We start from the raw sequence: 72089 nt of genomic DNA on the forward strand, positions 1-72089 counted from the left end.
CAATCTCACAATACATATCAATAAATCATACACAGCTTAATCATGTTCCAAAGTTCAATTCGTCCCAAAAGCCGATGGCTAATGAGGTATTCAATTCGTCCCAAAATTCAATGACTAATAAGGAATAACATAGCTGGCTAGCAAAAATATGAGTACTCATCCAATTCATCCTCAACAGGCACACACCTCAACACTTCAGCCAGAGAGGGAATTCAATTCGTCCCACTAGACAAGCCAGCGAGGAATACAATCAATATACATGATAGCTGTGGTTTCAAACCATTTCCAATGCTTTTCAATCAATAAGTATCCATCAATATCATTCAAACAATTTCTCACAATTTCAAACCATTTACAGTGCTTTTCAAGCGATAAATATCTATTCAAACACATTTCCACAATTTAAAACAATAATGTACAAATAGTCATAATTCATTTCAATTGAAAAATTCAAAAGAAATAGTTGTTGTGCACAAACCTCTAATAACTGTCTCCTGGTCTTGACTCAGTGTTTTCTTCCCTTTTTCTGACTCTTTGCTAACTGAGAAACACAATTTGAAGTGTTTCAGTACTTAATTAAACTATCTCTAACGATAATGCTTGATAAGTAATTCACTGAATGCTATTATTTGCTTAATCAACCTAATATATCGACCCTCGATGCATTCTAGGTAAATTAGGTTTTAATGTTATTAATATGTCACATTCGATAGTATTTTAGGGTTGGTACATGTTACCAAGTTCAGTTCCGTGTATATTGCATTTTCTTGCAATTTGCTAGATTTCGGGATACTAGTTTCACCTAGCCGGACGAACTATTTCCCTCGATTTTCGGGTTTCGGTCAAAACTAAAAACTTGTGGATCTATGTCTTATGGAATGCGGGGAAAAATTTTAGGCCATTCTGAGTTATGTAGACCAAGTTATGGTCATTTGACTATTGCTGGTCAAATTGCATCAAAATTGGTCATTTTAGGTCATTTTAGGTTCGGCCAGTTTTTGGACCCGAATTTTTGCAAGCTGTTTGACTTGCTTATGGTCATTTTTGGGCTTTGGTGTCTTCATAAGACTTGTAGATATGGGTCTTAACTATTCATGGTTAAAATTTCAGGTCAATTGGACCTGTTTTGAGTGAGTTATGGCCTAAACACTAACTGCTGCCCAAATGGTCAGTTTTCAGGCCTTATTTGCACTTAATCCAGATTTGGTCATTTTTCAAGCTACCTTGCAAGCATAATTTTGGCAAGCTTCCTTCATGAAAGTTGGCACATTTTGTGCCTAGTTTCACCTCCAATTGGTCTCATACCAATTGGAGCTACACAATTAAAGTTCTAGGCCTAAAACTCAAACTGCCTTAGTGCAATTCTTGCATACACATCAAGCATCACTTTTAACACTCACCAAACTTAACATTCAAACCAATTCTGGTTGTACCACAACCTAAACATAATTTACAACATATTATAGGTCATTTTGGCAGCTTATAATTACATTCAATGTGCACCAACAAGTGCAGAATTTATCCAATTCAATTTACAACAATTCAATCACCAATTCATGCTCATTTACATGTCCCACTTCACACCACCATACATACACTCAAACTGCCATAACAACCAACACATTTTAACATCATTATTCCATAAACCAAGCATGAATTCCAGCATTCCTCAAGAGTTAGCAAACTACCACAATGGTACACTTACATTCCATTACTTTCCAAGCTTTAAATCTCATTTTACATTTACATACACTAAGTATACATTACCCAACAATTTCCTACACAATATACATTTAATCAATCATTTAATTCACCATTTACAAGCACAATTAAACTGCCTTCAAGGTGCTTCCATGGCTGCCAAAAGTACACATAATCATAACTCACCAAAAACTCAAAATTTCTTCATCAATCATTTTATCTCAAGCTTCCCATAAACTTTACTTAAGAAAGAACATAATTTAAACACTTACCTATTATTGGGGCTTGTTAAATCTTCACCAAATTTCTTCCTTTTTGTTCCCTATAATCTGCCCAAGAGGTGTGGACCAAGTTTAATGAAGAGAATTTATAGTTTTATGTTGAAAATGGGAGAGAATTAAGCTTTGCATGGAAAATTTTCCATGGAGAATTGAGAGTGACAATCGGCCATTGTTGGAAGCTTGAAGAGAATGAGTTAGTTAGTGGAGAAATATGCCCATTTAATGGTTATTATAATCCTTAGTGCTCCACTCACCAATTATAAACTATATTATATGTTTAAATGTGTTAATTAGTCATTTTACCCTCTATTTTTACTATTTATATTAGGTACCCCTAAATTAATTTTTCATTATATTTTTCAAGTGTAATATTATTTATTTTTAATGGACATTTAGGTCAAAAGACAACTCGGGGTGTCAAATGACCACAATGCCTCTGTTCGGGTTGTATTCCCTATTTTTCGGTAACATCGGGTTTTGTCCGTTTTTCAATTTCTCACTTTTCTTTGTACTAATTATTTAATTTTTCTTTGATATTTCTAATGATATTTATACTTCAATAGGGGTCTATTTAAGTCCTAAAAATATTTTCCAGGGTTCCCCGCAGTCCAGGGCTAGTCAACGGTCCACGCCGTGACTTCCCGGTGCGGTCACCCATCGCTAGGGTTCTCGGCTCGCTTAACTTGGTTGCATTTTTTTACTATTATTTTTCCTTTGTTTTTCTTGTATTTTCTTTTCTTGTATTTCATTATTTTATGTCTCCTCACTCATATCGAAGTGTAGTTTTAGCCATCCTAGCTGTCTGGACAACACTGGTCACAGGAACAGTAGAACGCACTACCGAACATAGGAGTGTTACAAACCAGAATGGGCATGAATGTGAAGTTTGGTAAGTGTTAAAGGTGACCTTTGATGAGTATGAACAAAATACAATAGGGCAGTTTGTGTTTTGGGCTTAGAACCTTAAGTGTGTGGCTCCAATTGGTATGAGACCAATTGAAGGTGAAACTAGGCACAAAATGTGCCAACTTTCATTAAGGAAGCTTGACAAAATTCTGCTCGTAAGGTAACTTGAAAAATGACCAAATCCGGATTAGTGCAATAAAGGCCTGAAAATTGACCATTTGGGCAGCAGTTAGTGTTTTGGCCATAACTCACTCAAAACAGGTCCAATTGACCTGAAATTTTTACCATGAATAGTTAAGACCTATATCTACAAGTCTTATGAAGACACCAAAGCCCAGAAATGACCATAAGATAGTCAAATAGCTTGCATAAGTTCGGGTCCAAAAACTAGCTGAACTAAAATTGACCTAAAATGACCTAAAGTGACCAATTTTGATGCACTTTGACCAGCAATAGTAAAATGACCATAACATGGTCTACATAACTCAGAATGACTTGAAATTTTTCCCCGCGTGCAATAAGACATAGGTCTATAAGTTTGTAGTTTTGACTGAAACCCGAAAACCGAGGGAACTAGGTCGTCTGGCTAGGTCAAAATAGTATCCCAGAATCCAGCAAATTGCAAGAAAATGCAAGATACATGGAAATGAGTTTGGTAACATGTACCAACCCTAGAAGACTATTGAATGTGACATATTAGTAATATTAAAACCTAATTTACCTAGAATGCATCGAGGGTCGACATATTAGGTTAACTAAGCAAATAATAGAATTCAGTGAATTAATTATCAAGCATTATCATTAGAGACAGTTTAAATAAGTACTGAAACACTTTAAATTCTGTTTCTCAGTTAGCAAAGACTCAGGGAAAGGGAAGGAAACACTGAGTCAAGGCCAGGAGACAGTTATCAGAGGTTTGTGCACAATAGTTATTTCTTTTGAATTTTTCAATTGAAATAAATTATGACTATTTGTATATTATTATTTTTAATTATGGAAATATGTTTGAATGGATACTTATTGCTTGAAAAGCATTGTAAATGGTTTGAAACTGTGGAAAAATTGATTTAGTGTGATTTGTGAAAATTGAAGTTAATTATGAATTGTGTTGCCATTTTGTGAATGAAATTATAACTTTGGAAATTTATTGGATTTTTACGAATCATTTGAATAAAATGTTTGGAATTGATTTTGTGTTCACACTTAGCATGACAGTATCACATCATTCCTTCTCCATTTATGGGGTTGTGATCGTTTATTTTTCTCCCTCTCTGGTTTACCAGTTGAGGTGATCGGATGAGTACTCATTATATAGCTAGCTTCCTTCCTCATTGATTTCGATTAGTGGGGTTGTGATTGCTTTGTCGTGGTGTACAACGCGGCATTGATCGGAAATTTGTGTCATGGCTTAAGTTGTGTATGAATTGGCAACACTGTATTCTTAAATTATTCGACTAAATTGTGTTATTATGAGCTTTGATAATTTGTGAAATGGAGTTTAAATTCTTATTGACATTCACTGTCTTTTGAATTTAACCATGTTTTGACTATTGAGATTTATTGTGATATTGTGAAATAGAGTTTAAAATTCTTATGACATTTATTGTCTTGAATTTAACTATGGTTTTACGTATCCACTATTTATATGATTTATGAATTGTGATTTAAAGTTGTATTTGGTTAATGTTGTGCACCACTGAGACATTGTCTCAGCGATAGCTTTTCATTGTTATCGCAGGTAGACAGATGGACAGGGCAGCAGACTAGACTGCTAGTGCATTCAGCGAGAGATCATCAGGTATATTGAGTATACCACATTTTGCATTTTGTACTGTAATGTATGTTCACTGTATGTATATATTGTTCTTGATTTTGAGCAGTTGTAAATTAAAATTGTACATTGAAGTTGTAAAATAAATTATGAGTTATTTTGGCTTGTAAAAATTGTACTGTATTTCTTTTATCTCAGTCTTTGAAAAATTATTGTGGATTCGAGTTGAAAAACTTATTGTGTTGAATTATGTTGGAGTTTGAGATTGAGAAAAATATTGAAGTGCTTTTTTTACAGGTTTTCTGAAGAACTGTTTTGTTCAAAATACAGATGGCACTCTGCCAAAATTTTTACAGAAATCCCTACTAGTCCAAATGTGTTAGCTGTTTCACTTCAGTTCAAAAAGGTTTTTAACACCTGTAAATAGTGATCACCACTGTAAAAAGAAGTAAGAAAAGTTTTAAAATCCCTTGTAGTGTATTTAATCGGTTATCAGTAGACGAAGTTAGTAATTTATTAGGTATACAACAGGATCATGTTATGCCTTACAGAGGGGTAGCGTGTGACAACACCAATGCTTGCAGCTCTCTAGCTCTGGCTCTGGTGATAGGTCCTCTAAATAATGGCATAAGCACTGGTGCTTCTTCATCAACCCCTTGTATGCTTTATCCAAATTTCGGCAGCCATGGTCCTCTTAGGGTTGTGATTATTTTCTTTGATATAAATGAGTATATAGGCTGCCCTTGATATGAATGTAACACTTAAACCATTAAATTATAAGTTTAGTGCAAGAATTAGCACTTTGGAAATTTAGGGTTAGGGTTTTGGAACTCAAAATTTGGGGTTGATACAATTGAACATAAATTAATTTTGTAATGGTCAATTAGTGACCATTTGGCTATATTTGATGAGGAATTGAAGTGATTTGTGCCAATGGAATTGAGGTTAGATATGCTGCCTTTGGTGACCTGCAGGACTGGATATGAGTCCAGCAAGTTTGGACAGCTGTAACTTGAGTTGTGTAGGTTCAATTAGTGCAGAGCCAATTGGACATGAAATTAGATACATAATGGCACAACTTTGATGAAGAAACCCTACCCAGAAAACCACAATAGACTGACATAAAAAATTGACCAAACCCGGGTAATACACATTCTGCCTGGGTAAAATGATCAAATGAATATCATTCATTTGGTCATAACTCAGTGTAGAAAGGTCCAATTAACCTGAAATTTATATCAATGAAAAGCTTAGAAAATTTAGAACAACTTTCATGTAGAACACAAACTCAAATTCTGGACTTAACCAAATGAAATGGCTAGCCAAATTTGAGCTACCAAATCTGGCAGAATCAGAATTGCCAGAAATTCTGGGTAAATGGTAATCCAGCTAGTTATGGTAAAATGGCCATAACTTGAGCTACAAAACTCCAAATGGAGTGATTCAAAAAGGGAATTAAAGATAACACATAAAGAAATAACTTTCATAAAGAGAATTTTATCAAATTCCTACTGTACAATTGACCAATGGAACAGTAAACTTAGTGCTTGAAATTTGAAAATTGTAAATAACCAACACTAAGCTTAAAATGGTATCGGCAACCAATGCCAACAATTTTAAAATACAAAATGTGGTAGGTTAGTGATATTGGAACCAATACACCTATTGTCTATGAAAAAGTCAACACTTTAGTTGACTAATGGAATAAATAGTAACAATTGAACTTCAATGGCAAAGAATTGGATAATTAAAAGTGTAATTACCCTAGTAGACCTAGTGTGATTGGTTTGGATAGGTTGGCATACCAATAGGGTTCTGTTAGCAATACCGCATATGGCATCATGCCATTCTGTGATTCATGGCTTAAATGGCCATTTTGTGATTTTATGGCTTTTAGCTATTCTGGCACTATTGTGATACTTGGCCTTATGCCTAATATTTATTACAGCTCATTAGCTACTTGAGGTACTTGGTACCCAGTGCTAGTTTACTCGTTTATCTAGTCCAATCAACTGGTATAGGTTACTTAGGCAACAAAAAATAAATATTGATGAATTTTAATCAATTATTGATATAAAAAGTACTAAAATAATAATACTATAAATAATTACCAGAAACTTGTCCATATTCAAAATCAACATACATCCTACATATTTATTTCTTTTTAGTTCTTTTTATTTTATTATTGGCACCACTAAGCAGTATTGCTTAGCACGTTGCTTTTGCCAGGCGTAGGTACTGGAGACACAGAGCATGATCCCAGTAGACCACAGTCTAGGTGAGGATCAGATCTGCGAGTGTCCTGTGTCACCTCTCAACTACAGTGCATTGGGTAGAATACTAGGTTACATTTTGTATTTTATAATTTTTGTAAACTTTGTAATTAATCTTTTATTTTACCATGTATATTTGAAACCTCTGTCATGTAATTTTGTATTAATGTAATCATCTATAAATTTGTGTTTATAAATAACATATGAGTGTTTCTTTACAAATGGAGCATGATTATGATGTGAAATGAATGAATGACAAATTGAGAAATTATTGAGAAATTGATGAGAATTGATGATGAAATTAGAGTTGTGGGTTCGAAAAATTATTGGGAGTGTCTTTTAACAGGTTCAGAAGATTTTCTTTTTTCAATTTATAGCTGGCACTCTGCCGGATTTTCTACAAAATTTGCGAAAATTTAAATTAATTAAAATTTCTTTTTAAAAGACTTATATATGTGAATTTTACATAAAAGGTATTTTAAATAATAAAATCAAGAATGATAATAAAATAAGATCAAGGGAGTGCTCCGGCACACTGTGTGGCATGTTTTGCTCGACTACACTGTAGACGGGTAAGGGGTGTCATAGAATAAGATTGGTCTCTGGATATCTTACATGTTGTTTGTTAAAGAACTTACAAGAAATGGAAATCCTCTGAGACTAGGATTCGAACTCTATCGAGCGAGTATCTCAGAATCCTGTCTAAGTAATAGGATTGGTCTCCTATGTCTAATTAGATGCCTGAGTGCCTAACTATCATGAGGATGCATTGCCCATTTGGGCGACCAACCTGCTAATAAGTTAAATTAAATTACTCTTGCATGAAAATGGCATTGTAAGAGAGCTTGCTCTTAAGATTGGGTAAGAGGTTTAATGTTGACCTAAAGAAGATTGAATAGTGGAGTGAACTTAAAGAGGGCATTGAGAAGAGGAAGTACGCTTAGGATAGTCAAACCTTTATAAATCTCTTATGCATTCATATTCTTCCTTCCCCATTCTTTGTGCTTTTGGGGTCATGTGGCGTGAGGCAAAAGATCAACTATTGGGATCGCATAAAGTACACCAAATAATGCCCAGAAAAGATGGTAGAGTCATACTGGTCCTACTTAAGTACCAACTCTTTAGACAATATTTCTTAGACATGCAATTTATATAATCTTAATAGAATTGAGTCCACTGATAAGTACCGTCCTCTCATAACACTACCACAGTACTAAGAATTTATGCCACAAAAACATAGATAGACAGGAGTCACCATTCGAGTGATAACTGGGACATAGTCATTATTTCTTATTAGGGACTTCTAATTGAGGCATCAATTCGAAGGGACAAATGAAGGGACTTGAGTGATGAACTCAATTTTCCAATAGGGTCATAAATGGTAACTTCTTGCAGAGGTTAGGCAACTTACGCCTTGCAGAGGTTCTGCAACCGTTGCCACTATAGCCAAATGTCTAGTTTTAGGATAGTGGGTATGTAAAGAGAAGGTGTTAGACACCTTTTATGCCTGGTCTAACCTTATTAATTTGAGTGCTAGTCTTCTACTAATATTTTTAAAAGTTTTGTTTATTATTCCTTTATCAAACTTCTTATCTAAATAAGCAATTTCTAAACCGATGCACACAAATAGTTCAAATAAGGGTTATTGTTTACAAATAATTTTCGTGCACAAAATGGGTTAAAAATGCAAACAAAGTTAAATTTTATTATTTATCTAATAAAATTCTATTACTACTACATATTATATACAAAATTATTATTTTGAAAATTTAGAGATATTTAGCTTAAAATAATTGCAAATGCTACTAGGCAAGCTGCTCTTAAAAAATGAGTCTTCTCTTCTAGTCTGACATGTTTATCTTTGTCTTGCTCCCATTAAGCTCGACACAATTAATATCCTTTTTGGTACTTACCTTAGAGTTACCAATTTTATTTATAATATAAAATAAAGTAATAATAAGTTGTATTAAAATCTAACACTTATATCCTAATTAATTTAGACTTTTATTTAGCTAAAACTACATAATGGTCAAGGGTTTTCTAATCTAATTCTAACACTTTATAGCACCATATCACATCATATACAACATTAAAATTAGATCAAAATACAATTTAAAACTTAAAAACGACAGAAATTATAAACTAACATACCTGAACAAATTTATAGTACTTTGAGATTTAAATTTTTAATGTCATTAAAACATGTATAAAAATTACACGAAAATATCATAAGAATGCCAATACATCATACAAGATTATAAAGTTAATAATTGACCATAAAACGTCACCCAATAATTTACAAAAGTTGGGGTTCACTACTATTTTATATCAGAGATAGATTGATACTACTTTTTTTAAAATTGATGTATCTCACAAACCATAAAAAATATTTTTATGAAACCAACGAAAAAAATTAGCTAAGATCCTGAAATTACTTTCAGAATCAAGAAACATGCAAAAAGATTAAAAATCAGGGAAGATATAGGCCCCAAAAGTAGGTTGTTCTATAGATTGAATTCTACAGATACTCTAACTTTGAATGGTCATAACTAACTCAAATCAGAAGTTTTTTTTTGTAATTCTTGAGCATAAAATTATTATAATTTCAAGAAAACACAAATATAATTTTTGTACAATTATTTTCAAAAATAGAAAAGCACAAAAAATAATAAAAACGTGAACCTAAAAAAGAGATGTTTGCAAAGTTATTGATTTCCCTCAAATTCATCACATAAACATGTATATTATGAATATATGACATAAATTAGAAGCATATAATCATGAAAATATAACATATGACATGTTTCTTGAATATTTATCATTTAGAAACACTCACCTTTAATCAAATATTGAATACTTTTTTGAAGTAAATAAGAACAAAGAAAGAAAAGGAAAGAGCGGAAGGAAGAGGGGGTGCTGAGAGATAGAGTCCCTTTTTTTTTTTGTGGCCAAGTGAGTTCGTTCTTTTTTTTTTTTTTTCCCTCCTCCTTCTTTCAGATATTTATAAAGTTTAGGTCAAAAATTATATAGGAAGTTTATGCAGTCTCAAAACAAGAAAAATTTTAGTAGTCTTAAAGAGAAAAAAAGAAATATTCTTTTCCTTTTCAAGAGAGAGAGAAGAACTTATTTAACTTTTATTTTTCTTTAATTTTCTTTAATTGCCAATAATAAAATAAAAAGAATGGTGGACTTTTATTTATTTAATTAAAATTCCTCACTAGGCCTCATTGGACCCATAGAGTCCAATGAGGCTTAGTTAGTTTTTTCAAATAATAAATTTTCAGAATTAAATTTAAATAAAAATAAATTATATTTAAATTTAATTAATTATTTTTTGCTCTTTAAAATTATTTTTTCTAAGAAATATGTCATACATATGATCATCTATTTTTAATGCCTCTAAATACATCTTATAGTCATACAATTTTTTCATCATCGGAGTCTTCATGGCCTCAACGAATATATCCACAAGGTCACACAAATAGGAGCCTATAGTACTTTCATTTTGTTCTAATTGTTCTTGTCAAAATTAATTACTTGGTCCTTGTATTTTTAAAAATACATGATTGAATCCCTTATATTTGATTCTGTCAATTATTTAGTCACTCCATCCACTTTTGTTCAATTTAACTATTAGTCGATGGACTAAATGGTGGTCAATATGAGAAAAATGTAAAAACTCAAGAATAAAAATGTTTCTTATGATAAAAATTCAGGGATGAAAAGTGTTTATTATTAAAGGCAAAAATTGAGAAAAATAGATGAAGCGACAAAAGTGTATGATGAAATCAAAACTTAGGAGGTTAACTATTGTGCTTTTCAAAATATAAGGATGAAGTCATTAATTTTGCTATAATATATGGATTAAATAATAATTTTTCTTAATATAAATAAATTTGTAAATAAGCCTACTCATGATTCTATTAAATGAGCATGTTTGCGAGTCATTTTAATGATTTAACTAAAGAGACTACTTATAAGCCTATATAATAAATTGATTCATGGACCTTAACGAATTAAATATTGTAAGTTTAGCTCATTTTTTTATATAAATCGAGCTAAATAAAGTTTTTATCAAATTAAATATCAAACAGCTCACAAGCAGCTTAACTCATTTACATCCTAATTCTTTTTATATTAAATTGTATATGTGTTCTATTTTAAGAGTCAAATTAATATTTTGTTATATATATATGGTTTTATATACACCTTACATATTAAAAATGGATTAAAACTTCAAATCAGAACTTTTTTTATCAAATTAAACTAAATTATTTAAAAAATAAAATCAAATTAAACTATTAAAATTGATTTAATTCAAATAAAAATCAGAAACGAATTTTGCATTCTTAAGATAACCATTTTGGAGACTTTGCTCAGTCATGAATGGAAGGCGGTAAAGAGAGGCCCCATGGGGCCCTAGTGAGTTCATGTTGATGTATGTGGTCTTGAAAATCTTTATCCACTAATGAAAGAAGTGAGAACTATATGAATGCTGTGCCTTTCCAAACCCGCCCTTTCCAGTCCATTTCAAACGCTATCAAATACTGTTGCGACTTGTCACTTCTCAATAGATTCCCAAACCCAAAAGCCTCCCTCTCTCTCTCTCTCTCTCTCTCTCTCTCTCTCAACCCACAGCACACCGACCCCAACGCTCAACTCTCTCTCTCTCTCGCTCTCGTTTTCATGGAATTTGAAGAAGAGCAAGACCCAGTTGCCCTCTTCATGTCTCTCGATGATTGGCAAGACTCCTCTTCTCAATCCTCCACGGAAACATACATGGTTGGCTTCGTTATCGCTAATATAGTGGGTATCCGCTACTACTCTGGCACGATCACTGGTCGCGAATTGGTGGGTTTGGTCCGTGAACCACTGAATGTTTATGATCAGAACGCTATCAAAGTCCTCAATACAAGATCCCTTCAAGTGGGCCACATTGAAAGGTCAGTTGCCGCTGTGCTTTCTCCACTAATCGACTCTCACAAAATTACTGTCGAAGGTGTTGTCGCCAATTCGCGTAGTAGTGGTAATAAGTTTAGGATTCCTTGTCAAATTCATATTTTTGCTAGGTTTGAGGATATTGAGGTCGTAAAATCCGCCATTTTCCGTGGTGGTTTGGTTTTGATTTCGGAAACGGATGCGAGTTTTGGGTTATCAGAGGCTATGGTGGTTAAAGAGAAGTGCAAAAAAAGTGATTCTAAAAGTGTGGACGAAATATTTAAGCTAGTAGATGACAATGTGAATAAGAAAGGAAAAATTGGGACTTTGGAGCCACCCAAGGAGATGATTAAGTCTGAGCTCTTTGTTCACCAAAAGGAGGGATTATGGTGGCTTATGAATAGAGAGAATTCTGGCGAATTACCACCCTTTTGGGAGGAGAAAGATGGGGAATATGTAAATGTTTTGACCAATTATCATACAGATAAGAGGCCAGAGCCATTGCGTGGTGGGATTCTTGCAGATGACATGGGATTGGGCAAGACTTTAACTTTGCTCTCTTTGATTGCTTTTGATAGAGCTGATAATAGTGCCACCCTTGATAGAGACAATATTGGAGAAGGAACATGTGAGTTAGATGAGGGATCCACTGTTTTTAGCGATAAGAAGGGTAAGAGGCGTAGGGTGAGTGCAAAGGGGACTCGAGGACGAAAAAAGCATAAAACGGAAGGCGCCCATTTGGATATCAATGCAAAAGGGAAGTCTGTGGGTGGAACTGATAAGTCTTTTAGTATTTTAGGTGCAAAGACGACTTTAATTGTGTGCCCTCCCGCTGTATTTTCATCATGGGTAACGCAGCTAGAAGAGCATACTCAACGTGGATCATTCAAGGTATACATGTATTATGGTGAAAGGACTAGAGAAGCTGAGGAGCTTAAGAAGCAAGATATAGTGTTGACAACATATAGTACTTTGGCTAGTGAAGGCTCTTGGGAAGACTCCCCTGTGAAGATGATTGAGTGGTGGAGAGTCATTTTGGATGAGGCACATGTCATTAAGAATGCAAATGCACAACAAAGTCGAGCAGTTACTAATTTGAAGGCTAAGCGGAGATGGGTTGTTACAGGAACACCCATACAGAATGGATCCTTTGATTTGTTTTCCTTGATGGCATTTTTGCGGTTTGAGCCATTTTCCATCAAGAACTATTGGCAAAGCCTGGTTCAACGGCCCCTTGCTCAGGGGGATAAGAAGGGGCTCTCGCGACTGCAGGTAGGATCATATTGTTGATTTTTTTTCCCTTTTCCTGAAGTATTAGGTATTGATGCACATCATGAATGGTGTACGCTCCAGGATTCTTTGTTCTATGCAGCTGAATGTATATTGTCTGAGTAATTGTGTTCATGCTCAGTCAAATAGTTAAGTACATAGACATTATGTTTTCTTAGCTGTAGTCTGTAAAGAGTTACATAGCTTATTTGTTCTTTATCATATGTTACTCTATCATTCTTTTGGATTTTTTTTTTCTATTTTGATTAGTAGGAAAACACAGAAGGCACCGAGCAAGTGCAACCCAAGTGGAAAACATAGTGAAAAATAGATTTTAGGTTTCACTTTGTTTTTTGGATGCTTAAACATGCTTGCCCGTAAGTGTTTATAGCATTTTATGGCATCCAAAATATCCTTTTTGACTTTTTCTGTTTCTTTTGCTGAAAGTTGATGGTGTGGTTAACTTGGAAACACGTTTTAATGTTATAAAGAAGTTAATAGAAAAGGAAAATGATCCATATAGCTGTCATTAACTAGATAGTGGTGAAGGTTCTGGTGAGCGGGTTGAGTTTCTAAATACCTTAATATTTTGAAAACTTAGGATGCCAATTTCTGATTTTCTATTAGAAAGTGGGAAAGTTTACAGAATATGAAATACAAACCATGAAATGAACTTTTACTAAAAGAATTAGTAAATATGATAATTATCATTATTCAAAATATAAATTATTGTAGGTGTATTTTTTTTTTGAATGACTTCATTCATATTAATGTCTTTGCGGAATTTGAATTGTTTCTATTAGGAAAGTGCTGCTTTTTATTCTTTATTTTATTTTTTCTACTCTTCTTTCTTTCCTTTGTATCAAGTTTTTAAGTCAGTGTTTGTGTAGGAGAGCTTGAGAGCTTAAAGTATTGTAGAAATGAGTAGTAAATTTGACAGCGTAAGCGTATGGAGCGATGCTATCATATATTGATCATTAAAGAGCCATTATAGGCAGTTGCCTAGCATTCCTGAGATCCTGAGGGATTCGGAGTTAGTTGGATAATGGATGCTGAGATCCTCGGCTAAGATATATCCTATTGGTTTAGTGGAACTAGGCGGCCTAGCCGAACAGTCTTGCTACAGAGCAATGAACCTATCGAGAGGCAGTGCCTGAACTATATTCGAGCGAGCCATACTAGCTTCGATATGACTCGAGGACTCAGGTCCTGTGTACATAATGCTTGAGTACTTGAATCTTTCATTCGAGTTTTGAGCGCATACTATATCAGATAGCTCATCAATCAACTCATTTTCTTGACCTTAATATATTAAAAGGCAAGCTAGCACGCTGTGTAAGTATTCTCTGTTATTTGGTTTATTTATAAAAGCAGTTAATCAATTTGGTTTAATAAGATTCTAAACTCAAAGAAAATGCTTGATGAATGGAGGAAGAGTATTTTAGTACCTATTTTTAAAAATAAGGGAGACATATAAAGTTGCCCAAACTATAGGAGAATTAAACTCATAAGCCATACTATGAACTTATGAGAGAGAGTTGTGGAACATCGATTACGTCATGACACTTCTATCTTTCCCAATCAATTTGGCTTTATGCCCGGTTGTTCAACTATGAAAGCGATCTTTCTCATTAGAAGCTTGATGGAGAAATATAAAAATGTGAATAAAGATCTACATATGGTTTTTATTGATTTGGAGAAGGCTTATGATAGTATTCTAAGAGATATCTTATGGAGAGTGTTAGAACAAAAGAGGGTATCTATTAGGTACATACAAGTGTTGAAAGATATGTATGAAGGAGTAACTACTATTGTGCGCACAGTGGGACAGGACAAAAGAGATTTTTCTATTTTAATTGGATTACACCAAGGTTCAATTGTAAGCCCTTACTTTTTTACATTAGTTTTAGATGAATTGACGAAACATATACAAGAGAGTATCCCTTGGTGCATGATGTTTGCGGATGATATAGTTCTGATAGATGAGACGCGAGAAGTTAATAGAAAGCTAGAGTTTTGGAGAAGTACTCTACAGTCAAAGGATTTTAAGTTAAGCAGAACGAAGACAGAATACATGCATTGCAAGTTCAGTAAAGGCCGAATTGGTAATAGAGAAGGAGTTCATCTGGATGGAGTGGTACTGCTTCAAAATAATCACTTTAAATATCTCGGCTCAATCCTTCAAGTAGATGGGGGATGTGAGGAGGATGTTAGTCATAGGATTAAAGCCGGATGGTTGAAGTGGAGAAGTTTTACGGGAGTTTTATGTGATCACAAGATTCCCAATAAGTCGAAAGGAAAATTTTACCGTACAGCCATACGACTGACTATGTTATATGGTAGTGAGTGTTGGGCACTGAAGGAGTCGTATGTGTTTAAGATAAGATTTGCGGAGGTGCGAATGTTAAGGTGGATGAGTGGTCATACTAGACTTGATAAAGTCCGTAATGAGAGTTGTCACACCCTACTCCTCGTAAGATATAACATGTTCCCATAGTATATCTAATAAATTACCGTACTTCGCCTACCAGTAACCTATTAAATATACTACAAGGGATTTTAAAATAATTTACGATCATTTTTAAAGTGGTGAGCAATTTTGACAGATATTAAAAACTTTATTTGAAGTCAAATCATAAATCAAATTTTTAGATATTTAAGACCTCCGCAATTTTTATAAAAATTTTGGCAGGGTGTCGGCTGTATTTTGAGAAAACAGTTCTTCAAACCTGAAAAGAAAAACAATCCCAATATAGTTTCTCAACCACAACTCCAATAAAATCAATTTAATCTCCCAATTCAATCTCAGCAATTAATAAATCATTCCCAGCAGTCAACTCAATTCATTTTCAAACCAAACTCATAATGAAGGAAACATTTCATTAATTACAGAACTCAGGAAGAAACTTGAACATTACATTCATTAGGGTAATAAAATTAATATTACAAAACTATGCAGGTAAATAAAATCTCAAATTTACGTTACAATAATTTGCATTTAATTACATACCAAAATAATATTATAAGAGTTTTTGTACAACTGTTTAAATAAAATTTTATACATATAATTACATGAGTACATCAAAATTTAATGTGCAAGGGTATATCCGAAGAAAGTCTCACTATGTCTACAAGGCGCAGCTTCAAGTGATCTCACTTAGCTGCTCTATCCTTACTTTCACCTGCGACAGTATACAAAGCTATCGCTGAGTGGTGAACTCAGTGGTGCACAACTATAATTTAAAATGTAATACAATATACATTGACAAAATTATAACAAGAATTTGAGAATCTTTAAATTCATCAAAATTCCAAAAATAAAAATAAACGCTACCAATAATATAAATCATTTGTTCAAATGACCTTGATTTATAATATAATCACAATTCATCAAATCATAATTAGACATTTAAAATAATCCCATCAATTTATGAAAGTAATGAGTAAATTTCACTAAAATCAATTATGCACAAATCTCATTTTAAGCATGTGCACGTACCATGGTAATCAAAACAAAACTAACTCCAGTGTCTCCTCAGCAAATGAGGGACGGGTAATAACTGTGTCAAGCATTTGTAGTGAGTTATAAAATAGTATTCATTCAATCAATTTCTAATAATTAATTCCAATAATTTCTTTGCAGATTTATCCTACCCATTACGGTTTATAAATTCAGGTCCTTTGCATTTTTATGTATAGTGGCACTATTCAAATCAAAATATTGACTTTTTCCTTCTTAATAGGTATGTGAATTCCAATTACACCCACATACCACATTTTGAGTGTCAAATTGGTTGGCATTGGTTGCTATTTCAATTTCTAAGCTTCCTAAGAGAAATTGTAAATTTTCAGTTTTGGGCACTGTTTTCTACTGTTCCATTGGTCTGGTTATTGTAGGAATTTGGCTAAATGTCCTTCATCAAAATTGTTCCTTAATGTCTTAGCTTTAATTCCCTTTTTGAATCACTCCATTTAGAGTTTTGTAGTTTAAGTTATGGTTATTTTTTTAAGGCTAGTCGGATTGGTTACAATCAAGAATTCTGGGCAATTTATTGGTTCTGGCAGTTTTGATGACCCAACTTTGGGTGACAAATTTACTTGGTTATGGGAAAAATTTGGGTTGGTGTTCTTCATTAAAGTTGTAGTACTATGTCATAGCTTTCTAATGGTTCAAAAATCAGGTTATTTGGATCTGCCTAGATCAAGTTGTGGCCAAATGAACAAACACTGTTCACTGTTCATTTGGTCATTTTTTGTACGGTGGCAGTGTGCCAAATGCGGGTTTGACCTAATTGTTAACTAACTCAAAGTCATTTTCAGGGCAGAGTTTCTGCATAAAAATTGTGGCATTATGTGTCTAATTTCATCTCCAATTTGCCTCACACCAATTGGAGTAGCGAAATTACAGTTTTGATTCTTGAAGTGGACCAAGGTCTGGCTTTCCAGAATTGACTCTTACCAAACAGTTTTTAATTTCACTAATCACCATTCCAACACACTCTAATTGGCCCCAATTGACTATTTTGAGTCTCAATTAGATCAATTTGCCTCAATTGCAAAAACTCCTAATTTTTTCCCCAATTTCCCTAATTCAAGAACCCTAATTTATCAAATGATGTAATTCATGCAATTAAGGTGTATAAACATTATCTACACACTTATTCAAGCTCATTTCCACTTCTAAATCCAACAAATTCTATAAAATCTTAGTGAATGGCATGTTGGACGAAATTTACTCTTGGCCCCTAACATGTTATTTTTGTTTCTTTTTCTTCAATTCTAAGTTAATTCAAGTAGATATGAATGAATTTAAAGAGAGAATTTGAAATTTACTACTAACCTCTTTCTTGAATTTCAATTCTTTCAATTTCTCCCTTTCTTTCTTGTCCAAAGCTTCTTACTAAGGTCTAGTTACAAGGTTTAATTAAGGGAGTTGAGGAAATTAGGGTTGAGTTTGGTGTTTAATTAAGCTCCAAATGAGCTTTAATGGTGGTTTGTGAGAGAAGGGAGAGAAGAGAGAGGCTCACGGCAAATTGGGCAAGAAGAAGACCAATTTGATTTTTTTAATTTTGTGTATTTATCTCTTTATTTGACTTAGTCAAATAAGTAATTAAATTGATAATTATTTATGACCTCATGCTCATGTCATTTGAGTGATGTCATAAATCTTATTTCATTTTCTTTTCTTTTTCCTTTGTTTTCTCCATAATTCTTCAATTTAGTTCTATACTTAAAAATTTCAATTTCTCACATTTTATTGGACAGTTAGGCCATGAGTCACCTTTAGGGTTGAATTGACCAATTTGCCCATCGTCGGTCTGATTCGGTTTACTAATAATTCAGTATTTCTTTCGGAATTCTGTTCCAATTATTTGACATACTTCTCAGCCCTTTTCTGTGATTTTCTTTTTTCCACTAGCTTCGCAATAATTCTTAGGACTGCGGTGTCACAATGTCCCGTACAAAATTAGGGTTACAATTGACCTCGCAGTCACTTCCCGGCTATGACCCCCGGCTCATTTAACATTTTATGTTATGTTTTTCTTATTTATACTTCACCTTCTGGTAATCACTATTAATTTTTCATTCAGGGCTTTTTTAGGTGCCTTAAAAATGGTTATAATCCTCTTAATTGTCCGTACCGACACCGGTCACCGGAACAGTGATTTGCACAGGATTATGCATGTAGGGGTGTTACAATTCTCCCTTACTTAAAAGAAATTTGGTCCTCGAAATTTTGCCCACTGTTAGTTCTTAAATTGCCGTATGTGTTGTTTTCTCACGTCTTTTTCACATTTCTATGTAGCCTCATAGTTTGAATGATGGTCCATAGCACTTTAACCAATGATATTTACTTATCGATTGCTTCACCTTGTATGCCAAGTTTCTTATGAGCTTCTTGTCATAAGATAAATTTGAATTCATTTCACTTCTAGAGATAAGCAAATCTGTGTGCTAATGGATCCACTCTTTCTAGGACGTCGTGTGATCCTATGAATTGAGAACTTAGTCTTTCTTCTTTCTATATAATCATCTCTTACTATTGTTCTATTTAATATTTCGATTCACGTTTCCTTATTAAATGACTATTGTGGTCGTATTAGAATTACTCATCTAATCATTGGCCATTGGCCATAGATTCATAACTGTTATCTTGCCAACTTTATTTCGAACCTATGCCTATGTGCCATTTTATACCATCTTGTTTGCTTTTGTTTAACTTATTTCTTGCTTGATAGAATAATTCAGGATACCATTACGCGTCTTAAGTAGGTTGTTTGCCCTGATGGCAATCCTCAACTAATGTCTCTCATTGTTATAACTTAACTTTAATTATTTCATTCTTCAGTCTTATCTTCTTCCTTGACTCGACCGTCGAGTCAAAATTTAGCACCTCTTATCATTCCTATCATCCTTAATAAATCCGTTATACTTCAATATTACTCTGATTTGGTCCTCTGACCATTCTTGTCAGCACTCTCAATGATATTCCTAACATTTCTTTGTTACGTTTAAACTAACTATTCAAATTTTCACTTTCACAACTCTTTTATCTATCGATATTCCATAGCTTATTTTTCACTGATTTGAAATCAGTGTCTTCTTTTCTACTTAACTATAAACTAACCTCTAATATCTTAAGAAGGGGGTCTACAAAACTCTCTTTTTTCTTGTCATATACCCATCATAATCTAATCATTACAGTCCGTACAATAGAATTGTGCTCTTTCTAAGAAGTATCTGGCCAATTATTTTCGTCCTATCCTTGTCTTAATTAGAACATCATTTTACAATTTATTTCATTAGTGACACACCTCAGTCTCTTACGATAAAACATTATTATGCCCTTATGAAATATGACTGCAATAGAATATTACGTCCACTGCCTTACCTCATTTACGTAATGCTATCCAGTCTTCTTTCTTTAATAAATTTCTTAAACATTATTTTATAAGTTATGATTATCGTCCATAGCATCCTGTCTCATTCAGGAGAACAAAATCATATTTTGTGTCTTACTGATACACAGGTAACAAACTTTAGGCAAAAGATTCATTATAATGCCAAAATAATTATAAACCCAATATCAGAGATCGGATGACTTTACTGTGTAGGTGTTATTATTAATTTATGATTATATTGAAATCTGTAGTTTTATAATGATTCCTGACGTATTGTAGCTCGTGATAGATAACTGAGTCAGGGACTCTAGCTATTTTATAACTATAACCTTTCAATATTCTGACTTTAGAGTTTTAAATCCCAAAATAGGAATTTCAAACTCATTTCTAATAATAAAATTCTGTCCTGGCAGAACTATACCAAAACAGATGCCGTTTGCGAGTATCTTTATCTTAGTGCACTATCGGGTAGTACGTAGCTCTACACAATAATCCTAAGTCGGTACTGTAATCTGCAGCTTACAGTACAAACATCAAGAACATTAAATAGTTACTACGATACATCTCAATAGATCAAACTTTCCTATATCTCATCCTTTTAAAACCTATATCTTATTCTGATTACGGTACTCACTAACATTTATCAGTGATAATACGTTTGTCCTTATCTAGTATAGCTATATTATTATAGTTCACTTATATGTTTTTTTACCTTGCCTAATTAGGTTCACTAATTAACTTTATAATTTATCGTATTCTAGGAGATGTCTCTCATTAGAAAACTTTTCCAAAATCAATTTCAATCACGCTTATTATCGTAATTCTTATCCTAAAAGACTAATCACTGACACATCAAAATTTATTTCTATGCAAGGGAATAGCAGCAGAACTTATAATTCTAGCATTAGCATATAAATAAGTAGAGCCGGAATCAAATTGTACATAATTATTCCTTTCAAAAGTTAAGAACGTACCGGCAACTACATCTGAAGTCTCTGCTTCTTCCCCACGATGCATGGCGTACACTCTTTCTAGTGTACTCCTCTGCTCGGGTTGGTCCATTGTGCTAGGATTACCCGAAGTGCTGTTTCTACTTCTACCTCTGCCCCTATTGACTATTGATGAGCCTTTAGAATCAGAACCTTGGACTGATTCCTCTGGTGTAGTATGTGGCATAGGTCGACGTAATTTAGTACAATCTCTGGCGTAATACCCGATTCTACCACAATTGTAGCAGGCTCCAGTGACCTTATAGCAAATACCCTCGTGTAATTTTCTACAAATGTCACAAATACGGATAGGGTAGGAACTTCTGGTTTTTTGCTGACTGGTTCTCGATTGCTTCTGCCTTGAAGATCCGCCTTTGTCGTACTTAAGAGTTCGGGGTCCCTCAAAATCTTCTCTTTTTCAAATTACTACTCGAACTCTGATCGATAGGTTTCTCACTTTTCTCTTTTTCATGCTGCCCTTGAGGGAGTTGAGTTTGTACTTGGGCCTGGGCTGACAGATTATCAGCCATTTGTTGAAAGAACATGGCTAGCTGCTGAGCCATTTGTGCAGTAATTTGTATAGGAGGGACTAGTGCAGCTGGACCTCCAACGCTTTGAGGAACTGGGGCCTCCTCTTGTACGTCAGCTGTATCAGACTGCTCTACCGTTTTATCCCCCTCGTTCATATCTATTCACAGGATTTTCTATTTCCTGAACAACCAACACAAGGAGATTTCTCCCCGTTAGTTCATATTTATGATGTAAATGTACTATATGTATGTAATTTCATTCGAGCAGTTGCATCAACTCTTTTGTAGTATTATTTTTGAAATGTAATCAAATACAAGTTATTGTAATGTTATCTTGAGATTTTATGTACTTGTAAAGTTTTGTACTATTAAATTTTTAATACTCCCATGAATGTAAATATTAATTTTGTTACCTTAATAAGATGTTTCAATGTTTGATTTAATTCAAACTGTGTATTGGGTTGCTTGTGCTGATTTGTAAAATGAAATTGAATAATGGAGTTGGGATTTAAATGTATATTGGAAGTGTTTTTCACAGGTTTTTTAAGAACTGTTTTCTCAAATTATAGACAGCGCTCTGCCGAATTTTCCGTAAAATTTGCGAAGAGTTTAAATAAAAAAAAAAAAAATTGATCCATGACTTATTTTCAATTAGAGGGTTTTAATACTTGCTTAAAATTTCCCACCACTTTAAAAAGGAATAGAAATTGGTTTAAAATTCCTTGTAGTATATTTAATGAGTTACCGGTAAGCGAAGTTCAGTAATTCATTAGGTATACTATTCTACACAATAATCTTAAGTTGGTACTGTAATTTGCAGTTTACAGTACAAACATCAAGAACATTGCATAGTTACTACGATACATCCCAATAGATCAAACTTTCCTATATCTCATCCTTTTAAAACCTATATCTTATTCTGATTACGGTACTCACTAACATTTATCAGTGATAATACCTTTGTCCTTATCTAGGATAGCTATATTATTATAGTTCACTTTTAGGTATTTTTACCTTGCCTAATTAGGTTCACTAATTAACTTTATAATTTATCGTATTCTAGGAGATTTCTCTTACTAGAAAACTTTTCCAAAATTAATTCCAATCATGCTTATTATTGTAATTCTTATCCTAAAAGACTAATCACTAACACATCAAAATTTATTTCTATGCAAGGGAATAGCAGCAAAACATATAATTCTAGCAATAGCATATAAATAAGTAGAGTCGGAATCAAATAGTACATAATTATTACTTTCAAAAGTTAAGAATGTACTGGCAACTACCTCTGAAGTCTCTGCTTTTTCCCCACGATGCATGGCGTACACTCTTTCTAGTGTACTCCTCTGCTCGGGTTGGTCCATTGTGCTATGATTACCCGAAGTGCTGTCTCTACTTCTACCTCTGCCCCTACTGACTATTGATGAGCCTTTAGAATCAGAACCTTGGATTGATTCCTCTGGTGTAGTATGTGGCATAGGTCGACGTACTTTAGTACAATCTCTGGTGTAATGCCCGATTCTACCACAATTGTAGTAGGCTCCAGTGACCTTATAGCAAATACCCTCGTATAATTTTTCACAAACGTCACAAATACGGATAGGGTAGGAACTTCTGGTTCTTTGTCGATTAGTTCTCGATTGCTTCTGCCTTGAAGATCCTCCTTTGTCATTCTTAGGAGTTCAGGGTCCCTCAAAATCTTTTCTCTTTCCCAAATTACTACTCAAACTCTGACTGATAGGTTTCCCACTTTTCTCTTTTTCATGATGCCCTTGAGGGGGTTGGGTTTGTACTTGGACCTGGGCTGACAGATTATTAGGCATTTGTTGAAAGAACATGGCCATCTGTTGGGCTATTTGTGCAGTAATTTGTATAGGAGGGACTGGTGCAGCTGGACCTCCAACGTTCTGAGCAATTGAGGCCTCCTCTTGTATGTTAGCTGTATCAGACTGCTCTACCGTTTTATCTCCCTCGTCCATATCCATTCACAGGACTTTCTATTTCCTGAACAACCAACACAAGGAGATTTCTCCCCGTTAGTTCATATTTATGATGTAAATGTATTATATGTATCAAACATTCTAGTAGTTGTACTTATCGAAAAATATTTCAGATTCACAGTTCAAAATTTACTTTAAAAACTAGCTCTGATACCACTTAACATGTTACATCCTACTTCTCGTAAGATGTAACATGATCCCATAATATATCTAATAAATTACCGTACTTCGCCTATTGGTAACCCATTAAATATACTACAAGGGATTTTAAAATAATTTACGTTCATTTTTAAAGTGGTGAGCAATTTTGACAGATATTAAAAAACTTTATTTAAAGTCAAATCATAAATTAAATTTTTAGATATTTAAGACCTTCGCAATTTTTACAAAAATTTTGACAGGGTGCCGGCTGTATTTTGAGAAAACAGTTCCTCAAACCTGAAAAGAAAAACTCCTAATATAGTTTCTCAACCACAACTCCAATAAAATCAATTTAATCTCCCAATTCAATCTCAACAATTAATAAATCATTCCCAGTAGTCAACTCAATTCATTTTCAAGTTAAACTCATAATGAAGGAAACATTTCATTAATTACAGAATTCAGGAAGAAACTTGAACATTACATTGATTAGGGTAAAAAATTAATATTACAAAACTATGCAGGTAAATAAAATCTCAAATTTATATTACAATAATTTGCATTTTATTACATACCAAAATAATATTATAAGAGTTTTTGTACAACTGTTTAAATAAAATTTCATACATATAATTACATGAGTACATCAAAATTTAATGTGCAAGGGTATATCCGAAGAAAGTCCCACTATGTCTACAAGGCGCAACTTCAAGTGATCTCACTTAGCTGCTCTATCCTTACTTTCACCTGCGACAGCATACAAAGCTATCGCTGAGTGGTGAAGTCAGTGGTGCACAACTATAATTTAAAATGTAATACAATATACATTGACAAAATTATAACAAGAATTTGAGAATATTTAAATTCATCAAAATTTCAAAAATAAAAATAAACGCTGCCAATAATATAAATCATTTGTTCAAATGACCTTGATCAATAATCACAATTCATCAAATCATAATTAGACATTTAAAATAATCCCATCAATTTATGAAAATAATGAGTAAATTTCATTAAAATCAATTATGCACAAATCTCATTTTAAAATCACCATCGTTCATTTTTTCAAAAACCATTCTTAATCTCACTAACTTTATGCAGGACTAATCCATAAGGGCCAATCTTCAAAGTGATTCTCACTTCCTATGGTCGGGGAGATCGAATCGTGCACATTACATCCATAACAAATTACTTCCGAAAATGGCCAAGTTTAACTTAGATCTAACCTCTGATAAGAGGAAGATCTAAGCATGTGCATGTACCATGGTAATCAAAACAAAGCTAACTCCAGTGTCTCCTCAACAAATGAGGGACGGGTAATAACTGTGTCAAGCATTTGTAGTGAGATATAAAATTAACATCATAAATGTCATTACCCTTTTGTGAGCATAAATCACAGTACAAATCAATTTCAATGTCCATTCCGATAGCCAATAATTTTCATGTCCGTCATAATTCAAAACATAATTTCTAATTTTTTCATGCAAATCCCATTTCAATCACAATTTTCCGAAATCAAATTCATTTACGCTTTAACACTATTCAATAATTGTTGAGATGAGATCACGATTTGACAAACATAAATCATGTAGCAATAATATCATTTAATCATTCAAAACAAGTATAATATTTATAAATTAAAGACTAGTTGTGCACAAACCTCTTTGTTGACTTAGTTTACTCCAATTTTCGTTTTTCCTTCGAAGATCCATTTCCAACTGAAACACATAAATTTAAAGTGTTTCAGTATCCATTCAATCCATTTCTAATAATTAATTCCAATAATTCATTTGCAGACTTATCCTACCCATTACGGTTTATAAATTCGGATCCTTTACATTTTTATGTATAGTGGCACTATTCAAGTCAAAATATTGACTTTTTCCTTCTTAATAGGTATGTGAATTCCAATTACATTCACATACCACATTTTGAGTTTCAAATTGGTTGGCATTAGTTGCCATTTCAATTTCTAAGCTACCTAAGAGAAATTGTAAATTTTCAGTTTTGGGTCACTATTTTCTACTGTTCCATTGATCTGATTACTGTAGGAATTTGGCTAAATGTCCTTCATCAAAATTGTTCCTTAATGTCTTAGCTTTAATTCCCTTTTTGAATTACTTCATTTGGAGTTTTGTAACTCAAGTTATGACCATTTTTCTAAAGCTAGTCGGATTGGTTATAATTCAGAATTCTGGGCAATTTCTTGGTTCTGGCAGTTTTGGTGACCCAACTTTGAGTGACAAATTGACTTGGTTATGGGCAGAATTTGGGTTGGTGTTCTTCATTAAAGTTGTAGCACTATATCATAACTTTCTAATAGTTCAAAAATCAGGTCATTTGGACCTGCCTAGGCCAAGTTATGGCCAAATGTTCATTTGGTCATTTTTGTATAGTGGCAGTGTGCCAAATCTGGATTTGACCTAATTGTTCATTAACTTAGAGTCATTGTCAGGGGCAGGGTTTCTGCATAAAAATTGTGGCATTATGTGTCTAATTTCATCTCCAATTGGCCTCACACCAATTGGAGTAGCAGAATTACAGTTTTGGTCCTTGAAGTGGACCAAGGTCTAGTTATCCAGAATTGATTCTTCCCAAACAGTTTTTAATTTCACTTCTCACCATTCCAACACACCTTAATTGGCCCCAATTGATTATTTTGAGTCTCAATTAGGTCAATTTGCCTCAATTGCAAAAACTCCTAATTTTTCTCCCAATTTTCCTAATTCAAGAACCCTAATTTCTCAAATGATGTAATTCATGCAATTAAAGTGTATAAACATTCTCTACACACTTATTCAAGCTCATTTCCACTTCTAAATCCAACAAATTCTATAAAATCTTAGTGAATGTCATGCTGGCCGAAATTTACTCTTGGCCCCTAACATGTTATTTTTGTTTCTTTTTCTTCAATTCTAAGTTAATTCAAGTAGATATGCATGAATTTAAAGAGAGAATTTGAAATTTACTACTAACCTCTTTCTTGAATTTCAATTCTTCAATTCTTTTAATTTCTCCCTTTCTTTCTTGTCCAAAACTTCTTACCAAGGTCTAGCTACAAGGTTTAATGAAGGGAGTTGAGGAAATTAGGGTTGAGTTTGGTTTTTAATTAAGCTCCAAATGAGCTTTGATGGTGGTTTGTGAGAGAAGGGAGAGAGGAGAGAGGCTCACGGCAAATTGGGCAAGAAGAAGACCTATTTGATTTTTTTAATTTTGTGTATTTATCTCTTTATTTGACTTAGTCAAATAAGTAATTAAATTGATAATTATTTATGACCTCATGCTCATGTCATTTGGGTGATATCATAAATCTTATTTCATTTTCTTTTCTTTTTCCTTTGTTTTCTCCATAATTCTTCAATTTAATTCTATATTTCAAAATTTTAATTTCTCATATTTTATTGGACAGTTAGGCCATGAGTCACCTCTAGGGGTGAATTGACCAATTTGCCCCTTGTCGGTATGATCCGGTTTACTAATAATTCAGTATTTCTTCCGGAACCCTGATCTAATTATTTGACCTACTTCTCAGCTCTTTTATGTGATTTTCTCTTTTTCACTAGCTTCGCAATAATTCTTAGGACTACGCTGTCACAATGTCACGTACAAAATTAGGATTACAATTGACCTCGCAGTCACTTCTCGGCTGTGACCCCCGGCCCATTTAACCTTTTATGTTATGTTTTTCTTATTTATACTTCACATTCTGGTAATCACTATTAATTTTTTATTCAGGGCTTTTCTAGGTGCCTTAAATATGGTTCTAATCTTCTTAATTGTCCGGACCAACACCGGTTACTGGAACAGGACTATGCTTGTAGGGGTGTTATAAGAGTATTAGAGACAAGGTAAAAGTGGTGCCAATTGAGGATAAGTTGAGAGCAGGGAGATCGAGGTTGTTTGGTCATGTGAAGTGTAGACATACGGAGGCTCCAGTTAGACAAGTGGAGCACATTAGGATAGATGATAGAAAGAAAAGGAGTAGACCTAAACTTACTTGGAGGAGAGTAGTACAACATGACCTAGAAGCATTACATATTTTCGAGGATTTAACCTAAAATCGTTTGGAATGGAGAAAGAGAATCCATATAACCGACTCTAAATTCTTGGAATAAAGGCTTAGTTGCGTTGAGTTGAGTTTTGAGTTAATCAATCTTTATTTCTATTCCCTGATATTGGCGAAAATATTGATATAATGTATAGGAGTATGCTTCTTGCTTGCAAAAATGCTGTTTGTTTTTTTCTAGAGCAGCAGGATTTGTTTCAATTTCAAGTGATCTAATGAAGAAGAAAGTTAAGAAAATACGTAATAAAATGGTAGCATAAGTATGAGCCTATAAGAATATGTGGGAACAAAGAAACATAATTCAATTTGCAATACAGTTTTGGATCTAATGATGTTCCTTTTGGAGCCAAGCCAACCAAGGGGAGAAAGTTGTACTTATTGCAAAGAATAGTGCTGATTAGTTCCTTTGGTTATCCCTTTCAAGCATGCTTCTGAACACCCAGAGAATGGAATCTACTATCATTGTCTACGGCAGTAACATGGCTTGTAAGTATCAGAGAGTAAATAATGGGATTAAAATAATATGGAGTGTTTTAGCACTGGGTGTTGCAAAATATAGGAAAATCAATTTGTAGGGGCTTGTATGGACCATACATTCAGTTCTCACACGGTATGACAACTGTTGCTCCATGTGGTAGGTGGAATTCTAGCTCTCCTCACTATAATAGGAAGAGAGTTTCTGAGGATTAAGGGTGAGAAAAAGGGGAAGAGGGATTTGTTTTATTTATTTATTTGTTGAATATTATTATTATTATTATTATTATTATTATTATTATTATTATTATTTTTGGGGGAGGGGGGGGGGTGTTTGCACAGTAGATATATCACCTTTTTCATCAAGTTTTGGTTAGAAAGGGCTAGCAGTATGAATTAAGACTCTATTTGTTCACTAGATTAATCACAGTTGTTGCCAATGTTAAATTTTATGGCCACAATTGATAAGCATATTAGGCCAAAATTGGAAAAGTAGGTAAAGTTATGTATTTTCTTTTTAATTGTTTGACCCATGGAATTTAATGACCTCTAGTAGAATTAAATATTATAACATCTACATGTAAAATCTCAGATATACCTATTTTACTTTTCTAAAAGTCAAAAACTTTTCTTAGATGATCTAAATGCTCTTCTTTAGATTTACTAGATCAAAATATCATCAAAGTAAACTACCAAAAACTTACCAATGAAAGGTTGTAAAACATGATTCATGACACACATAAAAGTATTAGATGCATTACACAATCTAAAAGGCATCACAAACCATTCATACAATTCTTCTTGGGTTTTAAAAGCAGTTTTCCAATTCATCTCCTGGCTTAATCCTGATTGATGATACCCACTACACAAGTTAGTTTTAGAAAACACACAACATCCTGCAAACAAGTCTTAACATATCTTCAAGTCTACGAATTGGAAACCTATATTTAATAGTGATCTTTTTTATGGCTCTACTATCTACACATTGTTTAAGAACCATCTTTCTTAGGTGTCAAGAGTTGAAGAACAACATATGGGCTAAAGGCTATGCCTAAAATATTCCCTTGTCAAAAGTTCAACGTGCTTATTTAATTCAGCTTGCTCCATAAGGTTCATCCTATAATGAGGAAGATTAGGTAATTGAGATCCAAGAACTAAGTCAATAGCATGCTGAATGTCTCTCATTGGTGGTAACTCACTAGGCAACTCATTAGGCATAATGTGAGAAAATTCTTCTAGCAAGTGTTTTACCTCAGGGGAGTTGTCAAGTCTAGAATCACAAGGAGCCTCTTTAGCTATGACAGTTAAGCAATACTTACTTCCCCTCCTTGCTTTTTCAAAAGCTACATGATTCAAAGTAGTAATTTTCTATTGAGCCTTAAGCGAAGACATAGGCTTTGGGTTTGAAGATGAGGAGTTCTTTTGGGAAGGTTTGGTAGGTGTGAATGATTTTCTTCCCCTTGAACTTATAGGTGTTGTCCTTATCATGGTTAAGCACATCATGATCATAAAGCCAAGGGCGATCTAAAAGAATATGAGCAACATCTATAGGTAAAATATCACAATAAATTTCATCTTTATAATGGCTCATTTGAATAGGAATAAGACATCTTTCAGTGATAGGCAAAGTTGTGTTATTCACCCAAGCAATCCTAAAAGGTTTAGGATGTGACTCTACCTTAAGGTTAAGTGTTAGAATCTCAATACCTACATTAAAGGGACTATTATTTCTTTCTCAATATATATATATATATATATATATATATATATATATATATATATATCTTGTTTCCTATTTGTATTGGTTTCCGTCAAATAAGGTTTCCTTGTAAAGTTAGGAAACTAGTATATAAGTAGGCATATGAATGAAGTAATTAATACGTATGAAAAATACAAAAATTTTTCTCAAATACATTAGTTTCATCATGGTATTAGAGCTTTCGATTCATTAGGGCTGGCTTTAGTATTGTTCACACGCATTGTTCACGTGCACTATTCACTAGTATTGTTTATCGGCATTGTTCACATCACGTGGACCTTCAACTTTTTCAACTATTCCTCTTGTGTTGCGCTTCTACCTAGCCATTGTCTTTAATTTGACCACAAGTGAATATATCTGAAACAGTGAATTACTCTAGAAGAAACAAGTGATATTGGCATTTTTTTTCCAATAAAGAAGTTCAATCCCTAAGGCGTTTGTTATCTCGGCTTGAATCTCAATCTTCCACAGTTGGCTCTTCCAATTTTGTCAAATTAGGTAATGCTTTTTTTGTTAATCTTGACAAATCTTGTTAGGTTATAGATTCTGGAGCAAACAAACATATGTTGGACTCTTCAAATAAATTCTCTACCTATTCTCCATGCTCAGGAAAAGAACAAGTCCGTATAGCGGACGGTTCCTTATCAACAATTTCTGGTACAGGTTTTGTTACATGCACGCCCAATATAAATCTCTTCAGTTCTTCATGTTCCCAACTTTCCTATTAATCTTTTATCTATCAGTTTCGTTACTCAACCTCTTAATTGCATAATTGATTTTTTTCTTACTCATTGCATATTTTAGGATTTAAAAAAGGAAAAATGATTGGCAGTGGTAAATTGGGAGATGGTCTGTATTTTCTAGATAACGGTTGTAGTTCCTCAAATCTCAAAGTAAATTATGCTTTGTTAGGATAGATTATGAGTGCTAATGAGGAAATTATCCAACGGTGTAGGAAATTAGGACATTCATCTTTTCCTGCTTTAAAAAGGTTATAGTCTAATTTGTTTAGAAGTTATAACTCAGAATTACTAGTTTGTAATGCTTGTGAATTTGTTGAACACAGAAGGCAATCTTATACTTGAATAGATAATAAAAATTTGGTTTCTTTTATGGCTATTCATTTTGATGCATGGGGACCTACCCAAACTACTTTGTCTGAATATAGATGGTTTGTCACTTTTATTGACTGTTGCATTAGGCTGACATGAGTTTATTTGATAGGAGAAAAAATGTGAATTGTTTTCTTGCTTTCAACAGTTTTACAAAATGATTTGCACATAGTTTGATGTTAAGGTTAAAATCTAAAGAATTGGTAATGGCATAGAATATGTTAATGATGCTTTTCATGCTTATTTGGATTCAAATGGTATAGTGCATCAAACTAGGCGTGTCAAGACCAGTGAATAAAATGGGGTATCTGAAAGAAAAAATAGACATTTATTAGAGGTGGCTTGATCTCTTATGTTTACTATGAATCTACATACATCTTATTGAGGGAATGCAGTTCTTGCTGAAACATATCTTATCAATAGAATGTTTCTAAGAACATTGAACTTTAATAGCCCTTTAGAGGTTTTAGAATGGGATAAATTTCAACAACTGCCCCTAAACTTATATAGTTGTAACAATATAGTCCTTTAACTTTAAAATGTAACATAAAATCTCCTAAACTTTCAAATTTTGTACAGTAAAATCCCTCTGACTTTTAATTACTTATTTTTTGGTTAGAAATTGATGTAAATAGCTCTCGCATGGCACTTAGTCAACATTTCTCTCTCCTTTCTTTATGCAAAGTGTAAAATTATTCTTTTTATGCATGAAAAATTATTCTGTCTATAGAGAGAAAAATTATTCAATTTACACATGGCTTGAGAGAGAAAAGAGAAATACTAACTAAGTTCCATGCTGGAACTGTTCAGGTCAGCGTCTAACTGAAGAACTGGTAATTGGAGGTTAGAGGGATTTTACCGTGCAAAATTTGAAAGTTGATGGGGTTTTATGTTACATTTTTAAGTCGAGGGACTGTAATATTACAATTGGATAAGTTTAGGGACAGTTGTCAAAATTTATCCTTCTTATACTGTTTCTCCAAAATTTTCAGGATGTGTCTATTTTGTCCACAAAATAAATGTTGGGAAGTTAGAACCTGAAGCTCTTAAATATGTGTTTGTAGGTTATTCTAGTATTCAAAGGTTATAAATGTTATCATTATCCTACTAGAAAATATTTTGTTAGTATGGATGTTACTTTTAGAAAATCTGAGCCTATTTCCTTGTTAAGTCACCTTTTCAGTGGCAGTGTAATGAGGAAAAGGAAGAGGTGTTTTTTTCTAGCCAGATTATTAGACTTGGGTCATATCTTGGTAATGAGCCATCTAACTAGGATCAACAACCTCAGAGGGAGACTATTAGGCTTGGGTCATACCTTAGTGAACCTAGGATTTGAGCTATAATTAGGACCAATCATCTCCTTAAACATCAGGGAGATTGAATAGATTGGATTTGAGAACTTACATGTAGTGGAATAAAACAGATATAATCATTGAACTTGATACACTTGATTGGTCAGCATCCCTGGAATCAATTCTAAAAATGTGGTGTTGCCTTTACTTCTTGATGATCCTAATTCTATTTCTGAGTTGAATTATACTATTGATGATCTTGATGTTCTTATTGCTCTGAGAAAAGGAGTCAGGACTTGTACTAAGCATCTTATTTCTAATTTTATTTCCTATGACTCCTTGTCTCCCTCCTATAGAGCCTTTGTCTTGTCTGCTTCTTCTGTTTTTATACCAATGGGTTGGAAAGAAACATGTCTTGATCCAAAATGGAAGACTGCTATGGTTGAGGAGATGAAGGCTTTGGCAAAGAATAAGACATGAGATCTTGTTACTGTCCCTGATTAAAAAAACCATTGGATGCAAGTTGGTGTTCTCTGTGAAGCACAAAGTAGATGGCTTAATTGAGAGAAAACTAGTAGCAAAGGGATTCACACAGACATATGGAGTAGATTATTAGGAGACTTTTGTCCCTGTTACAAATATGAATACCATTAGGATTTTATTATTCTGTACAGCAAATCTTGATTGGAATTTACAGTAGTTCATTGTCAAGAATGCTGTTTTGCCTGGAGACTTGGAGGAAAAAGTGTATATGGAAATGCCCCTAGGATTTGAAGATGAAAAAACGAGAGGGAAGGTTTGCAGATTGAAAAAGGCTTTGTATGGCCTAAAGTAGTCTCCTAGGGTATGGTTTGACAGATTCAACAAGGTTGTTATCTCCTTTGGCTTTTGTCGGAGTAATGCTAATCATACTTTATTTATAAAATATTATAGAGGTAAGATCACATTACTTATTATTTATGTGGATGACAAAGTAGTGACAGGAGATGATGAGGAAGAAATTGCAAATCTGAAGCAATGTCTAGCACAGGAGTTTGAGATTAAGGATTTGGGAAATTGAGGTGCTTTCTTGGAATAGAGGTTGTCAAATCAAATAATGAGATCTTTATTTCTCAAAGAAAGTATATATTAGATCTTTTGAAAGAAATAAGTATGATAGGTTATAAACTAGCAGAATCTTCTATTGAGGCTAATCATAGATTGCAAGCTGGAGCTGGGGAGTAAGTGGATTTAGGGAGATATTAGAGATTAATTGGCAAATTGATCGATCTTTCACACAGTAGACCAGATATAGCTTTTGCAGCAAGTTTGGTGAGTCAATATATGCGTGATCCCCGTGAATCTCATTTAGAAGCTGTTTTTCGCATTCTAAGATATCTGAAATCTGTCCCTGGGAGACGATTTCTTTTCTCAAAGCATGGACATCTTCAAATAAATGTCTTTGCAGATACAAATTGGGCTGAATCTCTTGATGATAGAAGATCAACAATGGGTTATTGTACTTTTGTTAGTGGTAACCTGTTCACTTGGAGAAGTAAGAAACAAAGTATGATTGCTAGATCCAGTGTAGAGGCTAAATATAGAGCCATGGCTCAAGCTGTCTGTAAATTGTTGTGGTTATGAAAGTTAATGGAAGAACTTAAACTATCGGAAACAAATAGTTTATGCTTATTTTGTGGTAACAAAGTTGCTATCAGTATTGTCCACAATCCAATATAGCATGATCGAACCAAACATATAGAAATTGACTAACACTTCATAAAGGAGAAAATTGTAGATGGATTATTGAGTCTCTCATGTGACTTCTAAAGATCAGTTAGCTGATGTTCATCAAGGGACTCAGCAGCTAAATGTTTCATACTTTAGTTTGCAAGTTGGGCATGTGTAATATAGATGAACCAATTTGACGGGGAGTGTTGGAATCTCAATCCCTACATTAAAAGGACTATTATTTCTTTCTCCCTATGTATATCTTGTTTTCTATTTATATTAGTTTCCACTAAATTAAGTTTCCTTGTAAAGTTAGGAATTTTGTATATAAATAAGCATATGTATAAATTGATTGATACATATGAAAAATACAGAAATTTCTTTCAAATACATTAGTTTCATCATTAAGTCTATCAAGGGCTTTCTTACATACCACATTCATGATGCTCCCCCCATCAATTATCAACTTGCATGGCCTATCCCCACTTTTATCAAAAGTATGAAAGATGTTGGTGCATTTCCAATCATTGTCAACAGCAGTTTGACAAAACACAACAAACAACATTAACATTATCATCATCTATATCTAGCTCATCTTCATCACTAGAATAATCAATAGGTCTTACAACTTCTTCCTCATAATCAGATGAGTTATGCCCATATGATGACCCGACCCGGGAAAGCGGTCCGATGAGAGCAGGGAGTAGCATGAGAGATTAAACTCAAGGCAGGCTTCTAGGGTGGTGAGGCTACTTAGGGTAGTGGAATGCGGGGCACGAAAATGAATCGAATCATACATTGAAATGGGGGAAACTAATAACAACTTTGGAGGATGTATTTGCTAGACTTCTGTGACGACCCGACCTGGGAAAGCGGTACGATGAGGGCGGGGAGTGGCATGAGAGAGTAAACTCCCGGCAGGCTTCTAGAATAGCGAGGCTACCTAGGGTAGTGGAATGTGGGGTACAGTAATGAATCGAATCATACATTGAAATGGGGAAAACTAATCAAATGGGGGAAACTAATCAGATTAGTTTCCCCTATTTCAATGTATGATTTGATTCATTCCTGTGCCCCGCATTCCACTACCCTAGGTAGCCTCGCCATCCTAGAAGCTTGCCGGGAGTTTACTCTCTCACGCCACTCCCCGCCCTCATCTGACTGCTTTCCCCGGACGGGTCATCACAGCCCACTTTCATGGTCATCCTCACATGCTTGTTCTAAAGTTAGTGCACTCTCTGGACATTGAGTGCAATATGACCTTTATCATAACAATGCATTTTATGGAAGAGCTATTAGCTCGAGGCCCACTAGATGCAACAAAAGAATGAGAATTAGTAGAGACAGTTGCTTTCCCTATTTTTTTTTTCTTGTGCTATCTTTAGAATTAAAAGATGATTTTGACACGTGGACCTACAGATTGTGGAGAAGATTTAGATTGATAAGATCTAACAGACTGTGAAGCAAAACCGACAAGAGATGGGGGTTGGTAAGAACTCTCAATCTCTAAATCCTTGTGATAGGCTTGCTCTATTGTGTCAGGAGAATGTAATTTGAGTTCCTTTTAAATATCAAGTCTCAATCCATTAATAAACAGATGAAGTACAAGGAAAGGTTTCTCAACTAAATCACAAAATAAATCACATCTAAGCAAAGTTTCCTCAAAATTTTCTATGTATTCAGTTACACTAGAGTTTGATTGCTTAAGATTCATCATCTCATGTATTATATTGTCCTTATAATAGCTAGGCACATCTTCTTCAACTTACTTTTCATGATAGCCCATTGAGTAATAGGAGGCTCATTCAAGCGCTCCATATTGTGTTGAACACTTTGCCAATATTTTCAAGTAGCTCTAGTCATTTTATTTTGGCAAAACGAACATTCTCCAAATTAGACATGTGATAAAAATCACAATACTCCTCTATCCCATCTAACCAATCAATTAAAGCATTAAGATCCAGTTTTCCATTATATTTAGGAGCATTTATTTTGACCTTCCTAGTGATATCAACATGTTCATTATTAGCATAACTAGGAGGTTGCCTATAGTCCCTATCAAAAAGTCTACCATGAGGGTCAGGTTGCCCATAGTTCCTATCAAATGCTCTACCATGAGGATCATAATTCTCAAAATGATGATCTTGTCTAAAGTAAGTGTTTGTTGGTGCATCAAGAATATGCTCATCATACCTAATATGTTTTGATGCTACATTACTACCCTTATGAGATGCTTTTTGTGTGCCTGGTATATAAATTGTAGTGGTGCAGACTCAACAGAATAAGGTGATCCTCGGTATTGCTTAACAAATTCTTCTTCTATTACAATTAGTTTTCCCATAGCTTTCAGATGTACTGTAAGTTGTTCCACTTGTTTTTTTAATTCAACAAATTTAGGTTGATCATGTAATTTGGAATTATGAGGTGGTTGTGAGGCAGAGGAATGGTTCTTATCTTTAGTCATGGTGAAGGGCTTAGCAGACTTCAATTATTAAAAATTAATGCAAATAACAAAATGCAAACACACATCAATAAGAATATTGAACCCAATTTTAATGATTATGTCAAAGTTATGGGTGATTGTATAAATGTATGCATGGTATATAAGTAGAGAGATAGAATTAAAGGAATGAAACAATGTAGGGCTAATGTTAAATGGGTAAGGTGAATTATGAAGCAAATTCTTGGATTTAAAACACATATTACAAAACTACCTAATTTACGAATAATAATCAAGTTTCAAGTAGAGAAGCGTACCTCACTGAAAACACAAAATTTAGCCCATTGTAGCTGTGCTTTGCAAATACGGATGCCAAAATTGGACTTAGAATGTTGAAATTAGTCAGGTAAGTCATATTCAATTTTTTACTGACGTGGCAGTGATGATGTGGCAGTGACGTTATCAGTGTAGAGTTGGAGACAAATCAGGTGAAACACGGCTCACTGAAGCTGTGGTGAGCTTATCTCTCTTATCCAATAGATCTCTTGACCCAACCCGGTCGGATCTTCTAACTGAGAAGTCGGATGGAGGTTCCAACAACGGCAATTTGTAGATTGGCGGCCGGTGAGTGTCTAGGAAGGGGTTGATGCCGTAAAAATTGCAGTTGTCAGGTCTTCTCTTGATTCGGTTGGATCTTGGGATTTGGCCAACTTTAGGCGACCAAAGAAGTCTCTTAGGACTTGCCACAAGCGGGTGAGTCAACTAGGGATGAGTTTGAGGCTGTTGGATGACCAGATGGTGGTGGCTTGTGTGAAGGGAAGAATGATGCTACTGGTGCTCTGTTTCTTTAAGTTTTTTTTTTTTTATTTATTTTTTTAAATAGTAAAAGGTATTTCAAAGGAATAAAGGTAGGGGTGTTTGAGGGATTGGGGTGGCTGACTCTGTTTATCGAAGGCTTGGAACAGATTGGATGTTCAAGCTTTGCGAGGAACATATGGGAAACAAGGTTAAGGGTCAATGGAGTGGATTGAAATTGGGCTTTGTTACCAAAATTGATGTAAAACAAACAAGGAAGAATCAAGAACTAGGAGAAATCAAGTATCAATCCTTGAGGAGAGAGCTAATTGTTAAGATATTATTGATCTCACAAAAATTGTCATAACAAAGCTTGAAAAATAATGAGAACCACTATGCCTATATATAGTGTTTGTATAACCCTAATTAGGAATATAGGATCCCAATCTATTTAGGAATTTAAGAATCCCAATTTAAATAGGAACCCTAATCCAATTAGGGATACACAATCATAAAGTCTCTAAAGATTCTTATTTTCTATATTTTTTTCCTAAAATAAGTACTCCTAAAATCTCTAGGAATACAATTTGCATAAAAAATCTTTGGAATTTTTGGTTGGAAAATATTTGAAAATACAAATCTCAAACCACATACTAGGAGAGGAAAAGAAGGGATGGTCTAATAAATTAAGTGTCTAATACCAATACAAACATTCTACATGAAGTAAAAAAGCTGTGGAGACTAAAGACAAAAATAAACATGTTTTTTAATTTTCCAAATGGAAAATAGAACCAAGAAATGGGAAAAAGAATATTAGAAATTAAACTGAGAAACTGCTTTCATTGAATATCTACTGTAATTTCTATCACTTATTTGATTGGCCATAGGACTAGAAATTTGTTCAGAATTGCACACAGTGAATTCTTATTTAGCTTATTTTAATCATTATTCCAGTATTTTTAGGGTGGGGGAATAGGAACTTGGGGCATAGGTAGACTGTCCATGATCCTCTTTTAATTTTTTTTCTTTTTTTTTTTAATAAATTTTTTCCCTTGCTATTTCCTACCTATAAACTAAAGTAATTACCTATCCTTTTTTGTGCTTTTCATTAGAACAATGAGATGCAAGTGGAAATCAGATAGGCATAGTAGGTCTATCAAGAGCTGTTAGACCCTTGGAGCCTCTGTACCTAGTGAATGCTCCTTTCTAAGTCGGCCAGTGCTTTCTAAATTAACCTTATTTGCTGAATGCTTTGCCAATCAAAATTAATTATTCTATTTTTCCCCTTTAATGACATTCTGCTGTTCCTTTTGAAGAAGAGATGTAATTGATAAGTTTTCTTTATTTCTATGTTAGTGTTAAGCTACAACTTGCATCACAACTTCATGTGATTTTAGGTTTTAATGGCAACAATATCTTTGCGGAGAACAAAGGACAAGGGTTTGGTTGGATTGCCGTCTAAAACTGTAGAGACACACTACATTGAACTTTCTGGTGAAGAACGTGAATTGTATGACCAGATGGAAGGGGAAGCCAAGGGTGTTATCCAAGGTTTTATTAATGCTGGTAGTCTAACGACCAACTATTCAACTATACTTTGCATCATTTTACGACTTCGGCAGATATGTAATAATCTGGCATTGTGCCCTTCAGATCTGAGGTCGCTACTCCCTTCTAAATGCATTGAAGGTATCGGAAACTTTTAATTTTACTTGCATTATTTTGTTTCAGTTATTGGAAGTTATTTGCTTATTTAGCTGGAAAGTGAATCACTTTCAAGCTTTACTTTCCACGGAATTTTGGTTGAGAAAGTAGTACAGTTGAGCTTAATCTTAATTTAATTTGATTGGCCATTCAATTTAGTTCAATATAAATCTGCTTTCAATTTACATGCTTGGATTTCCCAGAGACGATGATTTTAATTTGGCTTGTGTAGTTTCAGAGGTTACATTTATTCTATTGGTGTATTAATATAATATTACCAATTTAATTATGACTTATCTTGAAGAGGAGATGATAACATATCATGTAGAGGCATACAGAAAATCTACAAATCCTTGAATCTGTTTTCTTTAACTTTAAGCCACATTTGATTTGCTTTAGAATTAAAGGATTGAAATTCCTAGAATGAGATTCTTTTTCTTTTTGATTGATTTGACTGACCAGGACTCAAATTTGAGACCTCACAGCTTTAAAGATGGCTTCAATACCACTGAATTAGAGCTCATTGGTTTAGATTCTTTTTCTTTAGTGTATAAGGAATCCAAACTTTTTATATTATTTTTATATTTTAGTAACTTGAAATTAGGTGAATATGGCATCTATTCTTAAATATGATTTTAAGGATTGTTATTAAATTTTCTGAAATGGACTTGGAATAGGAAACATCCATTTTGTATTCCCATTCCATATCCAAAGTGAACCAAACTTGTCCCCATCTAAGAGAAAGGGCAGCAAGGAGAGGGGGGAGGGGGGCGGGTGGGTGGGTTGGTGTGTGGGAGTGGGGATGATTGCACTCGCACTACCACTATAGGACTAGGGAATTTGGCTTATGGGATATGCAGGCTTGCTTTAAGGTAAGGTTGGATAAAATTTATAGGTTTCTATAGCAAAACTTTTTGTATCACCATTAATATTGATGGAGAGGACAAATCCAATAATGGCTTATATGGTGTGTAACTGAATAACAAAAATCTCATGGGATACTAAGAACTTTATAATCATTGTGAAGGTTAAAGAAAAATTTTAGAGCAATACACTTCTTCATTTACAGCTAATTATTTGTAGGCTCTTTAGAAGAAATTGGACAGAAGCATGAAGAGTTGGGGCCCTTCAATTATTGGTCGATAGCACCTTGCCCCATTTATCTACATATTTTATGTTCTTATTTCATGTTTCAACTTCTGCAACAATGGGTTAAAGAGTTTTCAAGGGAAATTTAGTTCAACTTTCTTTTCGGAGGATTGGGGAGAGTTTATTGGATGATGAGTTAATACCATTCAGTTGACTGGAAAAGGGGTTTAGTAATAGAAAATAAGAGATCTTTAGTAAGGCTTTGTTAAGGAGATGGTTGTAGAGGATGGAAAGTTCACAGAGGAGGGAGATAGAGAGAACATATGCAAAATTTTAGCAAGCCTGTCAAAATATTACTGCAATTGAAGATGTGATGTTTACAAGTTGGTTACTCATTCAATGTTTTAGTGTAGTTTATGAAGTATTGACAATGTATTTCCCATATATTACTGGTTGGTCAATTTTTTTTTTCTTAGACTGCTTGTTCTAAATGATGCTGAAATTGCTTTCCTAAATGATCAAACTACAGGGGTATTAAATGGGTTTTGGAAGAGGGACTTTTGAGGTGTTCATGATTTGAATGTTGATAATAATTGGGTACTTCCTCTTGTTGATAATCAACTATGATTTTTTTGTTTAGAGTTGATGTGTGATAACATCTTTGGAGTTATTGTGGATATAGGAAATTTTGAAGGATGCCCTTAAGTTCTAACGTCTCATATTCCTAGGTAAATGCAGCTTCGGGAACTAGTGACTGGAAATTTAGATGGCAGATCAAATGCTCATAGGTGAAATTTTATTCTGAAGGGGTTGCAGATCATTATCATCTACGCAAGTTTTTCATTTCAGTGTCTTTTTCAATTAGGATTCATTAGAGTGAAACGACAATAATAGTTTGTGGGTTATAACCAAGGAAACTACTTGATGCAGTCAAGGAAAATGAGATTTAGAAATTATTTTGATATCATTTTTAATTGTGAAATTAAGATCTTTAATTCAGATTTTTTTAGTACAATTTATATTAGGAATATTTAAAGGTTAGAGTAAGTTTAGAATTTCCTAATTAGTATTGGTTTATTATTTTTCTATTGTAGGATTCCTAATCCTAGTGGTGGTAGGATTAAATATTACTTATTAGTCAATAAATACTTATGTAACAGGCAGTGTTATTAAAGGCGTGGGAGGCGCCCAGGCGAGGCGAGGCGAGGTGAGGTGAGGCGCCCCTCTACCGCCTCGACTGGGTCGCCCCTCTTGGCACCTCCAGAGTCGACGCCTCATGCCGGCGAGGCAAGAAATCAGGCGGGCGAGAGGCGTCGCCTCTTTAAAACAGAGCAGAATCTCCCTTTTTTTTTTTTTTAATTTTTTTAGACAAAAATATAAAACCCTACACACTTACCTGTTGTCTGTCTCTCTCTCTCTCTCTCTCTCTCTCTCTCTCCTTTGTTTCTGCTATCTTTTTCCTCCTCTGTCATCTTATCTTCCTCTGCTGCACTTTTCTTTGGAAAACGCAGCAGCACTGCAAATTTTTTTTCTTTTCTTTTCCTTTTCCTCCTCCTTCTCCTTCTCTTTCTTCCTAGTTGAGTTCTTCGGTTCTTCCTACCTTGTTATGTTGTCGATGTACAACAGTCTGCCCTCTCTTTTTTTTTTTTTCCTTTCCTTCTCCTTCTCTGTGCTTGGTTTTATTAATAAGTTAATTACTTGCTATTAATTTAATTATTTTACCTTTTATTTTTATTAATTAATTATTTAAATTTCATAGATATTGTTAAATTAATTATTTTATTTGTTAATTATTTAATTATTTAACATGAATATTGTTAAATTAATTATTTTACTTATTGATTGGTTGATTATTTAATATGGGTATTGTTAATTTATGATAATTAATTTACTTTTTACTTGTTATTCTTGTTAATTTGATTAATTTTACTTTTTATCTTGTTAACTCAACTCAACTCAACTAAGCCTTTATCCCAAAAATTTGGGATCGACTATATGGATTCGCTTTCTCCACTCTAAACAATTTTGGGTTAAGTCCTCAGAAATGTGTAATGCTTCTAGGTCATGTTGTACTACTCTCCTCCAAGTCAATTTAGGTCTATCCCTTTTTTTTTTTCTATCCTCTAACCTAATGTGCTCTACTTGTCTAACTGGAGCCTCTGTATTTCTACGTTTCACATGATCAAACCACCTCAATCTCCCTTCTCTCAACTTATTTTCAATTGGCACCACTCCTACCTTTTCTCTAATACTCTCATTACAGACTTTATCTAGTCTAGTATGGCCACTTAGATTAATTTTCTCATCTCTGCAACTCTTATCTTAGATGCATACGACTCTTTCAGTGCCCAACACTCACTACCATATAACATAGCCGGTCGTATGGCTGTATGGTAAAATTTTCCTTTCAACTTATTGGGAATCTTATGATCACATAAAACTCCCATGGCACGTCTCCACTTCAACCATCCGGCTTTAATCCTATGACTAACATCTTCCTCACATCCCCCATCTACTTGAAGGACTGAGCCTAGATATTTAAAGTGATTACTAACTCCTTCCTTATCACCAGTTTGGCCTTCACTGAACTTGCAATGCATGTATTCTGTCTTCGTTCTACTTAACTTAAAACCCTTTGACTCTAGAGCACTTTTTCAAAGCTCTAGCTTTCTATTGACTTCTTCTCGTGTCTCATCTATCAGAATAATATCATCCGCAAACATCATGCACCAAGGAATACTCTCTTGTATATGTTTCGTCAATTCATCTAAAACTAATGTAAAAAGGTAAGGGCTTATGGCTGATCCCTGGTGTAATCCAATTGAGATCGGAAAATCTCGTGTCCCCTCCCACCGTGCGCACAATAGTAGTTGCTCCTTCATACATATCGTTCAACACTTGTATGTACCTTATAGATACCCTCTTTTGTTCTAATACATTCCATAAGACATCTCTTGGAACACCATCATAAGCCTTCTCCAAATCAATAAAAACCATGTGTAGATCTTTCTTCACATCTCTATATTTCTCCATCAAGCTTCTAATGAGAAAAATCGCTTCCATAGTTGAACGACCGGGCATGAAAATAAATTGATTGAGAGAGATAGAAGTATCATGACGTAGTCGATGCTCCACAACTCTCTCCCACAACTTCATAGTATGGCTCATGAGTTTAATTCCCCTATAGTTTGAGCAATTCTGTATGTCTCCCTTATTTTTAAAAATAGGTACTAAGATACTCCTCCTCCATTCATCTGGCGTTTTCTTTGAGTTTAGAATTTTATTAAATAATTTAGTTAACTATGCCACTCCCATATCTCCCAAACATTTCCACACTTCAATTGGTATTTCATTGGGTCCACAGGCTTTACCCACTTTCATTCTCTTAAGTGCTTTCTTTACTTCTAAAGATCTAATCTTTCTAGTATAATTCACATTCTTTTCTATCGTTTTATAATCTATATTCACGCTATTACTATTTTGATTATTATTAAAGAGATCATTAAAATAATTTCTCCATCTTTCTTTAATGTCCTCATCTTTCACCAACACTTTTCCTTCTTTATCCTTAATGCACCTAACTTGATTGAGATCTTGATATTTCCTTTCTCTCCTCCTTGCTAATCTATAAATATCTTTCTCCCCTTCTTTAGTTCCAAGTTTCTCATATAACTTTTCAAAGGCATGTGCTCTTGCTTGACTAACTGTCTTTTTTGCCTCTTTCTTTGCTATGTTGTACTGTTCATATGCCTCATTATTATCACATTTAGGTAATTTCTTATAACATTCCATTTTTCTCGTCACTGCCTTTTGTACTTCCTCATTTCTCCACCATCTCTCTTTTGAGGGTGGTCCATGTCCTTTAGACTCTCCAAGTACTTTTCTAGCTACTTCTCTAATCTTTGATGCCATCTGTATCCACATATCATTGGCCTCCATATCCAGCTTCCATACTTCGGACTCGAGAAGCTCATTTTTGAACTTCACTTGCTTTACTCCTTTGAACTCCCACCACTTTGTTCGAGCTACACTATTTCTTCTGACCTTACTTAAATTGTTCCTAAACTTGACATCCAAGACCACCAACCGATGTTGACTTGTTAAAGTCTCTCCTGGAATGACCTTGCAATCCTTGCATAGAGCTCTATTTGTCTTCCTGGTTAAGAGGAAGTCGATTTGGCTTCTATGTTGCCCACTTTTGAAAGTCACTAAATGTGACTCTCTTTTTATAAAGTAGGTATTTGCTAGCATTAGGTCGTATGCCATAGCAAAATCTAGGATGCTTTTTCCCTCCTCATTTTGACTTCCAAAGCCAAAACCTCCATGAACATTCTCATAACCTTGTTTATCACTTCCTACATGTCCATTCAAATCTCCACCAATGAAAACATTCTCTTCATTCGGTATGCTTTGCATTAAATCATCCATATCTTCCCAAAACCTTTGTTTACTCTCACTGTGTAGTCCTATTTGTGGGGCATAAGCACTAACTATATTTATTGTTTCTCCTTCTAGTACTATCTTTACTAGTATAATTCTATCTCCTACTCTTTTCACAGCTATTACTGCGTCTTTCAATGTCTTGTCTATGATTATGTCCACTCCGTTCTTATTTCTCTCATTTCCGGTAAATCACAGTTTGTACCCTGAATTACCCACTTCCTTACTTTTCTCTCCTACCCATTTAGTCTCCTGAATGCAAGCAATATTCACCCTTCTCCTTTGTTAATTAGACATTAATTCTCATTAGTTGTTTATTTTATATAGTAATTATTATTCTATTGTTAATGTGATTATTTCACTTTTTGTTCTTATTAATTTATTGTTTAATTAATATGAGTATTGTCAATTTGTTTGTAATTAATTTACTTTTTAATTGTTATTCTTGTTAATTTAATTAGTTTTACTTTTTTTTTTGGTTAATTAGTTGTTCATTTTATATAGGAATTATTAATTTATTATTAATTTGATTATTTTTCTTTTTGTTTTTGTTAATTATTGTTTAATTTATATAGTCATTGTTATAAGTACACACACACACACACACACACACACACACACACACACACACACATATATATGTAATTTTGACAATTAAGATTATAACGCCTTGCTTCAAAAAGGCTCTTGCCTCGCCTCTTGCCTAAGGCCATAAGGTGCTCTGTCGCCTTTCGCCTTGATAACACTAGTAACAGGTATTCTTCTAGAGTTTCAGGCTTTCAGCATATTTGAACATTGAGAATTAACAGAATTTTGAGTGTCACTTGTTAGAATCCCTTAATTAGTGTAAATTAGCTGTAAATTAGAATATAATTAGGAATCATTGTATTTATTAGTTTCCTATTTAGTCCTAACCTTTGTGTATAAATTAGAATTCTTGTAAATCATTATGGTATGAAGAAATATAAAAGAAATTCTCTAAATTCTCTATCTTCTACATAGTATCAGAGCTTTGGTGCGAACAGTGTAGTTCTGGGTAGTTTTTTGTGGGTCAAGCTTCTATGTCATTCTAAGAAGGGAAGTGGCTGTCACCACCCACCTGAGGAGGAAGGACACCAGCCGACCAGCCTACGCCCGGAGTCCCGCCGCCGTCCGGTAAAGCACTTGAGCTCACGCGCCTCCAGAAGCCTTGCATCATTCTTCACGCACTGGTGCGTGCACCCTTTTTCCTGTGATTTCTTTGGCGGACGATCTTTCTTGTTTGGCACGCCTCTGACCAACGTGTTTCTACACCTAGTTTGCACATTTATTTTTTTTTTGGTACCTTCCGTTGCCAAGTTTCTTGCTTTTTGCCTTAGTACCTATTCCTTTAATTGAAAAATGACTGATGGAAAGAAGGAAGCCTCTGAAACAAAAGCTGAATTTGTCGGTGATAATCCCTCTTTACAAATTAGTTCTGTAAAGCTGGATGGAACTAATTATTTGGCATGGTCTAGATCTTGTCTACTGTTTATTCAGGCTGGAGGACTGCAAGGGTATATCACTGGAGATAAGAAAAAGCCAGAAAGTGCTAGTTCCACCTACAATCAGTGGGAGTCGGAGAACTCTCTTGTTATGTCATGGCTCATCAATTTTATGCAACCTTATATAGCTCGTGGGTATTTACTGTTGGACAGTGCAGCCTTAGACCTATTCTAAAGTTGAGAATATGCACAAGTTTATGAGCTTAGGAACAAGGTTCATGGAATGAAACAAGGTGAGTTGACTGTTGCTCAGTATTATGCGGAATTGAGTGGTCTATGGCAAGAGTTTGATTTTTATCAGGACTTTCAGCCTTCATGTCCGGCTGATGCAGTTAAGTTCCAGAAATTGATTGAGAAGGAGCGCATATATGATTTTCTTGCTGGGCTAAATGTGGAGTATGATCAGATTCGGGTCCAAGTACTTGATAAGGATCCTTTGCCCACTTTAAGGCAGACATATTCTTATGTTCAGCAGGAGGAGAGCAGAAGGACTGTCATGATCAATTCTACAGCTGTTGATAAGGCTGGGCTGACTGTTAACTCCCTGTTAACTCCTTACGAGAACAGTTACATGGTCCATCAGATGAGGATCACTTGCATTGTGACTACTGTGGGAAATCCCGCCACACCAAAGAACAATGTTGGAAGCTGTATGGCCGCCCAACTAAAGGGCGTGGAGGAAAAAGGACGGGCCCTGCTAGACCACAAGCAAATGTATCTGAGGCTGTGAGTGTTTCTGAAGATATTGCTATCACTGGGATGTTTTCCAATGAAGAGGTACAGACTCTAAGGCGATTCCTGTTACAGCTTTAATCACAATCCACTACAGTTGCCTCTTTTAACTTCGTCAACTCAGATAATGTTTTTCTTGTCAATCATAATAATTCATTTTGGATTATAGATTCTGGAGCAAACAAACATATGATAGGCTCTTCGAATAAATTCATATCCTATTCTTCATGTTCAGGCAAAGAAAAAGTCCACACTGCGGATGGATTCTTATCGAATGTTTTTGGAACAGGTTCTGTTAAATGCACTCCTACTATAAGTCTTAGTTCTGTCTTACATGTGCCTAGCTTTCCTATTAATCTTTTGTCTGTCAGTTCTATCACAAAAGCTCTCAACTGCAAAATTGAATTTCTTCTCACTCATTGTGTATTTCAGGAATTGATAACAGGGATAACGATTGACAGTGGTAAACGGCAAGATGAGCTATATTTATTGAATGATTGTGTTGATCAGGTCATGTTAGGACAGTCTATGGGTGTTGAGGAAGAAATTATCCAGTGGCATAAGAGACTTGGACATCCTTTATATATTGTTTTAGAGAAACTTTATCCTCTTTTGTTTAAGCAATGCAAAACTGAATTGTTAGTATGTGATGCTTGTGAGTTTGCCAAACATACTGGACAATCTTATCCTGCAATAAATAATAAGGCTTCAGTTCCTTTTATGACTATCCATTTTGATGTGTGGGGGCCTACTCAAACTGTGTTTTTATCGGGTTATAGATGGTTTGTGACCTTTATTGATTGTTGCAGTAGGTTAACTTGGGTATATCTGATGAAAGGGAAAAATGAAGTATTTTCATGTTTTCAGCAGTTTCACAAAATGATTAGCACTCAGTTTGATGCTCATGTTAAAATACTGAGAACTGATAATGGCATAGAGTATATGAATGGAGTTTTTCAGGAATATTTGAAGTCACATGGAATTTTGCATCAGATTAGTTGTGTTAACATTAGTGCTCAAAATGGAGTGTCTGAGAGAAAAATAGACACTTACTTGAGGTTGCTAGGTCTCTTATGTTTATAATGAATATTCCTAAACCTTACTGGCGGGGTGCTATTCTTTCTGCTGCATATCTTATTAACAGGATTCCACTCCGGATTTTAGAGTTTAAGAGTTCTTTAGAGGTTTTGCAAGGTAAAAATTCATATATTGTTCTTTCAAAGGTCTTTGTTTGTGTTTGCTTTGTTCATCAGCCTAATAGGGGGAAGTTAAAACCTCGAGCCCTCAAGTGTGTCTTTGTTGGTTATTCCAGTACTCAAAAGGGGTATAGGCGTTACCACCCTCCTATACGGAAATATTTTGTGAGCATGGATGTTACCTTTAGGAATCTGAATCTTATTTCCATCTACCTCTTCAGGGGGAGCATAGGAAGGAAGAAGAAGTGTCTTTCCCTTCTTCTTTGTCTTCTTCCAACTTTTAACTTCAAAGGGAAAATCTGGGTTTAAAGCCTATACCTAATAATGATACTCAGGGGGAGTAACCTAAATCTCGAGGGAGACTAAATAGATCAGATTTGAGAGTCTATACTCGACGGAACAAGACATATATAGCCATTGAGCAGGAGACTGCTGATCAATCGGAATCTCTAGATTCAATTCTTGAACATCCTGAGGCCTGTAATGAGTCTCCTTTGGTTCTTAAAGAGTCTAATTTTAATTCTTAGTCTACTTTTCCTTCTTCTGATAATAATCTTGATATTCCTATTGCTCTCAGAAAAGGTGTTAGAATCTGTACTAAACATCCCATCTCTAACTTCATTTCTTATGATTCTTTGTCTCCATCCTATAGAGCCTTTCTATTGTCTGTTTCTATCCCACAGGATTGGAAGAAAGCATGTCTTGATCCAAAATGGAAGGCAGCCAATGTAGAGGAGATGAAAGCCCTTGCAAAGAATGAGACATGAGAACTTGTTACTCTTTCACTAGGAAAAAAACAGTTGGATGCAAGTGGGTGTTCACTGTGAAACATAGAGCAGATGGTTCAATTGAAAGGTATAAGGCTGGGTTGTTAGCGAAATGCTTCACATAGACGTATGGGGTAGATTATCGAGAAATCTTGGCTCCTGTTGCTAAAATGAATACCATCAAAATTTTACTATCATGTGCAGTAAATCTTGAGTGGGAATTGCAACAGTTTGATGTAAAAAATGCCTTTCTACGTGGTGATTTGGAAGAAGTGTATATGGAAATTTAGACCAGAGGAAAAGTTTGTAGATTGAAGAAAGCACTGTATGGCTTAAAACAGTCACTTAGGGCATGGTTTGACAGGTTCAGGAAGGCTATGGTTTCCTTTGGATACTGCCAAAGCAATGCTGATCACACATTGTTTATAAAACACTATAAGGGTAAGATCACTCTGCTTATTGTCTATGTGGATGATATTGTGGTAACTGGTGATGATAGGGAAGAAATGACTCATTTGAAGGAGCGACTAGCACAGAAGTTTGAAATCAATGATTTATGAAGCCTAAAGTATTTTATTGGAAAAGAGGTTGCCAGATCAGATAAAGGAATCTTTATTTCTCAAAGGAAGTCATACTAGATCTGTTGGAGGAAATAGGAATGCTAGGTTGTAAACTAGCAGAGTCTCCCATTGAGGTATATCACAAATTGCAAGCTAGAGTTGGGGAATCAGTGGATACAGGGAGATATCGGAGGTTGGTTGGCAGACTGATTTATCTTTCGCATGCCAGACTAGATATAGCATATGCAGTGAGTCTAGTGAGTCAGTATATGCATGATCCTTGTGAACCTCATTTGGAGGCTGTTTTCCGCATCTTGTGATACTTAAAATTTGCACCTGGGAAAGGACTTCTTTTCTCAAAGTATGACCATCTTCAGATTAAGGCCTTTATAGATGCAGATTGGGCTGGACCTCTTGATGATAGGAGATCAACATCTGGTTACTGTACTTTTGTTGGTGGTAATCTAGTCACTTGGAGAAGCAAAATGTGACAGCTAGTTCTAGTGTGGAGGCTGAGTTTAGAGCAATGACTCAAGGTATTTGTGAACTATTGTGGTTACGAAAGTTGATGGAGGAATTCAAATTGTTGGAAGCTAGTGGTTTGTCCTTGTTCTGTGATAACAAAGTTGCCATCAGTATAGTTTACAATCCAATTCAGCATGATCGGACCAAGCATATAGAGATTGACAGACACTTCATAAAAGAAAAAGTTGTCAATGGTTCTTTAAGTATCTCTTATGTAGGGTCGAAAGACTAGTTAGCTGATTAAGTTGTAAGGGGTTTCATACCCTAGTTTGCAAATTAGACATGTGCAACATACATGAACCAACTTGAGGGGGAGTGTTAGAATCCCTTAATTAGTGTAAATTAGCTATAAATTAGAATATAATTAGGAATCATTGTATTTATTAGTTTCCTATTTAGTCTTAGCCTTTGTGTATAAATTGGAATTCTTGTAAATCATTTTGGTATGAAGAAATATAAAAGAAATTCTCTAAATTCTCTGTCTTCTACATCACTTCCTTTGTGTGTGCTATTTGTTTGCGGTTCTACATCACAGCCCCTTTAGTGCAAGGGGAAGGGTGCATGCATCTAGCCCTTTCATGGAATCACAATGCAGGAAGTTAAAATAGTCATGAGGATATCTAATTCTGCTTTTCTACAAAGTTCCTTTGGTGTGGATTTATCAGAAAATGTGGCATTGATCAGTACAAGTAAAAAACGATAAATTATCATAATATGTGAAAATCTTTAAAAGCAAAACCAAAGGCACATTAAGAGACAGGTACTCTGCTCTTTTGAGCCACTTTGACATACCAACATTAGGGTCTGGTGAGCCTTTAAGACAATTCATTGTATTTCATAAAGCTTTTTAATCTGGTGTTTGATGGATAATTGTACATGTGGGCTACGGACTGCTATATTTTGCGATCAACCATGTTTACATATTTTTAAAATAAATTTTTTTTTTCATTTTTAAGCTATTTGTAGATGAAATTATGTACAACTGTGGTAACACAAGTCGTGTATTTTCCTAACTGGCTTGTTCCTAACATGCGGATGCAATTATGTGCAATATGGGTGCTCATTGCTTAATGCCTGATTGGTTAAGCATCACTTTTCTATGTTCACTTACGGAAATTTTTTCCAGGAGTTTTGTGATTATGTCATTCTAATTACTGGAGCTTGTGCTTGCAATTGTTCCTGTGTATTATGATTATTGTTTTGCTCTTGCTAACCATTCAGAAATTGATTTGTAGCAGATGTATCCAATAACACTGAGTTGCTTGAAAAAGTGGTTGCTGTGCTACAAGATGGTGAAGATTTTGACTGCCCAATCTGCATTTGTCCACCAACTGATACTGTAATTACACGCTGTGCTCACATATTTTGCCGACCCTGCATTCTGAAAACCCTGCAGCGTATGAAGCCCTGCTGTCCACTTTGTCGCCGTTCTCTGACAATGTCTGACCTGTTCTCAGCCCCTCCTGAATCTTCTCACACTGAAATTTCTTCTTCAAGGTCAACTGACTCTTCCAAGGTCTCTACCCTCATAAGACTCCTCATAGCTGTGAGAATTAAAGATCCAACTGCAAAGTCGGTTGTTTTTTCTCAATTCCAGAAGATGTTGGTATTACTTGAGGAGCCACTAAAAGCAGCAGGATTCAAGATCTTGCGTTTAGATGGATCAATGAATGCAAAAAAGAGGGCTCAAGTAATAAAAGAATTTGGAGTGCCGGGACCTGGTGGACCCAACGTTCTGCTTGCAAGTCTCAAGGCTTCAGGAGCTGGTATAAACCTTGCAGCCGCTTCTAAAGTGTATTTGTTGGAGCCATGGTGGAACCCAGCAGTTGAGGAACAGGCTATGGACCGTGTCCACAGAATTGGACAGAAGGAGGAGGTAACGATTGTAAGGTTGATTGCTCGAAACAGCATTGAGGAAAGGATATTAGAGATGCAGGAAAGGAAGAAGAAGCTGGCAAAGGAAGCTTTTGGAAGGCGGGGGGCAAAAGCGCATGAGGTTAGAGTAGATGATCTTCGTGCACTCATGTCCTTGTGAGTTCTTATTGTTATTTTGTTTTACGTGTATGGGTTGCACTCTACATCTTACCATACAAGTATATGTATGTTACTTACTGGTTCTATGAAACTTTAATGTCTATAGTAGTGTGTGTCTTTGTATAATATATTTTTAGGTAAATTACAACCAAGTCCTGAGGTATAATAAAATCCACAAGTCAATCCCTAATTTGTTTTTGAGTAACTATTTGATTATCAAATATAAACTTCATTGACAAATTAAGAGCAAATCATAAAACAAACCAGGAACTGACTTGCTATAGCTCAGGGATTTAGTTGTAATTTATCCTATATTTGTTGATAGCTCTGTGTGTTGTTTTCCAATAGAATCTTAACGCTTTCTAATTTTAGGTTAAATGATCTCAACTTTCTTCAACTTTGCATCCATTTTCAATTCCATTTAGTGCCTTTAATGGATAATAATTGCATCCACCAGGCAAGAGTTTTCACTTGTCAGTGATGATGTGGCACTGCCATGGCATGCTAAGGTGGAGGCGAAGCAAAGTGTGAATGTCTTTTTATCGATAGGCTCCGCTTAGTGCCCTAATAATAATCAAAATTTTTCTCATGAAAAAATCATTGAAATGCCAATGACTTGGCTATTTCTGGAACACAAGGTGAGTTCTATCCGTAAGATGAGGTTGGACTCTACTTGAGCATGCCATGTCATGTGGATGCCATTGTTATTAAATAAGAAATTCATGGTACAAAATTTGATGTGTTGGACTATAGATCTCAAAGCAACTGTTAGATGACTAGATGCATGAGGCTTCTATTACGTTTTGGGTAAATTATTGTAAAAGCTATGATATATTTGGTAATTAATATTTAATTTTATCTTTCTAAAAGTAAATTAAATAACTTTAATTTTTTTTTTCATAATATTTTTCTGTAGGAATCAACTTTAAAGAACATCAGAAAAAGGCCAACAGAGACATCATCCGCAACCCAATTATATAATAATAATTTAAGGGTAACTTACAATTCGGTTTTGAGGTATGACAAAAATTAAAGTTTAGTTTTTCTATTTTATATGAGAAATAAGTTAATTCCGAGGTGTTGCTGCAACAAAGTAGTCATTTTATTAAAATTCATCATTAATAAGTTGAAAATTATAATAGTTTAGTTCATCCAAATTTATTAGTTTTTATATTTTTAAAACCTAATAATTTAGTCAATGAGATTTGATAAAATTTATAACTTAAGCTGTTAGAATTTTAGTTAAACTATCATTAATTCTAGTGAAAATGATTAAAATGTCATAACTCTATTTTCAGTTTGAAAATAATTTAGTTCTTGAGATTTTATTTTATTAGTAATTTAGTACTTCAGATTTAATTGAACCCACAAATGAGTCCCTGTAGTTTTAAAATTAAGTAATTTAGTCTTTGATAATTTAATTAACTTATATTTTAGTCTCTATCATTAAAATTACGGTTTGGCAAAAATATTAAAATATTTTTAACTCTATTTTCAATATAAAAATTATTTAGTCCTTGATTTTTTATATGTAACAGTGTGTGTAATAATGACATAAATCAAAATTTACAAAATTGTAAGGGCTTATTTATAAGTAGTTATCATATTTAATGATCAATTTGTAAAATATATGGATGATTTTAAAACTGACCAAAGTTTTCAAGGATTTTAAAGTAATTAATTTGTATTTTAATAGTTTAAATTTAAAATTTTTTTAATTTAACAAGATTCATATTTTAAAAATATAAGAATTAAATTGTTAATAAAAAGAATATCAAAGACTAAATTATTATCAAAATAAAATTTTAGGGATTAAATTGTTTTTAGATTAGCAGGATATTTTAGCTATTTTTACTAAAATTAATGATAATTTAATGGAATTATAGGTTTTGTCAAATCTCAAAAATTAAATTGCTTGATTTTAATAATATAGAGATTAAGTTTTGGATTTTATCAAACCTCATATACTAAATTGTAGTTTGCCCCTTTAATTTCGTAATAATTTAGTCCTTAAATTTGAATTAACTACTTAATTATGATTTATTAACAGTGAATTTTAATAAGATTTTTCAAAAAAAAAAAAAAAGATTTAACTTATTTCTCACATAAATTAGAGAGGCTAAATGTGATTTTATCATAATTCATATATTAAATTGTAAAGTGTCCATAATTTAATTATAAAATTAAAAATTAAAATAATAGTTTGCTTTTTAACACCGTTCGCATATAATTTTATTTTAGAAGATTTTATTTGAACAACAAATTTGAGTTCTCAAATGTATCATTTTTTTTTCTTTTTAAAAAATAATCAAAATGTGAGATTAAAAATATTGTTTTATTTAAGTTAGATAAAAATTTATTTGAAATAGAAAAAGTGAGGGATATATATAATTCAAATATTTTTTTTAAATTAATAATTCAAATATCAATTTTTTTTTATTCATTCAAATGTGAAATTTGGTAAATGTCATAGAATCATTGTTATGCCTGTCCCGAATAGTTCTTTTTCCCTTTACACATTGCAATAATTTATTTAATAAAAGGGGGGTGATATATATTTTAAATATTATTTGATTATTTTTTAAAAGCAATAATTTGAATGTGAATTTGCTATATGCCCTAATTCATTTTTATGTTTATCATTTTGTTTTCCATTTCATATTGCATTAAAAAAAAAAAAAAACCTTTATATCAATTATCATGGCAGCCAATTTATTTATTTTTGTTGTTATAAATCTATATTTATGATGGATGTCAATTTAATATCTCACTTAATGTTGTGTCTTCTGGGGTATAATTTGTATGCTGTAAATAGTATTCTTTAACCTTATATTCTTTCCATTCTATCTCTATATTTTTCTTATCTTTGATTGTTGTTATTTTTATAATATGTTATCAGCATGAGATTCTACTATTCTAAACATATGTTTTGAAATAGACTTAAGGTACTTTCTTCTTTCTCCACCATGGCAAACATTGCAAAATTTGAATTTGTGATCCTTGATATTTCGGCTAAGAATTATGTCATAGATTTTAAAAATAAATAATTATACCTATGATATGATTTTTGAAGAAAATTCTTTTGAAGAGCAAAAAATGGTAAATTAAATTTATATAAAATTTATTTTATTTAAATTTAATAATAAGAATTTATTAAAAAAAAAACTAAGCCCAATTGGGCTTTATGGGCCTGATAAAATCTGAATAGGGATTTTAATTAAATAAAAAGTCCACCTAAATTTTTTATTTCTTGAAAATAAATTTTTTTACTAAAATTCTTATTAATTTAATCTTTTGCTTTATCTCCTCCTAACTCTATCAATAGATCACAATTCTACACTCAAACCCTATAAATACCCCACTAGGAGAAGAAAAAAAAAACACACTAAGATATTAGCTCTCTATAAATCTCTCTTCCTTCTATCTGTTTTTTTTTTTTTTTTTTTTTTTTTTTTTTTTTTTTAGTTCAAGAAATGTTTTTCAAGATTTAATCAATGTAAGTACCAAAAAGGGCAATAATTGCATAGAGCTTACTTGGAAGACAGGGATAATCATGCCATACTAGAGGAGAATGCCTTTTTTCTAAGGGTAGCTTGCCCTATTGACAACTGTAATTATTGTGAAGGTAAGTACTCTAAATTCCAAAAAAGACAAATTTTTGTATGAAGTTTGTGGTAATAATAGGGATTTACTTGGTAAATAATAAAATCAATTTATTTGTGTTTTTAACCTATTTGTATATGAAATTTAATTAGATAATCATTATTTAAATTAAAATTAAATTTTGTTTGTTGTAGACATCATATTTTGGTCGGTCTTTAAATACACAACTCGTTTGATATACAAATTTCTCTTTAAAAGTTATGATGCAATTTCAGCGAATGAATTTCCCATCTTAACATCATCCGATCTCAATAAGTTACCTAAATTACGATATGAAGATAGGTCACTTATTTGAACTCGAAAATGGTTCAAATCGTTTCCCAAATAAATGTGACTTCAGAATAATTCAGCCTCAGGCATAGTTAGGTTGTTTTCTGAACTTTTCACTATTTAAGTTTCAAAACTGTTCTAATCGATGTCCGATCTTTGAATCATCTGATATTGCATTCTGTTCAAATACCTCAAAATTTCAAATTGTGGTTAGTTTTGTGATCAGTTATCTGGCCTGAATTGTTCAAACACCATTAATAAATTTAATGTTTTTTCCGATCTCTAATTATTCCAACCTCAAGGAGATCACTATTGGCTTTCACATAAGCCTCAGCTTCTTTCATCAGAGCCTCCTCCTCCTTCGCTTTGATCTCCTCGAAGAACTTAACCTAGACATCGTCAAGTTCTTACTCTAGCTGAACTACCCTCTCTTCTTAGGACTTCACCTGTTGTTCTAGTTCAACGATTTGAGCATTTGTAGCAGAGAGTTGGTTCTGCCCTGCCACCGCGTCTTGGGCCATCTTTGACATCTCCCTCTTCATAACATAAACCTTCTCTCTGACTGCGTACTGGGTTGCCATAGCTTCTGAGCTCAAACTCATCGAGAGGCTGAGAAGATCATCAATACTTTCAGGGCCCATTCTGGTCTGATCCTCAAGAAAGTAGATCGTAGTGCTCAATACTTTTATTAAGTTGAGGTTGCCTTGCACTGATTTATTTTTCTCCAGTGATTGGAGTAGTATTCTAGCACCTTGTGAAAGAGGTCGCCCAGATGAGGCTCCCTGCCCTAAGGATCCGCCCTTTGTAGCCGAAGAGACCAGAGGATGGGAAGGAGGTTTTGATAGAGGGGGAGGTTTCGGAGTGAGAATTTGCACCTCCGGGATCGGTTGCTCTTGGATTTGAACCTCGGATCTCGTCTCTTCATTTCGGGTTCTCTTTCAAGCTTCAGCTCTTTTCATTTCTAACACCTTCTTGTTGAGCTCCTTTTTCCACTTCTGAGTTTCTTTTACAGCCTCACCTCTCGCCATATCTGCACAAAAAAGCAAGTTAGTGAGATCACTAGGACTAAGAGATCAAAGATTCGGGTTTTACCTGACCTAGGGCCGAGGTCAGGGAGTTGCAGCTCGATGTTCTCGTGGGTGATCACACTCATTATCTACCATTTCAGCTCAACAAGGATCACATATGTACACGAGTATCTGTGAGTCATTGCTTGGTTTTTCAATTCTTTCACCATGGCATCCTCGACTTTATTCAGAGTGATTTTTTTTTCTGGCTTTGGGATCAAGTAATTCCAACTACGTGGGATACCCACAAAATTATGGGGATCTTTGCTCCTAAGGATAAAGAACTGATCCTTCCAATTTTTTAGCGAGGAAGGGAGATCGGTGAAGAGCCCACAGTTCAGCTTTGCTTGGAAAAACCAAAATTCATCATCTTTTCACCGAGCAAGCCTGTTCAGTTCAGCGAAGACTTTCACTGTGGGCTCAAGTCCCTCAGCTCGGAAAAGACCTTTGAAGGCCATTAGAGTCTGCTACGAGTTTGGATGTACTTGAGCTACGCAAACTCGGTGATACCTTAGAACTTCCTTATAAAATTATTCTAGAGGAAACCGCAGCTCGACTTTTAATTGCTCTTCATACACCATAATCAGATCTACTTCATAGAAGAAGTGATCAGCTCGAAGTTCTCTATGACACTTAATAAGCTCGAAAGAGTCGATTGGGAGATTGAACTCTAGGCTAATTAATTCGAGATTGGCTATTTCCAGGACTGATGGGAGTTCGTCCACGAGTATATTCTCCTTCCTCGTCATCGGAGCTTGTCTTGGCATTGGCCCGGCAGGCTGACTGGTGGTTGGAATGATAGTTGTAACAAGTTTAGATCGCCCACTTGGTCTAGCCTCATCACCCTCTTCTAAGGACCACGAGATGTGAACGGAGGGTAGGCTTGCAACTCTATGACCATCGATGCTGCTCATTTTCATGCAATAAAGTTAAAACTGACCAAAAAAAGATCAGACTAATACCAAGTTGCAAATCAGCTTCGGAAAAGTTAAAGAAATTGAGAGAAAGTGTTTAAGAGGCTCAAGGAAATAGAGAGAGCAAAGTGTGAGAATGACTCGGGCCCTCCCTATTTATACTCGTCCGAGCATTGAATGCTCACGACACCCTAGGTGGCGCATCGGTAAGCGAAAAATTAAATATTATCCCAGTTCTCCATGTACACCTACAGAAGGTTCTAGAGGGGGAGAGATCAGACATGTGAGTGTCACACCCTACTCCCCCGTAAGATGTAATATGATCCCGCAGTACGCCTAATGAATTACCGTACTTCACCTATCGATAACCCATTAGATATACTACAAGGGATTTTAAAACAATTTTCGTGAAATTTAAGTCATCGATTAAAATCTGGTGTTATAAAATTTTTTCAAAATTTTGGCAAAGTACCGGCTGTATTTTGAGAAAACAGTTCTTCAACCCTGCAAAAGAAAATGCTCCCAATATGTTTTCTCAAATACAACTCCAATAACTTCATTTCAATTTACAATTCAATTCTCAATAAACAATCAATTCATTTTCAAACTAATCTCATCATAAAGAAACATTTCATTGATTACAAGACTCAAAATTTATATTACAAAACTATTCAAATAAATGAAATCTCAAATTTACATTTACAATAATTTAAATTTAATTACATACCAAAATGTTTTACAAGAGTTTTTATACAACTGCTCAAATAATTTACATATATATGATTACATGCATACATCAAAACCTGTGTACATGAGTAAACCTGGAGCTAATCTGAATGTCTCTTCAAAGAAGCTTACTAAATTGCTTTATGCTCTTTTCACCTGTGATAGCATACAAAGCTATCGCTGAGTGGTGAACTCAGTGGTGCACAACTATAATTTAAAACATAGTACAATATACCTTAACAAAAATTACAGTAAATAATTTAGAAATCTGGATATTCATCAAATTCCAAAACTGAAAATATTCATTGCCAATAATATGAATTATTTCTATAAAATGACTTTGATCACGAAGTTCAATTTATCAAATCATAACTAACCATTTAAGGTAATTCCAACAAAATCAATTATACATAAATCATAATTGAAATCACAATTCTTTACTATTCAAAAATATTCTGTATCTCAAAAACCATTCTGTATCTCAAAAACCATTCTATATCTCAAAAACCATTCTGTATTTCAAAAACCACTATGTATCTCACTAACTATTCAAGACTAATCCGAAAGGGCTATCTTCGGGGTGATTCTAACTCCCTATGATCGGGGAGGTCAAATCATCGTGCACAGTACACATCATAATGATGAATCTTTCGAAAGGGCCGTAACATAAAAAAAAACTTAGATCTAACCTCCAATAAGAGGAGAATCTAAGCCTGTGCACGTACCATGGTAATCAAAACACAACTAACTCCATTGTCTTCTCAACAAATGAGAGAGACGGGTAATAACTTAGTCAAGCATCTATAGTGAGATATAAAACAATATCACAATCCTTTTAGTGAGCATAAATCACAATACAATTCGATTCAAAGTCAATTCCAATATCCAATAATTTTTATGTTCATCACAATTCAAATCATAAATTTGCATTTTTTTTCCATGCAAATTGCCCATCACAATTCAAAACATGTTCTATTACAATTTTCCAAAACATAATTATTCAATTCACAATGATGCTTAATACTTGTGGAAATATCATTTCACAAAGCTAAATTCATACATACTATAACAATTTTAATAATCATTAAATTAAATCAAATGCTTGTTAAACATAATACATAAGAAAAATATGTCATTTAATCATATGAAATATATAGAACAAAATCAGTTAAAAACTAGTTGTGCACAAACCTCGATAATCGTTTTCTTGGCTCGACTCAGTGTTTCCTTCCCTTCCTCGAGTCTTTGCTAACTGAAACACACAATTTGAAGTGTTTCAGTACTCATTTAAACTGTCTCTAACGATAATGCTTAATAATTAACTTATTGAATTCTATTATTTCCTTAGTCAACCTAAGATGTTGACCCTCGATGCATTCTAGGTGAATTAGGTTTTAATGTTACCAATATGTCACATTTGTAGCCTTTTTGTATTGGTACATGTTACCAAATTCATTTCCATGTATATTGCATTTTATTGCAATTTATCGGATTCCGGTATACCAATTTTACCTAGCCGGATGACCTAGTTCCCTCGATTTTCGAGTTTCGGTCAAAACTACAAACTTGTAGGTCTATGTCTTATTGCATGCAGGCCAAAATTTCAGGTCATTCTGAGTTTACTAGACCAAGTTATGGTCATTTTACTATTGCTGGTCAAAATGCATCAAAATTGGTCACTTTTGGTTCGGCCAGTTTTTGGACCCGAATTTATGCAAGCTATTTGACTTGCTTATGGTCATTTATGGGCTTTGGTGTCTTCATAAGAATTGTAGATATTTGTCTTAGCTATTCATGGTAAAAATTTCAGGTCAATTGGACCCGTTTTGAGTAAGTTATGGCCAAAACAGTAACTACTGCCCAAATGGTCAATTTTCAGGCCTTAAATGCACTAATCCGGATTTGGTCATTTTTCAAGTTACCTTCCAAGCAGAATTTTGGTAAGCTTCCTTCATGAAAGTTGACACTTTTTGTGCCTAGTTTCATCTCCAATTGGTCTCATACCAATTGGAGCCACACACTTAAGGTTTTAAGCCAAAATACACATTGCCCTATTGCACATTGTTCATCACTCATCAAAGGACACATTTAACATTACCAAGTTACACATTCATGCCAATTCTGGTTTGTACCATAACCTAAACATATTTTACTTCACATTGTTAGTCATTTTGGCAGCTTGTAATCACACTCAATAAGCACCTTATAGTAAAGAATTTACCAAGTTCAAATTACAACAATTTAATCACATAACCTAGCTCATTAACCTGTCCAAACTCAAACCCTTATACACATATACAAGCTGCCATAATAAGTACCATAATTCAACAATAATATTCCATAAACCAAACCATGAAATAACATTTTTTGGGTCCACACTTCAATTTGCCGATTCATACATCTCTCTCAATTAACTTCCAAGCTTCCAAAATCAAGTGTACATTCACATACATTTAATATACATCACCCAATTTATTCCTACACACATAAACACTTAATCAACACTTTAATCTACCATTTACATGCAAGGATAAACTGTTCTTATGGAGTTTCCATGGCTGCCAAAAATATACATCTCCCTTAAAACATCAAACTCCAAAAATCTTTCCACAATTCAACTACCCATAACATCTACACAAACTTTAATGAAGCAAGCATAAAAAATACCTACTTACCACTTTGGAAACTCTTCAAAACCTTGACTAAACTTGATCTTCTTGCTGTCTATCTATTGCCCAAGTGGTGTAGAATAATTTTTGTAAAGGGAGCTAGTGAAAAAATAGCTTGGATCATGCTTGCATGAAGCTTCTCCAAATTCGGCCATGGAGGTTTTCATTCTTCCATTTTCGGCTGGCTATCCAAGGTTGAAGAAGGTGAGCTATTTCTGCCCAAATGAAGATGTAGTGGTCCACTTAGGTGAGTTAGTGGAGCATTATGTGAAATTTAATGTTAGTTTAATCTTAAATTCCCAATTTCTCACATTAAGCTCCCAATTTTTGCTATTTAAACTATGTATCAGCAATTTAATTTTTCATGATATTTTCCAAGTGTAATATCATGTATTTTTAATGAACATTTAGGTCAAAAGACAACTCGAGGTGTTAAATGACCACAATACCCCTGTTCGGGTTGCATTCCTGATTTTTCGGTAACATCGAGTTTTATCGTTTTCTCGATTTCTCACTTTTCTTTGTATTAATTAATTAATTAATTTTTCTTTGATATTTCTAATGGTATTTATACTTCAATAGACATTTATTTAAGTCCTAAAAATATTTTTCAGGTTTCCTCGTGGTCCAGGGCTAGTCAACGGTCCACGCCGTGACTTCTCAGTGCGGTCACCCATCACTAGGGTTCTTGGCTCGTTTAACTTGGTTACATTTCATTACTATTATTTTTCCTTTGTTTTTCTTGTATTTTGTTTTCTCGTATTTCATTATTTTATGTCTCCTCACTCATATCCAAGTGTAGTTCTAGGCATTCTAGCTGTCCGGACAACACTGGTCATCGGAACAGTAGAACGCATTATCGAACATAGGGGTGTTACAGTGAGGTTAGCTGAAATGATTTTGTTCAGAGATCAGATAGAAGGGCGGGGGGGGGGGGGGGCAAAGAGTTTGGTTGAAAGGACTATGACTAGAGATCGGACAAAAGAGATCGGCTAGGAAACCGATCAGCCATTTAGTTCGGTTCCCTCTCCATCATTAGATGATGTTCTCACAATTCTCTGATAGTCGATGTCATCCATTTTCAGGTGACAGGCAAAGAAAGTTATTAGAAAAAAATCAAAGTGGCTATCATGTTGAAAATCGGTGCCAGAAAGGCAAAGCATGGAGAAGAACAAGTCAGAGGCTAACCGGAGAGGAAAAGTGTGAAGGTGAAAGTAACAAAGTTTTCCCCCTGGTATATATAAGCCTCAGTATTTAATACTTTTGAAACTCTAAGCGGCACATTGGGAAGTGAAGAATGTAATACCCCTATTTGCATAGCCTGGCATATTTTACTATTCCGGTGACTTGTGTCGGTCCGGATAATTAAGGAGATTAGAACCACATTTAAGACAATTAGATAAGCCCTAAACACAAATAATTAGTAATTGCCAAATAGTTAAGTATAAATAAGAAAAACATAACATAAGAAGTTAAATGAGGCGAGAGTCACAGCGATGGGTGACCTTCTTGGGAAGGACTGCGAGGTCGATTTAAACTCAAATTTCGAATCGTAAAATGTGACGTTGCGGTCCTTAGGACTATTGCGAACACAATGGAAAAGAGAAAATCACAAAAAAGAATTGTTAAGCCAGTTAAATAATTAGGTCAGAGATCCGAAAGAAATATTGAATTATTTGCAAACCGGGTCCAACCGACGAGGGTCAATTTAGTCAATTGACCCCTGGAGCTGACTCCTGACCTAACTGTCAAATAAAATCAAAGAAAAGAAAATTTTGGAGTCGGGTGTCGACACCATATTTTGGCCTATCACCGAGGTCAAGGGACTTTAAAATTGACTCCCAGTCGACGTCCTTCGATCACAAATGACTTTTCCAAACACTTCGATTGTTCGATCATGAAATAAACCGATCCCACACTTAGTTAATTGTTTTTCGATCTCTTATCAGAGGGGTTCGAACCAATTTCAGGTCTCCATACCCTCCAATCTTGCCTCCCGATCTCCCTTTTAAAAATATTGTGGAAAGTCATTTAGCTAATGCTAGAATTGGTTTCTTCACTTGTATGTCCCAGATATTCCTTAAAATAAAGTTAAGGTTTCAGTCCGATTTAATGATGATTCCGATCTTAAGAATTCAAATCAAGTCTTTCCAATTCTAATGTTCTAAGGTTCTACCCGGTGTTTGGTCATGGCTTAGTCCGATCTCATGCTTACAATGTTTTTCCGACCTCTTATACTTAGGTTAATAGTTGCTTTTAAGTTGGAGGTTCTAATACGTTCAAACAATCAAGTACTCATACCATTGGGACACTTTCCGATCTCATCAAGAAATTGAACAAAAAGAATGGACTTCATTGCACCTCAAAATAAAATTTACAAGTCATTCAGTTGGAGGGTCTCCCCCAGCCTGTTCTTTAAGTACATCATCATTTCTCTCATTTCCTCTCTCTCTCTCGGGCTCCTCCTCGCTACCCTCTTCATCTCTAGGAGCAAGATCAACCATCCAGGAGAAGTCTTCCCCAGGATAACGCCTTTCAAGCTCGGCCAGAAGATCTCCGTGTGCATTCACATAAGCGCCAGCTTCCCTTGTCATGGCCTCCTCTTCTTTCACTTTGAGCTCTTCAGTGAGGCGAGCTACATCGGCAATTCGGAAGGCCCAAGCTTCTTCCAGTTCATGCTCTAGTTCGACTATCTTGTCCTCATAAGATTTTGTCTGACCCTCAATCTCGGTGATATACTCTTGAGCGGACGAAAGTTGGGCTCGGGCAGAAGCGGCGTTGGGGACCGCCTTCAGAATTTCCTGCCTTAGGAGGTGAGCCTTTTCCCTGATTATGTGTTGGTTCACCAGGCTCTCCATGCTTAAGCTCATCTTTTGAGCCAAGAGATTATCAAGGCTATCCGGGGTCAGCCTGTTCCGATCATCTTGAAGGCATATGGTGGCACCCAGAAATTTAGCTAAGCCTAGATTCCCCCGAATTGAGCGATTTTTCTCGAGAGAGTGAATGAGGACCTGGGCGCCACGAGAAAGGGGCCTTACAGCAGGTTGAGAAGATCCTCCCTCGGCACTTGAGGAAATAGGTGGAGGTGGCGGTTCTTCCTGTCGAGGAGGGGAAGGAGCGGTCTCCACCTCTAGGATCGGTTGTTCTGAAGGTCGAGACAAAGAGCCCGGAACTTCTCCCGAATCTCGCCTTGGCATCTGGGATGCCACGATAATCTTCATTTCTTGCACCTTCTAGGAGACCTCTCTTTTTCGTTTGCGGTTCTCCTTTGCGCTTTCACCTCCAGCCATACCTGCACAGAAAAATAAGTTAGTGAGATCACCTGAGTCAGGAGGCTAAAGGTTTAGGTTATACAGATCTTGAGTCCGTCCGTCGAGCCGTAGTTCAGAGTTCATAATCTTCATTGGCGATCACCTCGTGAAGCCACCACCTTCCATTACACATTCATATGGGCAAGAATACTTTGTAATGGGTTGCCCATTTCCTTTCAATTCATGGCTTCCTCGTTCTGCCTCCTCTATTCAAAGTGATATTCTTTGATGGATTCGAGGGGACTGTATTGTCTACCAAGGGGAAACCTTCGCCATTCTTCTCCCTCAATATAAAGAACTTCGGCTCTAGATCTTCAAGAGAGAGGAGCAAAAAAGCCGGCTTGGAGAGAAGACTCATCGCCTTCTTCCAAAGGAGAAGTCTATACAACTCAAAAAAACCTTCACCGTAGGCTTGAGCTTGGCCCTAAGATAAGCTCTTAATAAAAGCCACTGAGATCACCCATGAGTGCGGATACACTTAGGCTACACATACATGGTGGAACTTCGTAACTAATCTTAAAGAAGTCGCTGCTGAACCTCAGAATACCCTCACCCGATCTACAAGCAGCCGAGCAAAGTAAAAGTAAGATCTTGTGGTTTAGCACCCTATCTTATCTTACTTTTTATTCTTTCATATTTGATCTCGATATATTTTAATATTAATAAATTTTTCGACGAGAAAACCAAATGAGTTTCCTATTTTATTACCGCTGACGTATTTTATCGCTTTACCTGCTTTGATAAATCAATAATATTTTACAAATAAAATCTCTATCAATTATTTTCATAACCATCTCATAATTCACATCCTTTTTCATTCATATATCTCAATTTCATATTCATTTCCATGCATTATCTATATATTTCAATTGGTCAATCCATACAATCATCTATGCTCAAATCACATATAAATTTTTAAATTTCTTTAATTTATATAATTTCATAATTTATGATGATATATAAATTAATTATATATGAAAAGCTAATTTTATTAAAATTACATTACATTTCTATTAATTACCCGCTCATAATCTACATTATAATAAATAATTAATATGACTATATAAAATATTTCATATGATCTATAATCTCGATATATATCTGTGAAATAAAAATCAAAAATACCAATAAAAAAAAAAAAAAAAAAAATATAAAAAAAGAAAAAAATAAAAAAACAAAAGAAACAAAGATAAAAATAATAAAATATAAAAAGAATAATAAAAAAAAATATAATAAAAAAAAAAAATATTAAAATAAAGAATAATAATAAAAATTATCTTTAATAATAATAAATAATATTAATAATACAAATATTAATATTTAAAACATTTTAATATTTTACACTTAAAATATATTTATATTATCATATTATATTTATTTCTTTTATTTAAATTTAATAAAATTTTTTTTTTTTTAAATATATTTTTTTTTATATTTATTTTTTTATTTTTTTTTTTTAATTTTTTTATAATTTTTTTATTATTTTATTTTTTATTTTTATTTTTAATTTTTTAATTTTTTTAATATTATTTTTAATTATTTTAATAATTAATTAATTTATAATATATAATATTAATTTTAATACATACCATCGGATGGCCATTTTTTACGGATAATTATGTGGTTTATATTGGAAAAATGCGCCATATCACATAATCTGTCTTAAACCAAAGCCATGCCCATGATATGCCATAATATCGGGCATAAAAGCCATGAATCAAGCCATGCATCGGGCCAAAGCGCCTTTAAACATAAACTAAACCAATACCATATGAAAACAGCCATGAATACGGCTATATGCACGCTTAAAGCCATTGCTAAACAGGCATAAAGCCTTATGCATAACTAATGCAATCCATACATATTTAGGGCACATACTATATTTACGATATAATATATTATATTTATTATGATCATTATATCATCATATTATTTCATTATCATTTTTACATTATTATTTTCAAAATTATGACATACATATTTTATAATTCATCATTTATACAATCATTTTAATTTTTATTTTTCAAGTCATTTTATTATTATTTAATTACATTTTTCATCAATTATTTATTAAATATAATTACATATTCACATTTATTATTTTATTATTTTGTTAATAATAATATTTATGATTAATTATTTTATATTTATTTATTTTAATTTATTTTTTTTTTTTATTTTCCATTTTTTTTTTTTTATTCATTTATTAATTTTTATTCATTTTGACTTATTTAATTTCTTCACATTCTTTTTGCATTTTTTAATATCATTTATTTAGAATAATTTCTAAATAGTCATCTTTTTTAATTTTTATTTTCTTCTTATATATTATAAAATAATTTTTTAATTAAATTTACATTTTTTTATTTTATTAAGTATTTTATAATAATTAAAATTTATTTTTATTAATTCTATCAATTAATAACAATATTTTTTTTTTTTTATTTTTTATTTTTTTAAAATTATTAAATAATATTAATTAATTTTTGCATTTTTAGTTTTTTTATTGCATTTTTTTCAATTTTTTCATTTGAAATTTGTTTCATTTTTTCAATTTTTACCATTTTACATACAAAATTTGATGAAACTATTCAACAAAAAGGTACATTTTTTTTTTAAATTTACCACATTTAAACTTAATTTTTAATTTAAACCAATTTAGTTTGAATTTAAACTTAATTTGTTAGAAGAATTTTTTTTTTTTTTTTCCCTTTAATTTTTTTTTATTTTTGGAAATTTGAAGTTTTTAAATTTGTAATTTTTTAAACAAGGAATTTCTTTTTTAAATTTTTCCATTTTTTTAAATCCAAAGTTTCATAGTTTTTTAGCTCTTCCAAAGTCTTGTTGGAAAATCTGCTAAGATTGGATGAGTATGAATTGCAGACTTCTTGTCTTTTATGATTCTTTCTATGTTTTTGTTAAATTTCATGGTCAATTTCATTTTTCTTGTTGTTTTATGTCTCTTGTTTATTTGAATTTTTCTTACATTGTGTTATATGTTTGTCTGGTCTTTATTTCTTCATCTAGTACTTTTGGTGTTGGTTCTTCAGTTACTGTTCATTTGGTCATTCCAAAATGTTTTTTTATTGCGCATTTTGGTTTTTTAGGGCCACTTTATTCATTAAAAATTGTGTCTTTTGCCAATGGTTGTACAAATTAAACACAATTAAACACACAGAAAACAACCAAATAGCCAGAAATCTCACCAAATTTGCCCTATTTGCCATTGTGCTATTAGCTCTCAACAATGCAGACCATCCCTCATCATTCATCACTAATTGCAGCATTTATTATTATTCTAATTTCTCCATAAAAACTCATTATATTCCCCATCAATTAAATCATAATCCACCACCTCAAATGGTTTTTAATTTCATTTCATAATGTCCATTTTCCTTTTTATAAACCCTAATTGTAATTTCATTCAACTCATTCATTCTATAATAAACCCATTCATTTAATATGCATTCCATTTCCTTAATTACATCATCTAAATCTTTTCACATCCATTCCAACCATCAATTTACTCATATTCATATCAAAACATACACTAATTCATAATTCATTCTAATTCATAAATTCTTCACAAATTCTAACCACTAACCTCTTGTATCTAAGCAAAACCAAGTGCACTACATTTTTCTGAATAACTAAACTTTTCTCTCTCAACTAACTTTTCTTTTAACAAAAGGCAAAACTTTTTTTTTTCTAAGATTTTTGAGTTTTTAATTTGATTTTCCAAGATTTTTTTTTTGGAAAATGAAATTTATGGGAGGATGGAAGGATTGGAAGTGAAGAAGAGAGGGGTTTGAGGAAGAAGAATTTTTTTTTTTTTGAAGAAGAGAAGGAATTTTGAAGATTTCATTAGAAGATTTTGTTTTTTTTTTTTGTTTTGATCTTTTTTGATTGGTTTGAATCTTTTTTAATTTTTTTTGATTTTTTTTGTTTTCTTTTATAATTTTTTTATTTCTATTTTCTTTCTTTTTTTTTTTTTTTATTTTTTCTTTTTTTTTACTTTAATATAATTTTTCATAATAATTAATTCATATTAAAAAAAATGACCAAAAATAAAAATATCAAAAAAAAACAAAAAAAAAAAAAAATCTCTGAATTAAAAAAAAATCAAAATAAAATTTTTGACAAAAAAATAAATTAAAAAAATTGCCCAAAAAAATTGAAAAATTTTAATTATTTTATGAAAATTTCCAAATGCTTATTTCCCATCTGAAAATTTCTTGTTATTATTTTCAATTTTCTATGACCACAGCCCTACCTTGATTGGATTCTTTTTCCGAAAATTTTTTCCTAATTTTTTTTAGTATTTTATTTTTTTATTTTTTTTAAATTTTTTTTATTTTTTTTTATTTAATTTTGAGTTTTAATATTTAATTTAGTTATTTTATTTATGTTTCTTTATTTTTAGACGTTAAATTTGTAGACGTACATTCTGAGACAGAAATTGCATTATTTTTTATGGGTTAACTTCTTGCAATTGTTTTCATGATCAAGTTCTGGGATTCAGTTTTTGCCATTATGATGATTCATCAAGATTCATCTTGAATCTAACGATAATCTCATAAATGATTAGTCAGAGGAAGAGTCATGGTTCGATCTTGAGATCGAAGATTTTCTTTCCTAATGAAGATTTTGGAGAAACTGAGAGGATGCCCGAGCGAGTTGAGGCCACCGTAGAGAAGGCCGGCCCAGTAAAGTAGAGGATGGGGCGGGCTGGTAGAACTTACCATGCCTGAGGTACCACCGCGGTTAAGGCGTTGGCTGGTGGGGCCTTATTTTATTTGAAGAAAACCTGCAAAGCCAAGACTTTAAGCAAAAGAAAAAAAGTAAAATGAAATGAAAGAAAAGAAAAGAAAAAAAGAGAAAAGAATGAAATTAAGAGAATACTTAAAAAAGAAGAAAGGAAGGAGAATTAATTGACCTCTCCTCCTAAACGATGCGCAAAAATAATAAGTGACATAAGTCCCTATGCTCAATGCTCCAGCGATTTAATCCTTGCATCATTTCCCGTCGCACTTTTAGGTTTGCACGATTTAAATGTATAAAAAAAATCAAATAAAAAAATAAAAAAAGAATAAAATAATAAATTAGAAATAAAATTTAGAAAAATTGATTATTTATATAGAGATCGAAAGATCAAAAAATAATAAAATTAATAATAAATATAATAAAGAATAAATAAATAACAATTAAATTTCAAAATTCAATAATTAAATAATATTTCAAATAAAATTGCAGATCAAATTTAGGAAAAAGAATCATCATTAATATTAAGAGATTTCATTACATCATTTTAAAGAAACATAGGCATCATAATACCTAGTCCTACCTGGGCAATCTCTAAGCCAAAAGAAATCTGAAATCTCAAAGAATGAGCAGATCAAAGATGTTTTGATTGATATCAATTAAGTCATGTGCATCAATATGTTTAATATGATGTGACAGATGTATGTGATGAGTCATGAGTCACGAGGAATCTCATCATGGTGAGTCATAGTCGAAGAGTGGTCATCGACGACGATAAAGTGAAAGAGTGACCATCGATTTTAATTTTGAGAGGGTCACCAACATTAAGATTGAAATTACCAATTGTACAAGATTGATATTCATTTTAATCTTGATCGATCATTCGAATGTTCTCATGATGATTTTTTTCATATCATGATGTTTTTTTCAGAGTCATTTTATCATGATCCTAAAAAAAGTGATAAAAAATATAAAAGAAAAAATCAATTTCTTAAGTAAAGAGAAAGATGTAGAAGAAGAGAGAAAATGTAAATGGAGAAATGAAGGAGAGAAATAGAATGATGGAAGGAGTTTTATATTATATATATATATGAAATGGATGCATATGTTGATATATACGAGCATTTATTAATCGATAACCAATAAGAGAATGAATTTTTAAAAGAAAAAAATCGGAAAAGAGTCGGAAGGAGAAGAAGAGAGAGAAGAAAAAGAGAGGGAGACATGAATGAGAAGAAAGAGAGAGAGAAGAGAGAGGAGAAGAGAGAGATAGAAAGAGGAGAGATCGGAAGGAAGAGAGGATGAGAGATGACTTCGGAAGGAATAGGGATAATAGCGAGAGAAGTAGCGATGACGTGCGTAATCACGCAAATCTCATTGAGGTAGTTATGCCGCATCATTCGGATGCGCATCATCCATGATTATCATCGCGGATCCGCCCACTCGATTGAGATCATCTCAATCTTGACGAAGGATCGTTCACTTCAGCGATCTCCAAAATGATCAAAAGCCTGGCACTTTCTTTATTCCTTGGATGCGTTTCATTCTCAGATCACTTTTATGGAAGATTGGATTAAAGGAAGAAAAGAGAAGAGGAAGGATATTGGATATGGAAGAAAGATTAATCCATTTTGATTCTCTCCATTTTCTGATTTTAATTCTCTCTCCTTCTTCTCTTGGATCCCGTTTCCCCCTTAATTATCTGCCTTCATCATCCTCAAGGGATGCACACTGCATTATAGAGGAAAAAGGAAGAGAAATAAATGCAAAGAAATGTGAAGTAGAAGGGTTGGAAGAAAAAAAAATTGGTGAAGCTCTTGGAAGTTCTAATTTCTTATAATCCTTAAAAAAGGAAACTCATTGAAAAAGTTTTTGTTTGATCTTGATTTTTTTTGACCTGATTTTTCATATTTTCATTTTCATTTTTTTTCATTTCAGTCTATTCATTACTCTGTGATACCATTTTTTGTTCAGTTTTGTCTTCATTACCCTAATACCAGCATACTATTCTCCAAGCTTGACCTCATTCCGACCAGGTTACCGTCGCTTTGGCTCAACTACATTCTGACTTGGTTCTCGTTATTTCGAAGTAAGCATTAGTCCCTGGACCATCAGCTTGCAGCTCTACAATATTTGTGGTTCCAGAGTTAGTTCAATAGCTTCAACCTCCCACAGGTAAGTGTCTAGACTGTCACTTTACCGAATGCTCGTGTTTTATTTTCTTTGCTTTTATGCTCGAAATTTCCATTAAGTTTAGTTGCACTAAAAATCCCAACGTAGGTTATTCAGGCCGATAGTTATTTTCTGAGTTTACTTTTTCTATTCATTCGTAAACTTTATTTATTTCTTCTTAGTTTTCATTCCCTTCAAAAATAAGTGTACTGGTTATGGGCAAATTATAGGTAACCAAAAAAAATATTGGTAGAAGTATCTTAACGTGAAAGTTTTCGAACAAATAAAAATAACAAAAGTTTGAATAGTAGAGCAGAGGAAAAAGTTATGAGGTCGGGCTACCAAACGAGCCCAGGTGGTAGCATAATAGAGCGGTAATCGAGATGAGATCGGATCCCAGACTGGTAACCAAAAGAGATCGGATATCGCCAGCCAAAGAGTTTTGACGAGGCGATCGTATAAGAGATCAGTGAAAAGTTCGATCTTGTATCCATCCTCTAGTTATAAAGCATCAGTAGGTTAAGAAAAGCACTGTGTGGATTTTTGGTGCCCTCGGCCGCCAGAATCCTTAGTCCAAAGTCCTCACAGTATGCGATCATAACAAACACCCTAAGAGA

At 33.7% G+C, this 72089-nt stretch overlaps 1 protein-coding gene across 2 annotated transcripts; it reads left to right on the plus strand.

Moving 5' to 3' along the window:
* The first annotated feature begins 11430 nt into the window (after nt 1-11430).
* LOC110650415 (putative SWI/SNF-related matrix-associated actin-dependent regulator of chromatin subfamily A member 3-like 1) lies at nt 11431-52024 on the plus strand. Of its 2 annotated transcripts, none has more exons than XM_021805373.2 (3): nt 11431-13142; nt 38747-39038; nt 51121-52024. In XM_021805373.2, the coding sequence occupies exons 1-3, from the start codon at nt 11619-11621 to the stop codon at nt 51918-51920; spliced, it is 2616 nt and encodes an 871-aa protein (XP_021661065.1). In that variant the 5' UTR covers nt 11431-11618; the 3' UTR covers nt 51921-52024. The 2 variants fall into 2 exon arrangements, with proteins under 2 accessions (XP_021661065.1, XP_021661070.1); XM_021805378.2 differs by having other exon boundaries at nt 11434-13142; nt 51124-52024.
* Nucleotides 52025-72089: the final 20065 nt, after the last annotated feature.

Source organism: Hevea brasiliensis, chromosome 3, assembly GCF_030052815.1.
Source record: "Hevea brasiliensis isolate MT/VB/25A 57/8 chromosome 3, ASM3005281v1, whole genome shotgun sequence".
In the NCBI taxonomy this organism is placed as follows: Eukaryota; Viridiplantae; Streptophyta; class Magnoliopsida; order Malpighiales; family Euphorbiaceae; genus Hevea; species Hevea brasiliensis.

What these genes read in the sequence shown, in the direction of transcription:
- LOC110650415 (XM_021805373.2), top strand. Translation starts at nt 11,619, where the DNA reads ATGGAATTTGAAGAAGAGCAAGACCCAGTTGCCCTCTTCATGTCTCTC. An exon ending in AGGGGCTCTCGCGACTGCAG is followed by an intron (nt 13,143 to 38,746) that starts GTAGGATCATAT and finishes ATGTGATTTTAG; the next exon opens with GTTTTAATGGCAACAATATC. An exon ending in CCCTTCTAAATGCATTGAAG is followed by an intron (nt 39,039 to 51,120) that starts GTATCGGAAACT and finishes ATTGATTTGTAG; the next exon opens with CAGATGTATCCAATAACACT.